The 64195-nt window shown below is 44.1% G+C and overlaps 1 protein-coding gene across 2 annotated transcripts; it reads right to left on the reverse strand.

Moving 5' to 3' along the window:
• Positions 1–706: 706 nt before the first annotated feature.
• LOC119395195 (ubiquitin-associated domain-containing protein 1) lies at positions 707–25782 on the reverse strand. Of its 2 annotated transcripts, XM_037662475.2 has the most exons (10): positions 25365–25781; positions 25130–25191; positions 24947–25054; positions 24685–24787; positions 20270–20378; positions 17098–17228; positions 14984–15096; positions 14789–14875; positions 4812–4950; positions 707–3885 (listed from the first exon to the last, which is right to left on the reverse strand). In XM_037662475.2, the coding sequence occupies exons 1-10, from the start codon at positions 25618–25620 to the stop codon at positions 3743–3745; spliced, it is 1251 nt and encodes a 416-aa protein (XP_037518403.1). In that variant the 5' UTR covers positions 25621–25781; the 3' UTR covers positions 707–3742. The 2 variants fall into 2 exon arrangements, with proteins under 2 accessions (XP_037518403.1, XP_037518408.1); XM_037662480.2 differs by lacking the exon at positions 24947–25054 and having other exon boundaries at positions 25365–25782.
• Positions 25783–64195: the final 38413 nt, after the last annotated feature.

Genomic DNA, 64195 nt, shown 5'->3' on the forward strand with positions numbered 1-64195 from the left:
GACGCTTCTTTAGCCGAAATTCACTGTGTATATCTCATCTTACTTTGGCACTGTGGAAGATTCTACAAGGACTACATTGTGTCTTGTAATCAAACACGTCTTAGTGCTGCATAAAACTTAAACTTGCTCCATGAGGTTTAACACAGAAAATGAAAAATGACAAGAGTCTGCAGCACGCCTCGTCTTACTGCATCACTTCGCCTTCCTAGCTCATGAAAGCTTTGCATACATCGATTGGTACAGTGTATGTGATGATCTTTTCAAACATGGAAGTGCTTTTTCTCAAAGTCTCACAGAGACCTCCACTGCAATGATGCAACAGAAATTACCTATGTCATCACCTAACATGGTGGCCCCTGACCTGCCTAGACCTATATGCTTGAGGACATATAAGTAGTCTTTTCTAACCCAATTGCCTACTCTGCGGGAAACAAACGATGTCTTCGCTGTTTGTAAACCTTTAACTCAGTGGTGTTCTTGAGACTGCTTGGTACTTCATATTGAGGTATGACAGTTTGTCCTATTGTCCCACACAAGCAACTCACGTTGTCACTGCAACGAAATGGTGGCGTTACAAAAACAGTTCTCTCTTTTTTTTTTCACATCGCAGTAGCTTTTTGACAGCCTCAGGAAATTGGTGATTTTGAAGGTGAAAACAGCACCCTCTGCAAGTGCCACATGCATTCCAAATAGAACAATTTTCCAATTCTGCCAAGTGTGCAGTTTATTTTTCCAGCAAAGATCTAGAAGATGCTGCTTTTTTGCAAGAATTAAAAAAAGCAACGACAGCAGATGCACTGCAAATTTGGGCTCCTGCACCATCTAAAACCATTCAGTACCAAAAAGCTAAAATGGTTACATATCAGAATTTTTGGATAAGCAATGTCAGCAAAACTGATCAACAAATAACATTTTAGTATGAGACTTGCAATGTATTTCTATGTTTTACATCAAAAAGTAGCTCTGCCATGTGGCATGCACAACTACACGGGTTCCAGCTAACTTTCTGTAGCAGGACTACTGCATAAAACAAAATTTTCATTTATTTATAGGAAAGCAGTAATGATAGGATGACAAAGTGATTGTATAGACCCCAATTCTTCTGCCATTTTTTTCTTCTTAGGCACAAGCATGTTTTAAAAGTTTTGTTCAATTTTATTCTACAATCTTGTTTTTGTTAATTACAGCTATTTTATCACATAGAACTCACACAAAACATGGAACTTGTATGCCTAAATAGCATTGTGCTTTCTTTCCTGCAGTGAATAAAATTTTGATTTCAATAACTTTTTCAGAAAAAAAAAGTAATGTAACTCACATAATGTGGCTATTTTCCTTCATCGTTTGGGAAAGAGGTAACATATCCTGCATGTATGAGGTTCTCATGGCTAAAATTCACTATGTATTTCATGAGGTGCTTGACAATAATCCATTTCTCAGTCAGGAGCAATTGCTTTATTGACAGTAAAGAATTCAACGAAGCATCAGAACCAATAGTTGGGCAAGTTGGTGCAGATCCATCTTGAACATAAAAAAACAGTGCAAGAAAAAACGAAGACTAGTAAAGAACAACAAACACGGGCACTGACAGCGCCTGTGTTTGTTGTTCTGCTAGTTAACATTCTGCTGCCCAGCATATATAGCAGAATGTTGGCTTACAGTTTGGGTGCACTGAAGAGAGTCCGCCAACTGGACAACACAAATGCCATTGCTCTTGTGTCTGTGTTTGCATGTCTTACTTTCTTCCAGGAATAATAAGCAGGAGCATGGCATCTGACTCAGCTAGCAAGCTTAGCACTTTGCTTGGCACACACGGGGGGAGGGGGGATCAAATCACCCCCCACACCCATGTGTGTGCACTGGAATCGCACCACAAGTAAGTGAACTTATTTCATGAATCACGCTGACAAACCTTCTCTCCCCCGTGTCATCCTTCCCTGCGTAGTTTCCAGCATACTCGTCGGGACGAAAGAGAAAAAGAGCTTAAAGCGTGCAACAAATTACTGTAACCCTGTTCGTACTTGATGGATTAGAAAAAGTTTTGTGGCAATCAATTCGTGAGCGAGCGAACTTTACTACTGAGGTCATACCATTACTACTTAAAAATGTGTTTTCCTTAATCTGGTCCTCTTTAATCTGAAGCTTCATTGGCAGAATTCTGTATATTTGCTTTCTGGTGATACAGCTGTGCATCAAGTATGGAAACATTTCAGTAGTGCTTTTTTTGGTTTCTTTACAGCTGAGACTTTGAGATAACTGAAGTGTGGCATAAAACATTTAAGAGATAAGAAATGAAAAACATACGTAGGAGCTAGGAAAAAAATTTCAATTTTACCGACATTTCGAGATGTCAGAGTTCAAAGTTAACGAGGGCTTACTGAGCAACAAAGTACACCTATGCATATACTTTCTGGTAAAACTCCCCATTTACACGCTTGTAAATTTACACATTGAAGCTTTGTTAACTCTTGATTTTGAACACATCAAACTATTTATTATAAAGCACGAAAAATACATTTTCTATACATAACAGGCAGAAAATATCATCACAGAAGCAACTGTAGCCTAAGTTGAAGCAAACAATCAAACATCTTAGCAATCACGAAAATAAGATGAGAGTGCCAAAAGGCACAATTAAATAGTGCATCAGACAAAGGACACAGAGAAGCCAAGGCAACTGCCAGTGATCTCACAGGTCGCGGTATAGAATCGCAGTCGTGGCGGCCACACATCAATGGAGGCCCGTGCGCTTAGGTTTAGGCGCACGTTAAATTACCCTAGGTGGTCAAAATTTCCGAAGCCCTCCACTATGGAATCTCTCATAATCATATTATGTCTTTGGGACATAAAACCCCAACAATTATTGAATGTCAGTGATCAAAATTTTTATAAAATGACCCCGAATAAAGTAATGTATGTTTCAATCTGTAGTGAAGGTAATAACTAACAACAGTTTAAACGAGTACTGACACGATTTTGAGTCATCACAAAAGGGACATTTTTGGTTTCCTTGGTATGCAGTGTCAACGATGTCCACAGACCGGAGTCGGAGAACACGTATAAAATATTTTAATTTGACTTTGAAGTTTTCGTCGCTGAGCATCTGCAAGCCAGCCACAGTGCAATGGACATTATCCTGACGAGTCAAGACAGTTCCCCCGAGTTTGCAAGTTCTGCATCCTGCATGCAGCCTATATCGTAGAAATCACTGTCAGGGTCACTGGACAACAATTCACTTATCGTTGTTTATGTGCACCACGGGCAGATGACGGATTTGCCGCTAGTACGTCGCAAGTTTCTGTATTCCTGTGACGTCACACTGCTATGAAACGTCACCGAGAAGCCGCCCCCTCGATATCGAAACCGAAAGGGTCTTTTAAGGTAGTGATAAATAAAATATATAAGATGCATTCCCAGACACCACAATACTCGTTTTAGGTTTCTCGACACCAGTATTTTTATTTAGAGCATCGATCCGAAAATTTTTAAAATTCATGTCAGTACTCCTTTAAGTAACGAATATTTTTTCAACCTTTTTGCTGATGTTAGTTTTTTATGTATGTGAGCCGTGCCTTCTTTTTGCCCATTCCAGAGATGCGTGCGAGACTCAACACGTGGTACGTTATCATAAAAACACCAAACTTAACTTAAATGCCAGACAGTTACATGCTGCTTTAGTTCATTTCCCTAAATATCCCTCCTTAAATGTGAATTAAATCCTCATTACATACAATAGCCATGCTCACATCACTAAGGGCCTCACAAGTTGCACAGAGTGTTTCTCAGCGTGGTAGATACGGAATATCTGGCTTAGAATCGGTGCAGTGTCTGAGTCATTCAGCCAGCGAGAGGCACAGCCAGGATTTTCCAACATTTGGAGCAGGGCTGTAATACAAAAAAAACAAAAACAAGACAATTTTGCATCAATACAATGAAATGGGCATTTAAGCCCTCACCACACAAGAAGATCCATCGGGAATTCTGATCTTTCTTAGACATAGGCTACTATTTCAGAACAAAAGAAACCTAAACTAAAAAAACAAAGGCATGCATATATGAGGCATATTTCAATATTCTCAACTTTCTTTCCTTTTCTTTTTTTTTTGTTGCACAGCATTTGCCCGAGTGCCTGCTGAGCCCTTTTCATCAGAAGGCCTTTCTTTGGAATTAATTTAAGAGATACCTTATGAGCTAAGTGGCTAGTTTTCTTCTGCACACTTTTTCTGATGAAATGTGCGACTGCGACCAATATCGAGGTTCACGGCATGGCAGTGCTGCTTATCAAAAGTGTCCAGCCACTCAGCTCACTACCGTTTCTTATTTCTTTGGTGAGGGTGTGGCCTTGGGGGAGGTGTGTACCATACCTACAAAGGCCACACAGTCTTTGTAATGCCACTAACTGGTATTCCCTGTATGCACTACACCTCAGTGGTGGCTGCGAGGGCCAGTTGTGCTGCGGCTACATGCGTTCATCTCGTAAGACAACAAACCACCTGTGGTGGATGCCTTAACTCCCTCCCTGTTCAGGTAAACTCACTGCACTGGTCTTCACTGTTGCTGTGTTTACGTTTCAATAAACTAATCTTATTTTACTACTTTACAAGTTCTTCTGACTGCTCAATTCTCAGGTCCATTTCTTCGGTCCCTCGGAGTCCGGCAACTTGGTTGGCAGCTGTATTTACTGTTCCTTAGGCAGGGGTGTGCTCCATTTTGTGGTTTTCCATTATCATAACATGCCATTAAATTGTGTTTACAACTAAGCAACCCAAAGCACCAGCATAATCACAAACAACAAAAACCTTTCTACTCACCGAGAAGTGTCTTTGGCGAACAGAGGCCCAGCTGCACCACGGGGTTACTGACGATGGACCTGTATATAGCACTGCTAGTGTCAAGGCCCACTTGTAAATCCACAGGCTTAGGTCGGCGGTCACCTAGTAGCCACTCACACTGCACAAAAGGAGAGCAAAAAATTGCAGATGACATTACATCAAATCCCCTTGATACTGTAACAAATGGATGAAGTCAAGCTGATAAAATGCTTCAAATATGAACATGAACCATACTGACCACTCACTCCTTCTGTTTACACTCAAGAAAATGATTAAGCAATAATGCAACAACACAAGTTGAGGTAACAGCCTGCGCCGACTCTTGAATTGAACCTATTGTCGTGAAGCAGCATAATATGATCATCTTTCATTTTACACAGTGCCTGAACTGATGAATGCTGCAATCACCCCAAATATCAATTTATATGCACTGCTTTTGCACTGCAGTTCAAGGGCAACTAAAGGCAGTTTTACATATTTTTGTTCACTTGCTTCCAAAAATTTATATCAGATTTTCGATACGTTTTTTAGGTTTTATGTTCATCTGTGTATGTGTTTCTCAACAAATGAAGGTTTCAGTTTCAATAATTCTTTTATTGCTTCCTTGTACAAGAACAAAAGGATCTTGGGACTAAAGGCATAGTGCCTGACAGAGGACCCGACACCCTTGTACACAGTTTGTACAGCACTCATATTTGCACAGTAATATATCAATAAATATTGATTTAAAAAAAAACAGCTTTCACGGTTTGAAAAAGACCGTTTGTGCTTTCTGGACTCCCAAGGACATAATTACATAAGACAATTATGAGCGAGGTGCCCGCTACACTACATTGGCTGTAGTATGTGCTACTGGAACCACGTGATGCCTTTGTCACATCACTGCCACCATGGGTCAGCTACTAGTGTCTGGCAAATTAGAGGTGGACAAAAAGACACCTGCACGCAAAGCAATTGGCACACGTCTCCATGTGAAATTTCTCCTGTGTGCAAACAGGAAGCATGGATTGGAGATGGGAGTACAGTTTCTGCAAAGAATTGTACCAAAAAGACTATTTCGGCCCAGTGCATATACATTCAGGTTGCCATTCATACCCTTCACAACAGAGCTTGTTATGTGGTTTCATATTTGCCTTTCTGACATGGCTAATGATGCACCGTTGAAGGTGCGTATGTGTACACCAGAGGAGATCATAATGAAAGGAGTCCAGGGTTGGTATAACAATGCTATTCCTTTCAGTCTATTCTATAGCTTTCTTGTCTTCCAATGCTATCAGCTGGTTGACACTGGTAATAACGTTAGTGGGACATCACCCAGGCCACTATCAAAATACAACAGGGACAAGTGTTGGAATAAAACCAGTGCATTAATGCTAGCCCTTGGTTAAGTTCCCACAAAGCCATACATCAGATTTGTGCCATAACTTCTTTGTTGTTCTATTGTGTGGAAGGCACTGCAAATATTGGACAAATTCACTTTTTTTTTTCAGGCAAATTTGGCAAAGCCAACAGAAATATGATGTCATTAACCAATCACATGCATATACTACTGGCCCATGGTTCACAGCAGTTAATTCCAGCGCCAATGGATTTGCCAACCACCTGCTTCTATTTGTGTGCTTCATCAATAACTTAGCTCATCAATAAGTAGCTCAGGACCCCAGGGAAAGTGTGTGATCGGAACCTACATGACATGGTCTACAAAGCACACCTGATATTGGAGTTCACTTTAGCATCCATTAAAGAAAAACTCCTCTTTTAGGACATTTTATATGTGAATATAAGCTTATGAAACCTCAGCTCCTAATAAATTCCAATGTGCTAATTAATTAGAATATGTATGCGATTTCCTGGTGCAGGAGGTACTTCTCAAGACACTCAAACTTTCCTGTTTTTTTTGTTTGTTTGATGGTGGCTTAGGTACATAACCTTAAGTCAAATAAAGAGCACTGGTGTACAGATATTGTGATTTGGAATTCACAGTATGTGCAATGCACCAAGAATGAAAGACTTAAAGCAATCAGGAGCAAAGCTGTCAACAAATTGTTTTATTTCACTCTACAAGAGTCCACATTTTCAACAAAAGTCAGAATTACACGAGTACCTGAAGTAAAACCTGAGTTACTGTTCCTGTAAAACTAAGAAATCATTAAAATTTGGCTCTTTAAGAAAAGATGACGAAACTTCGACATCACATCACATAAGCACACATAAGCCGCATCACATAAGCACAATCATATACCATTTAGTGTGCGCTACAAGGCAAAAATAATCTAAGAGGGAAGAAACTTATGTCACACCCTTAAGTGCAAAATGCAATTCTACACATAACACCTACGCATTTTTAAAAATTTATCTATTTTAGCAATCCCTTGAAAGCCCAACTATAGTCGTTATGAACTTACCTCTCTAAGAAAACAGAACTGTATACGTTAAGAGAAGCGAGGCAATAGCACACTCCTCGAGATTTTCAACACCTTAAAATCAGATTTAGGAAACATTCTTTAGGACACCCGCACATTTCATATTGTCTAAAGTCCATCAAAATGTTTATACATGTTAAAAATGTAACTGGTATCATGTTATGGTCCACACTGCATTCATGTTACATGAATAGCATAGCAAGCAGTGCCATAGCAGACATCCTTGCATTGCATCGTGGCCTCAGAAGCAGAAGTGTGTGGCACAGCAAGTCATGGCTTATGTGACATGACTGTTAAACCAACCAGTTTTTGTAATTGTAATAATGCAAAAGCGTTTCTTGGCTAGGGTGGTGTAAGTGCGAACCCAGTTGGCACCTGCAAAAGCCATGTCCAGAAATAAAGCATGTGACTTCTGCCACCGGAATTGATGCCCAGCTGGCATTGCTGCAGCGACACTTGGCGCGTGCTCCACTATGCCACAGCAACCACCTGCAGCCATGGCTTAATGGAGGGGAGTCCCCGCAGCAGACTGCAGTACCCTTCCGTGCTTGGGGATCCTCTGCCACTTTCTTCACTATATAATAAGGAGCATACATATAGGATATAACCTCTTTTCCTTGCTTACGGTAACATTCAAATGCACATGAAAGAAAATGCACTATTAATGTAAGGATTCCTTTTACTTGATTTTATTTCTTTATCATCCCACACTTAAAATATGGCAGATCCCATGGTACGGAAAACAACGTACTTGCCAACCTAGGGACCTCGAAAATTGGGAGGTTCACAAAACGAGAAGGGGGGGGGGGGACAAAAAGAAAACGCACTCATTTTTATTTCTGGCTTCTCAGGGCCGCAGTAAAGTCATAAACAGGTCTGAATGGTTGCAGTAAAGCTTTTAGATGCCGGCGATCATACCGGTGCGCGTAATCATAGCGCGTGTGTGTAATTACAGACACACGCAGAACAAAATCTGCTACGACCCGTTAAATATAAGTAGCCTTTTCCCACACTTAGCACACTTTGCTGCATAACATTGTACGGTGACGAAGCTAACATTGCGTGCACTGCAGTGTGATGCTATGACAACTTCCTTGTCGAGATAAAGAGAACATGCCAGACCGTAAGTAATCAAGGCTACACACAAATGTGGCGGCCTCCCCTCCCCTTGCATCAGTGAGCAGGAGGGAACATCCCGCAGAAAGCTGTTCTAGTTCCTCAAGGCCAGAAAATTTTCAGAACCGTTGTCATTTGTTATTTTCATTTCGGGTGGCTGTTAACCAGGAGATTTATGGCCGCGCCCGTACAGTCAAGAGGGCTGGTCATTAATCGGGAGTCTCCTTGCAAATCGAGAGAGTTGGCAGGTATGAAACAAAGTGCTGCTCAGACCACTGACAAAGCATAATTAACTGACAAAGCACTGACAAAGAAATGATTAGAAGAGACTCGTTAAATTTTCAAGCCCAACATTCTAACAGGATGAGATAACTCTACTCAACATAACAATCCTGTGAACAGATAGTGAATTTAGGGATCGTTCATATACTTCTTCAGTAATGTGGCCAGGTACACCGCAAAGAATAACATTTTTTTTGATAACTTTAAGCACAGATTTCCCTAAAATATTCTGCAGGCAGAGTTTTTGCAGGCTAAGCAATCCAGAAAAAAGGGTGCATCAGAAAGCGTGCTTAAAAAAAAAGTGTTCGCATCTATTGTAAAAGTGCCAGGAAGTCAGATTAGGATGAAATCTTGCAGGAAAGAATATGGGTTGGATTGCATCTCATTCTAGAGGGAAATCATGACATCCTGGGTTAATTATGGAGGCTACAAGAAATGATCAAAGGCTCAAGAACCATAAATAGCACCCACCGGGATGTTTGAGATGATTTCTGCAAGAGAACTAAACACTTGACCATAACAAAAGCCTTCAGAGAACAAAGTGGGTACTTATAATAAGTATGGGTTTGTTTGAAGGTAACTCTTTTTGGTTTGAAGCAAAGTATAATAATTAGTATCGAATGATTTCAGAGCAAATTTGAATGGTAGTGGGGTGCTAGTTATAAGTGGTAAAATACATTACATTTTAAAATTTGCCTTACTTAGCCTGTATAACACACTCTTAAACTTAAAAAAATTCGGAGCCCTTCCCCTATCAGAAAATGGGGGCAAGCGAAGCTTGGCATGTGCACGCCTGACATACTATTTTTCTTTCTTTCTATCACATGGCGCAATGCTCCCTCCCAACTTTTTCCTTCCTCCATGCCGGGAATGAACCTCTTTCCAAACTGACATGACCCCCTAACAACGGTCAGCCGAAGAGCACGGATGAAAGCGCGCCGGGTTAACTATCATCTGCTACCGCCACGTATTTGAATGGCTGCCATGACAGACACTGGCATCACAAAGTGTTTTCTGGCTGTTTTAGGTCAGCAATCAGCATGCAAGCTTTCTCATTTCTTCCAATGCATGCTAGTGTTCTATCATCATGCTTAGAGGCCCGAGATATCAATTAAGTCAGCAGTTTCTTACTTCTTTTGTTACTGAAAGTGCGTGGCCGGGATCGGCATTTTTCTGTTTAAGAGAGATTTTGCGCTTACCGCAGCTCCATTCATGGTCAAATATTGCAGAAAGTCCCCATATTATCGTCCCGACTTTTCGTAGTAGCATTTGGCGTCCTTACTTGCCTAGTTTCTCAAGAAAAAAACTAGAAAAATGGTCTGTGTCTGTGCTTCACAAACACCCTCAACCAGTTCATGTACTCCAATCTCAAAGGCGATACTTTACCTCCATGCAAATGCACAGATGTTCGAAAAAATGACAGAATTTGCATAAGATCTGATAATTATGGTTTGAATCCTTCAGCATTACGCTTAATATTTGCCACCTTGTGGGATTCCGCAGAACTGATTTGCAATAATATGGGTCTATGTTCTTCGAGTTGTTGATGAATTTGCCCTCATGTTGCCAATTGCTAGCTTCCTGGTTAGCCCAACTGGTAAAGTGACCAGCCCGGAAAGGCGTTGGTCCTTGGTTTGATCCTTAGACGAGGACGAATTTTTCGGCAACTAACAAGTTTTCTTTCTGAGAAATCCATATGGATTTCCTTGTGGCTTCGTGCTACAAACAGGTGTTTCATGATTTCCCTTTCTTAATATAGTCAACCGTGTTATTTGTTAAGAAAAAGGCTGCTCAACTACCTTTTTCTGTGATCGATACGCTGAATTTGAGTGCTATGCCTAATTTGGCATTTCCATGGCAGTAAGGCATAGCCTTCAATATAGTGGACTCGTCAGACACCTTTCTTGTGCTCCTGCAGCAGGCTGAAGACTCTAAAATCCTCGTGAAGTGCTTGCCAATGGTTCAACAGTATGCACTCTAGTGTGTCCCAACCAATCACCACAGAAGATAGGTAAAACGCTCGGAAAAAAATACAATTCTGCATGACGCCTCCACGTTCCTATGGACATATTCTGGCCGGCATGCCCTCTCAACAAACTTTGCCACCAGGAGAAAGCACGGCGCTGCATGTTTTGAAAAAGGTCCATTGGACCTTCACCCCTTGCTTAGCAGCACAACACTTCTGTTGCTAGAGGCAACAATGAAAGGCAACAGTGAAAAGTGGCAATGTGAAATGACAAGTGACCTCGATAAAAGATCAGAGTGCCATATCAGAAAAGGCTGAATGCTGACAAGCCCACAATCAAGAGGGCGTCAGTTATTATAAAATGGTGCATACAAATACGCATGTGACCGGCGCACGTTCGAGGGTCATATTGCTGTACACTCGCCGGCGCTGGGTTTTTCGTGAACTATGCCGCCGTCACCACCAAAATCTGTAGCTCATAAAAGCTCCGCTTAAAAATTAATCGGGGTGCACGTTATATGCACTTAACCATGAAGTGTAGCTTCGCAGCAGCGTGAATTTTCCCTGAATAGGCGGTTTCACGGCATAGCGACTCCACACTGCAGTGAAACCACCTTTAGAGGCAGGTTACATAGGGTAAAATACATTTATTCGTTCGTTTTGAATACATCGAAATTTCGGAAATTCTAAGTTTTGTCGAAGCGAATTCAAATACTGTAATACTAGTTCGACTATTCAAAGCACCCCAATATTTGCACAAGCCAAGCCTAATAATAAGTCAACATGACTTAAAAAGGAGTACTGACACGATTTTGAAGTGCAGCAAAACGGACGTTCTTGGTTTCCTCGTCATGTAGTGTTAACGCTCTCCCCACACCGCATTCGGGAAACACGTATAAATATTTAAAGTTTGATTTTAAAGTTTTCATCTCCCAGCATCTGCAAGGCAGCTTCACCGCATGGATAGCCCTATGACGTTTCAAGTCAGCTCACTTGGTTTGCGAAATCTAGGTTCTGCATGCAGCCTAAATCACAGAAATCACTGTCGGAGGCACTGGACGACAGTTCATTCATCATGAACCACGTTCGACTGACAGCAAAGGACAGCAGGTGCATATCTCGTGGGTTGCAGTCTGCCCGTGACGTCACGGGCCGACTTGACACGTCACTATGAAGCCGCCCTCTCGAAACCGAAACCGAAACTGCTGGTTGAAAGAAGCGGTATCAAAAATATATGCAATGCATCCCCAGGCACCACGACACTCTTTTTAGGGTTCTCGACACCCGTGCTTTCATTTAGAGCAACAACCCCAAAAATTTTAAAATTCATGTCAGTACTCCTTTAAAATATGGGAAGCAACAAAAATTGGTCAATCGCAATGATCGAAGCATCTTGCATAGATCCTGGAAGGACTAAAACAATACTTCTACTATTAAAATTAAAAATAACCTTGGAATGAAACCTTGCAGGAAGTGAAGAGGGTACTGCACAGCATATGTGATCGACTCTGACCGCCTACCACTTTTTAATGTGCATCTAAAACTGAACGATATCGTATATATCATAGTCATCACCCAACACCAGGAGTAGCAAGCCAGGTGATAAACCTGGCTAACGTCTCCAGGAATATCATTAAAGGTTGTTATTTCACTATATAACTGAACATACAAGCACTTTTGTGTTCTGCCTCCATTCAATGGCGACCACTATGAATAGGACAAAACCCACAACCTCGAGCTCTGTAATGCAACGTCGTTGACACTAAGCTACCAAAAAGGGTAAAAAAAAAAATTTTATTTAAGGGCCAGCTAGATAAGCCCGTTAAAAAGTTGAAATTAACTAACAAGCTATACTACTTATAAGCATGCAAACATTTTCAGCTCAAACTTTCAGCAGGCACTGCTAAATCCCTGCACATGCTGATGTGGGCATTGAAAAATGCGTCATGAAATTGTAGATATGCAGCACATTTAACAGAATGGGGTGCACATAGCAGCAGCAGAGGCAGGGGAGATCACATGAGCAGTGTACGTAGTAGGAATGAAATAAGTGTCCAGAGGCGACAGTGCATCATGAGAGTAGCATACTAAGTAGGCCCTCTATAATTCAAACTCGAGGGGAACCCAGAATTTTGTATAAATTATCAGAAGTTCTCATAAATATGACTCGGGGCAACATACCAACGTGTTGTAATGTTTATTGTTTCTCAGGGCGACAGCAATGTCATAGACTGCTGTGCATGACTTCCAGGAATGTTTTAGATGTCAGCGATCATACTGGTACTCGTTATTATACAGTGCATGTAATTAAGAGACAAAATGTGCCATGACAACTGATAGCCCCTCCCCAATTTTAGTACGCTTTCCCGCATGACACCAATGACACCAATGTACTGGGGCGAAAGTGACTCAAGAAGCATTCGCCACGCGATAGACCAAGGCCCGACTGTCTCGGCTCTTTCTTTTTTTCGTTTTTCTCCCTCAGTCAACATGCAGTTGTTGGTGCACGCAGTTTGGCTAGTGTGGCCGCTTTGTAGGCAGGCAATCGGTTTCATTTGCGAAGGTTAGTGACATAAAAACGTGAATGTTCAGCCATAAGCGACAAACAGAGCAGATATTTTCAGGCACGGACAAGCAAAAAGTATGGATTAATCATGGCGAAAAGACACACTGCAAAATTTTGTGACGAGTACAAAAGAATGAGTGAACAACACAAGATAGGCTAGTCCTGTCCTGTGTTATTTACTCTTTCTTTTCTCCTCATCACGAAATTTTACGCAGTATCTTTTCACCATGTATGATCCCCAGCCCACCCAACTTTGCATCCTGCTATGAATTAACCAAATTTATTCAATGAAGCAGTCTGCATTTAGTGGCCTTAAAATACACTGAAAACATAGCGGGCCAACCAAAAATTTGAAGTTTGTATGAATTATTGAGAGTCTACAGTATTTACTAAGAAAGTCAGGCAGTTTCGCTTGTCGCTGATAAATAACTCAACACATCTGCTAATGGATTTCTTTCTTCATTTTATTTTACATTTTCACAAATCCAATCCCAACTTCCCTAATCTGAACTAGGCAGCTAAGCCCAGTTTTCAGGGAGGTTTATTTCCCCCATGGGATTCTCTAGCAGGCCATGCTAGAACACATTATAGCGCTGCTTCACAAAAAAACATACATGGAACAAACACTTGAGAAAGACGAGTATGGTGATGTGGGCTTGTTGGTTTATCATATTTTAAGGTGTTGAGCACCAAAGAAGGCCAGGGACATAAGGAGGAATGCACACATACACACAGGAACATACACACACACCTGTGCCAGTGTGTGTGTGTATGTTCCTCCTTTTGACCCTTTGCTTTTTTTAGTGCTGAAACTTGAGAACGAGTGCTAAAGCCTAGGTTTAGGAAAATGAGCATGGTGCTGGACAAGTTGGTAAATGTGCATCTTCACAAAAAAACCAAAGAGATGAAAAAGAACAGCACCAACTTTCAACTTGAAATTCAACCATCCTCGGCACTTCATGGCATCCTCACCTGTACTGCCCGTTTGAAAGAAATAAAGCAGGAGAGCTCGTTATATAGATATACAACTGTCAAATGCTGGTTTTCTTGAGTGATTCAAATACATGAAGCGAGTGAATATGCGACGTGCGCTGTCGTGACGACGTAGTCAAACCACCTTTTGGAGGACGTCACAGCAAATACCACAGCAAACGACACATGCAAACTGCATGCCCAACAAATCCCTTCTGTCTCCTCTCTATCTCTTGCCTCCAGTACTTCACGGAGCTACTTGCAGTAAGATACTTAAGATGTTAAAACAGTCACTGCTAAAAAATGATTATTAGCCTAAAAATGCTGAATGCACACTTTCACTGCGGCACCCCATCGTGTTGTGTTGTCTGTTACAGTAAGAACAAAATATCAAAAATATGTGATAGGGCATATTTGTTTTTTCTCTTCTGGAAGTATGCTGAGAATGTGTAACAGAACATGCCTCAATGTTGCTAGATTGTCTGCAGAGCATCTATTTACAAACAAAATCCTATATCCCCACTATGAGTTACTTCTAGTCAATTAATGCGCAGCTGAACTATAATCTGGGCCAATTCTGCATGTCCTTCCGCAGTCGAATTAACTGAAATAAACAAAACTGAGCACATACCGCAGCTTCTTGGCTGTTACTATGGATCCGAAGGGCATCCAGGATTGCAGTTTCGGAAAAACCCATCTCTTTAAGATTGCTCATGGCCTGAAAGGATGCGGACAAAAAAAAGAATAGGCTCAAGTGACTCTATGGTAAATTTTAGAGAGAAAACAAAAATTCAGTTTTGACACACTTGTGTTACTCATCTTGTACCTTTTTATTGGGCTTGAAGTCTTTCCGTTTGTACTCTTGAAAGCACTCGAGCATTGCACCCACAATTCCTTTTTGCTCGGCTTCTGTACTACAATTTGATACTTCTGCATTCACTGAAAATAAAAGAACCATTGTCACAAATAAGTTCTCAACCAAACAAGCATAGTTCATAGAATAACAGTTCACAGTGCAAAATAAAGTGGGCAAATTTGCCGCGAAAAATGACCTCACAACAATATGATACAATAAAACAGCCTGTATTTCTCGTAACACAGAGGACCAAAGAAAACTCCATTATTTGTGGCCGTAAGAACATAATGAAGGCATTAAAAAATATGACACACATGTATGCTACAAAAGCTATAGATCAATTAACTCAGTACTTTAATACCATAATAAGGGGCGATGAAGGACTCATTTGTATAGCATTCAGTTTAAAACAAAACTGCTCTAGCAAGCCAGGATGCTCACTTGCTCATACTCCATTTCATACATAGCGTGTAACATCGTGGAAGCTATGGAAGCAGTCTGCAGCAAAAGAAAAAAAAGAGAATAAAATGAGTCAGCCCATTTCACGTAAAGGCATAGTGGTTCAAAGCAAGCACTAAGTGGTAACTGTTACAAAGGGACAGGGCCCAAATCTCAGTATGGCAAAGTTTGCTTTTTTTTCCTTTATCGTTTTTTTTTCATAAGAATCATTAGTTAGAAGTTCTTCACTTTCCATACATGCCTGTAGAGGACGCCATCGTATCAGCAGTCAAAATACTACCCAGAATTTTGTGGGTCTTCTTGTTCGGGAAGTGTGCCTTAGACTAACGTTGACAATAAGCTGCCTGCATTGGCTTGAAAACGTCACAGAATCGATCTCCGAATATAAAAGAGGAAATGATGCATTTCTGACCGAAAGAGGAGGAGCCATTTTCTTTGTGTCTGCTGTCCATACAGCACAAAACTGAACACAAAGTAAGACAGGTAATAACGTAAGAACCTTTCAGCATTGGAGCATTAAACTTGTATAAACTTTGCCGACTAAGAAAAGCAGTAACAAGATCCTAATTATTACTTTTGTGTTTACACTAGTTTCAATTTTATTGCAGTGAGAAGCATTGTTCGCTAGTACTTTTCCAGTAGCAAGTAGCACCACATTACACTATTTAGCCTTAGCAGTGTTGCACGCCATGTATGCAATGAGGTATAAGTGATAACATAGGTAGTGCTTGAAATATAGTTAGTGCCTGCTCCAAACAGCTAAGGCACCTACTTGAGCATGAGGAGGACGTACTACAACTCCTATGCAACAACAGAACACTGTTGCTGAAGGTTGTGCCATTGCAATGACCATGAGAGTCCCTGCACCACTTGTGATTGTGATAAAGCTGAACTTCAGTTGATCACTCGGTATTACGAACAAAAAAAATGTGTCAATATGCAGCTCACATTAATGCTCCATGCTCTCGATATTCTGCCTTGACAATCAAAACACATATGTACATTGATTTAGTCAGAATGGTCAGGGAGCATCTTTGAAGCCAGTGGAAAAATATGCACTTGTGATGGAATTTCTAAAAGAAAGCCACACAAGTAAACTAAAATTATGTTATAGGGTTTAATATCTTGAAATTACACATTGGATAGCAAGAGATGTTGTAGTGTAGGATTGTGCATTATTCTTGACCCCCTGGAGTTCTTCAACATGTACCCAAGAATTTTCGCATTCGACACCTATTTGACTATGGACACAATGCCCAGAAATTGAACCTCACGATCTCGTTCCCAGTAGTAGAATGCCACAGTTACTGAGCCATTGCAATGGTTGAAAGCTGTGGTGACCATAACCGGCTATATATGTGCAAACTCGGGAAGTAATGACTATGAATATAATTTTAGCTTCCAGTGTCACCCACATCAGTACGGCAAGCCCCATAAGCATGGCAGCCATATTCGGATGACTGAGACAGTGAGCACAGCTACAAAGCAGATGAACATGTTTCTAGTATGTACTGACAGTAAAGAGAGCCCAAGCATGGCGAATAACAGATAGAAGGACAGAAAACTGATGATGACACTTTCATAAAAAGAGAGACATTGATAATGTTACAAATTTTCCAACTAACTGTGCTTATCTGCACTAGCTTGAGCAGTGGCACCAGCAGAAATATCTTCTGCGGAAGTTTCAGAGCAAGCATCTTTTTCCTGCCTGCAGCCCTTGGCTAGCAGCCAATCCATTGCTGTCATTGGACACATCCTAGAAACATGCAAAAGAAAGTACAATCTATAGAGTAAACATGCAACAGGCGGTGACAAATTATTCATTTATATATACATGATACTTTTGACAAAACCGAACCCCATATTTGACAATGCTGAGACAAAAAATAAAATCCTTATCAAAAGCCCATGACTACGAAAATAACAGAAGCTCTACAACAGGACTTGAAAATAAGTACAGCACTAAAAAGCCCGTTTCAAAATAAATGAACATAACATCTTTTGAAATCAATGCAATATGAACAATAAAGAAACAACAATTAATTTGGACTCAGTTAATTATATCCACATGGATGTATGCTCTTCATACACATAAGGTGCATCAGCCAGCATGTTCTTTCGAAAAAGGAAGATGCATTGTATAACATGTATCTGCAATAAACGTAGAGGGCAAACAGCCTTGTTCCTACAATGAAATGTATTTATCAAACTTCGATGTTATGCACACAAACATGCTAATCAAGAATGACACTCATGAAATAGTGCTTGCGAAGGTAGACCTTGCAAATGCTTACACAAAGAGACTGGAGCAGCAAGCAAGGACTCAAAACATAACAAGTCTGTTGAGACAGATAAAGCACTGTTTCAAAACTCAATTTTTGTCAATTTCATATATATGCTAATTTTATACTCTACAAGTGCAATGATAAACACATCCTTAAAGAAGCCTTGCGAAAAGTTTTAAACATACTAAAAAAAACATTGCCAAACTATGGTCAAGACTCCTGTAAACATGTGAGCCAAATATTATTGCACTGTGTGTGGAAGGGAATTTACAATGTATCAGAAACAGGCAAAGGTCACTTGCTATCTCCTTCGCAATGTCGTCACCAACTATGCAACAAGCGGACATGACCGGTATTGGCCGACTTCATGATAGGCTTGCCTGCAAATTATCTCGAAGTCTATGTGTTGGGTCCACTTATATACAGTAGACTCTCAGTAAACGGAAATCTCTTAATCGTAATTGCTGCTTAAATGGAACTGCCTCTAATATGGTTGGTCTTGTACTTGAACTCTGAAACCCGGTTGATCTCTCAGTACATGGAACTCCTGTTAAATGGAACATATTTTCCTGGTCTCTTCAGGTTTTGTTTAATGAGAGTCTACTGTGTTACATAACGGATTCTAAAAGCTTTTGCAGCAGGAGATGCATGAAACAACAGAGTTCAATAGTAAAGTTATTCTACAATAACTTATGTGTGGAGTTGACCTTGGTGCCCTCAAGATGTGTAGTTATCGACTTTGGAGTTACACTGCAATGAAGCAGGCTAGGCACACACACAGACTCTCATGCTACTATCACTACACATGCTACTATGCATGCTACTAGCATCTGGACCAAGCCTGGTCATGTTTCCACCACATTCTCCTGAACCCCTTGGCATTTTCTATTTTTTCTGGTTATTTGTCCTTCTACTTATCTTCTCTTTCTATCTTTTTTTTTTCCTATGTCATTTCGTGACACTTAGCTATACAGTTGAATTTGTATAAGAAATTCTAATTTACACAATATTGTAAGTCAGGGCAGCACACTATCTCATGCTGCATGTGGAAGCCACTACACCTGCCATTTTCAGGAGTGCATGTGTATGTGCATGTGTATGTGATAGCTTACTAAATACTGCACAATGCGAGTAAGGGTGATTTTTTTTAACAGCAAAGCTGTTTAAGCTGTCGGTAACTTGTGCACAGTCGTAAAAAACTATCATCATCATGAACCAGCACCCGCTCTCTCCATTCTCTTTACAGTGAAGCTGTTTAAGCTATCAGTAACTTGTGCTCCGTCGTGCAAAACTCCTCAGGTGGGTATGCGCCACAGAAATCGGGTAAGCCCCACTACCATGTACAGCAGGTGCGAGTGTCAAATGAAAACAAACACGTCAAAAAGAGAGAGAGAAAAAGCGATAGAAAGAAAGAGGAAGAGATAAATAGAGAGAAATGAAGGGAATAAAGACATAAAAAAGGCAATAAAGACATAAAAAGATAGAAAGACAGAGAAAGACATAGAAAGGGAGAGAAAGAGATTAAAAGAAACAGACACAAAAAAGAGATAGAAAAAACAGAGAGCAAGACAGAAAGAGAAAGAAAGAGAGAAATAAAGAGAAACAAAGAGAGAGAGAAGCAGAGAAAGAAAGGGCAGAAAGAGAAATAAAGATAGAAAGAGCGAGAAAGAAAGAAATAGAAAGAAACAGATACAAAAAATAGATATAAGAAACAGAGAGAAAGAGAAAGAAAGAGAAGAAAATACAGAGAGACAAGGAAGGCCACCCAGCTGCACTCTTGCTTCAGGCTTGGCACCACTAGTGCGAAGCTGTCACAATTTTTTTTTACATAAACTTTACAAGTCATCAAGAGTTTAACAAACAATCATGTGGCAAGAAGAAAACATAGCTGAACACAATGACTGACGCTCGTCAATGTAAATACCTAACAAAAAAGAATGGATGTGCTATTCTGGGAGGACTTTTGAGGTTATATATATATATATATTTTTTTTTTTTTTTCAAATTAAAAGTGTACAGCTTGGAACCATGCCTCGAGTATGAAAGATATGGCATAAAGGTCTTACATACCACATATGTTGACGTGTAAACTTAAGTGCAAAGGCAGTAGGTTGGATATGCTATTCGCAGGTTATAAATTATTTTTATATCGAAGCTCAGTACATATCCAATGTGTGCTACAATAATCCATTTTATTTTTATTAAACTGTCTTTCAAAATGCATTAATTTTTGATGAGTATAAACAAGGTACAGATGTCACCTAGTTGATTGTACATAATTTGGTTTAATTTTGGCAGCTGCAAAGGAGGTCTTAATTTAATTGCATATACATATTATGTTCAATGTGTCCCAGGGTACTGACCCATTTCTGAACTTCCCCTAGACTGCAAAAAATTATGTTGAGCCCATTCAGTGAAATCTACTGACCATAAACATGTAAAGCATGGTGCAGCATAATGCAAAAGCATGCTTGCAGCTCTTCATACCAAAATGCCCCAGAGCCACACTTACTTGTTTTCTCTCAGTGCTTGGATTGCTTGTTGCTCCTCAAATCCCATTTCCAACAGCTTTTTCAATGCTGCTTCATCGATTTCAGGTTCACTCTTCTCCATAAGCTTGCCTTGAGTAAAATCACAATGTCCAAAGTTAAATGTAACTGCAAAATGTGTCTGCAGACAGTCTACACAATAGCAATATATGCCTGTTATTTTTTTTACAATGTCACAGACGCACTGTTACAATGCATCAACCGTGGTGACAGACGATAACCGGCCATGAACAATGCCTCTATAGTGTTACCGAAAAGAAACAAGCATAAGTTTAAAGTTTCCGCAAGACAACCAAAAAAAATTCACAGCATATCCACGGGTGAATGATGAAGAGCTTGGGCGAAGCTCCTGAAGCAATCATGAATACACCGTGAAATCTTCCGTGGTTTCGCCTAGCAGTAATCAAAGCGATAGCCCAGTACATCATCAAAGACGTGACAAACACTGTATATATTTATGCAAGAAATTTTATTAATCGTAAGTGGTAGCTAGACGTGGCTTCTGTTCCCCCTTCATTATAACGGCTTTATGGTCGGTGAAGTGAGGATCGGTGATGGATCGTAGTGGGATGTTTGCAAAGACGAAGTAGTGGGCAGTTTGCAAAGGATCGGTGATGGGTCGTAGTGGGATGTTTGCAAAGACGAAGTAGTGGGCAGTTTGCAAAGGTGGTTACGCCGGACAACGGAGATGTGACAAGGTTAGACTAAGAGGAGCTTCGCCCCTAAAAAATGTAAACTGCCCAAATTGTTCACGAAGACCACGTCGTCATCATCGATAACTAATGTATCGTGGAGCACTTTAATCATTATTCTCACAGTGCACCTTCAAGTTCTGATACCGTTGTAAACTCTAATCGCATGCCATGTGACGCAAACTCTGATATTGCATCACAACCAGAAGTGGTATCAATGTTACTGAACTTTAAATTTAAGTCATCTCCAGGACCAGATAACATACCGAATGCATCTCTGTGCAGGTATGCTGAAGCATAAGCCCCCTTCCTTGTAATCATTCATTGTTCCTTGTTATCGCAAACTACTCTTCCTGCAGACTGGCTAACTGCACGTGTCATTGCCATTCTGAAAAAGGGCGACGCAGCCCAGGTAACCAATTATCGCCTTATTTCAATAATGTCTGCACGTCGTAAGTTAGTTGAACATATTACAGCTAATGAAATAACCAAGTTTCTAAATTATAATAATGTACTTTCTCCTCACCAGCATGGTTTTCGCAAAGGGTATCTACTGTAACACAAATAACGAAAATTATTCACTACTTTGCTAGTACTCTTGACAAGTCAAGTCAAGTTGACGTAATATTTTTGGACTATAAGAGAGCGTTTGACCTTGTTCCTCACAGTAAACTCATAGAAAAACTGCAGTCGATCAACCTTCCAGCATACATTATTAACTGGGCAGCAGCTTATCTGCCCAATCCCAAGCAGTTCGTATCAATTGGTAATTACTCTTCTAATGAATTTTCAGTAACCTCTAGAGTTCCCCAGCATAGTGTTTTAGGTCCTTTACTATTTCTAATATACATAAATGACATCGTTAATGATTTTTGTCCCCCTATTCAAGTTATAAACTATTGTATAGTAATGATTATATATTGTTTAACGAAGTTTGTTCCCATAATTATTAATTAATGCTTAACTCTAACCTTCAAAACATCTTGTTGTGGTGCAGGCGGTGGGGCATAGAAATGAACAAGGAAAAACTGTTTATGTGTCTATAACAAAAAAAAAATTAATAAGATGTCATTTGTTTATAACCTTGGATCTACACCGCTCACCAAAGTAAACCAATATAAATATCTTAGAATCCCGATAACCAATGACCTAAGCTGTAATAACCATATTTCTAACGTATGTAACTCTTCCTTCATGAAACTTTGTATTCTCAGGCACAAACTAAAGCACGCTCCTCATGATACTAGACTGTTGGCCTACACTTCACTCATCCGACCGAAACTCGACTATGCATGCATCGTGTGGGATCCCTATACAAAAACTAACATTAATGCTCTAGAGGTGATACAGCGCAGAGCAGTATGGTTAATTTTTTCTAAATGTAGAACAAGTGACTCTCCCACTAGCCTAATGAAACAACATAATATTCAGACACTTCAGTTTCGTAGGAAAATACACAGGTTAAAATTTCTTTTCCAACTTAAAAACAACTGTTTGTCTCTCAACCTACAGGCTTATGTGACACCACTTGCAGCGCACCGAGCACGGCATCATCACGATCTTTCTTTAACAGCATATAACACCACAGCTGGCCTCTTTAAATGTTTCGTCTTTATGCGCACTATAACAGATTGGAATAACCTGCAGTTATCACAACTAATAAGTACAGATTCCATTGAACACATATTTATTTAATGTTATCACCATTGTCATGTTGACAAATCCTTTATTCCTTATTTTTAGTGTTACTATTTTATGTATTTCAAATGCACCTGCTGCCTTCATTCTTGCAAGAATATAAGAAAATGTTCATGTGTACGCAATCTGTTCCTTAGTACCATTATCTCTTTCTGATGTTATTGTAATTCATATTTCTTCGGTGTATTTTAAACTTATCTTATATAGCTGTGGCATTTTTTTCGTTTCTTTCTGATAGCTATTCATGCATGTGTATGTATTCATGAATTGCCCTCCTGCTTGGAGCTAATTAGGGTCTGCAGTATTTTATAAATGAAAAAAAAAATAATAATAATAGTTGTGGATGGATTAAAATGTACAAGAAAGGTAAAGTAAATCCAGTTGAGTTATATGATTCTAAACAAGTTTCTTTTTTTGCACTGAGAACAACAATGGGGCCGTTGAACACAAAACAAAGTCTTCTCAATACGTATACAAAGAAAACTTTGTCAGAAGACTGTCTAATTTTGAAAAAATAGCAAACAGAATATGAGATACAAAAGTGCGGCATATTTCTTCATCACAAATTCACTAGGGCAGCTATTCGTGTTGAAATCATAGTGTACACGAAGGACAAGGATGCAGTGAAGTTAACAAAAAGGCACTGACTCACAATTGTTTATTTTTGGAAAAGACAGCGTATATATACTTAGATATCTACATTGGGTATACGCGGAATGAATCACGGAAGTTAAGAGAAACACAAAACCCCACGTGGCATTTATGAAAGCAAATTCTTTGTCACTGATTACGACAGATGGCTCACTAATGCTCACATCTGCACACTTTTTCATATGGGAAGCCTCGGTTATTTCATGTGCTAGCTTCACTACAGTGGCCAGGTGATCTTCAAGATACAACGCACTACTTGCAGCTAACTGCAGTGCATGAGTCAGTAGCTCCAGGCTACAGTCATGACATCTTGTAACTACTGGGTTTGGCATCCAGTGACTGAGAGTGCAAAGTCCCTACACATATGGCTTTATACCAAAGAACAGGTCTGGGGCACTGCTGCTTGCAAGCAAGCATACTGAGCAAACCACTGGCACTTGTGCCTTCACAGAGCATGTTTCTGGTGGTGTTGCACAAATGATCTTGAATACAGCACATGCCATCTAAAATGTAGCCACTCTAGAGGTATCAGGATCAATACACAGCAGCTCCACCAAGTGCAACAAGTTATTCCCATTGATGAAAAACGACGAGTGGTCCGACAAGGCACTGCAGCCTTATCCAATGGCACAGGCTCTCTTGCGCTTATGGCACAGGTCTTTGTCGTTCTCTCCGAAGTACGAAAAACGCAAGGGGGCACACATCTGCTCTATTACACATCGAAAACAACAAGTTCAGTCTGGAGCTGGCTGCCAAACCACTCTAAACAATGGGATCGAGGTAATGTGGTATCCCACGAATCTTAATGAGAACTAACAGACAATCAAGCCAAGGAAAGTATAGGGATGTTATTTGTAGTAATTATATTTGTATAATTATGATATAAATAAATAATATTTATATCATAATTACTATTAATAAACATCATTTATACTTTCATTGCCTTGATTGTCTGTTAGTTCTCATTAACGTTGTGCCTGACAAAGATAAACAAGGCCCCTTAAATTTCCCTTCTTCCGTTCATATCTCACAAACGCATTTTTATACACTCCTGACAATGGTATCTGTATCAGTGCACCTCAAGCAAATAAAGCTTTCATGCTTTACAGCATATGATACAAGAAATTATCAATACTCATGCAATATTGCAAGACCACTGCAAAAAGCTCTTGCACTTTAATTGTCTCTCCTCTGTAAATGGCAATAAAGCTGTATCCCTAAGCAATAAGAGCTTCCTGTGCTACAAATTGCTGCCTCATGATGATGCCAGAGGGTAAAACACTCGAACACAACGCTTATGCGCAAAAATGCATAGAGAAGTAACACAATGAACTCACTCTGTAAATTCTTGAAGATGTTTTCAATGTCTGGATGGTGACGAAGCAGCTTCTCGGACAGCTCCACAAGAGAAACCAATATTCTTCTCAGCTCAGTGTGAAACTGCAACAGGCCCACAAAGGAGGCAGCGCATGTAGAAACGTCGCAAAGCACTCGGAAGCTATGACAAAAATGTTTGCCGTGTTAGTCAACGTTCATCCGTTCTGTGAACCGTGTGATGGCACTGCTACACCGAAAGAACCAAGCAAGTTAGCAACTTACATCAGGAACTAGATGTACATCCATGGCAGGTTTATCGAAGTTCTTGCGTTCAAGATTCGCCGTCGCTAAATCGATGGCAGCTTTGTCCGGAACTGTCTGCTTCTGACCCTGTTACGAGTGTTACATAGAACGCGTGAATAAAACAATGCGCATAAACTGATGAAACGGGAAGAAACAAATTACCTCACATGACTTGTTCGCATTTACAGAAAACGTGGAACTACGTTTCAGGAGCAGCAGTTCATCTGCGCGCAGAAAAAAAAAAAAAAAATTAGAGGGGGGTTATAAATACATTCGTTAAATAAACGCACATGTGTTAACTACTGCGCAGAAGAACGCAACGTCCTGCTGCAGCGTGAAAGCATGCACACTGCACGAAATTTCCGAAGTCAAAGCGCGTCAGTTTAGGAAGACTCACCTCCATCGCGGATCTTTTCCTCCCTGACAGAACTTTGATCACACAGCGGCCTCGCCTGGGAAACGGATACTAGCTTGTAGTAATCGGAAAGCTTTATGCAGTCCAACGGGTTGCAGAAATGACTGAGAGACATTTGCTTCAGTTTTTCCACCGTGTACTCCGGCAATATCTCAACAGTCCACTCAACACCAGTGCTGCTCATAACGCTGATCTTCATCTCGCAAGCACCACTGAGCCTTGTGCTTAAGTATAACATATCTCAAACTATGAAGACATATGCACTTAGAAGAACTCTGGACGCAGTTTTTCATGCGATAGCGAGTGCATTTCCGAAGCAACCAAATAAGAACAAGGCAAAAATAAACATCAGCTGTTAGCGACACACACGCCTTAAAGCAGCCGAAGTGTGAAGCACTGCGACGCCACCCGTGGACAACTTCGAAACCAAGAAAATGAGAATAATTGTGTTTACATCTATTTTTATCATTTGTCCCTCGATTACTGAACAGTAATTGTAAGGCAAACAAAATATCTTTATTATTAAAACTCGTTATGTTTTTTTAGCAAAGTAACTTTAATCGGCAGCATAAAATTGCAACCCGTTTGCCCGTTATCTTGCATTGAAGGCTGTGTACGTGTAAACGTTGGTACGTGTCTACTACTGGCACTGGCACTACTCCATGAAAATAATTTACCGTAGTGCCATGTGCCACACAAGACAGTGAAGATGCTCAAACTATTCTAGTGCACCATATACTCAAACACTCCGGAGTTCACCACCAGGCTTCTTGCACGGAGTCATAGCTATCAGTGCCCCACCCAAAGACAGTTTGGGTCGCTGGTTTTATCAGACATTCGGACAATGCTCAAACTTTTATTTTCCAACCTGCCTAGTATTTAGCTAAAAGAAAAAAAAAAAGCAAATAAGCTCCCAACCAAAACCAGCTGGCAAGACTGTCTTGCAGAGTTATGTACAAATTTGCACTTTACAGCAACACTTCATCTTTTTTCTGTCAATTTGATGTTTTGTGAACCCGAGAGAACATATTTAAGACCTAAAAATTATGACAATGGCAACTATAGCTACATGCACGCCCATTTAAGTGGTTGCGCGGGACCGTCAATTTGGGCACTTTGGCGGCCTTGTAACACCGATCTCACGAAAATAATACCACATTTTTTGCAGATTCAGTTAGAGCACGCATTGGGCTTTAATTCTGGGGAGATTAAAGAAAATCGAAGATGGCTTTTTGTTTAATTGCATTTCAAAGTATTGCCTTTTTATAGATATGCCTTCACTTATGCATTTCTGGTTTGCGTTTGACACCATTCTGGGCAATCATATATATAACACAATTGTTAAACTAACGTGTGGCAACACTCTGGGAGATTTTGGAAATTCTAAGTATTATAGACGCGAAGCAAAAAAAATCTTAAACTAGCGTTATTGAGCAATGTGCCGTATTTGCGATTTTTTAAAATAAAATAAGGGCAACAAAACTGAAAGATAAGAATATTTGGCAAGCATACGTTACTCGTAGTATGCCAAGAAAAAATGTTGAGACTCACAGCTATAATATTTATTTTGTAGGACCTCGTCAAAATCGCATTTTCGCGCAGTTCGCAAAAAGCGGTTCTGCTGAGTGGAGACTTCCGAATTTTTTTTACTAATGCAAAATTATTTTTCGCAAGAATTATTTCGTGGCCCTGGGGACTCGAACCGCAAAATATTTTTTTTTTTTCAGCGAAATTAAATGGGGTCCGCGGACATGCACCGACGTTCTTATCTGAACACACCATATAGTATATGTGTGTGTGACGTGTGGGGTGTGTGTGTGTGTGGGGTGTGTGTGTGTGCGTGTGCGTGTGTGTGTATGTGTGTGTGCGCGTGCGTGTGTGTAGGGAGAAAGAGAGAAGGAGAGGAGACATTCGCACTGAATTTGATGTGATTTTTCGTATACAGAGATAGAATTTGGTTTGCAGTATTTAATAACATTATAGAAAAAGTGTGATCAGTTTTACGTAGCATACATTGGGACAACCATACCTATACGTGTTATATTACATGTAGTAGTATTACAAGCAACATTTTTTACACCCTATCCACACAACTTTATGCATGAATACAATTATGTCATTGGTGGCCTCCCCAATAGTATAGACTTGTATCATTCAATGAAATTTCGTTAAAGTCTAGAAGCCGCTCGCTAATAATTGCGTTTTTTAATGTAGGTAGCAGTGACTGCACCTTTTCGTTTCCGTAATTAGCACCACACTTTCTTGCACATATTCAAGTTTGCGTACCTTATATTTTGTCCTGTTTGCTCCTAGTCTAAATAGTGTTTCTAGCGCATTGTTATTGTTATTACTATTATTATATAACTATTATTGTTAACTTGTCAACCACAAGTTTTTTTGTTTTCTTTTTTTTTAAGACTTGGGGGTATTAGAAGCGCAGTACATTCTTTATACTCGTCGTATTTGTATTTGCAGCTTGCTCCAAGTAAATACGTACGTGCAAACGGTCTAAGCACAAATTTGCATTGAAAAAATGTGGGTGATTATAACGTTAAACTACCCCGCCTTGTTTCCTTCCGCGTTGGTCGAGCTGTTTATGATTGGTCGAAATTTTTTGGGTCACGCACACAGCAGCTGCTCGTAACGCGATGCAACAAATGACCCCAAAGTGATCCTTAGCGTAAATACCACTCATGTACGACTACATAAAAAATAAGGGAATATACTATTTTCAGTACGGCATATTTTTGGCCATTGGCTTTTCGCCATTCGTCAAAAATATTCGGCGTGCATAAAATCGCGTGCTTGTTACGCGGCGTCACAAATCTGTGAAATCTCGCTGTGTTGCACACTTGACAGCGCATTGCTATGCTGAACAATACCTAAAAAAAATTTTGGAATAGCCGGACAGTGTCGCATTTTGAATGTAATTCAAGAAGGCTGCCCACCGATAATTGGCAGCGGCTACTATATAGCAGCTGGCGAGATGGATTCATATGAGTATCATAAATATTTTCAGTTGTAGTATAACGATGTTGAGCTGTTTGTGCGCGTATACAACTCTGTGAACTCATTCTTGCTGAGAGGGAGGGAGGGAAATAAACAGGCACTGCGCGTGTGTACTTCTTTGCCGTCCGAGTTGTATTTTGCGCTGTACAAGTCAATTCGAGATGACTAATGAGCAACTAGCCCGGCTGTCAATTCAGTCTTCTTAGTCCAGTATACCGTGGACCTTGACCAAGTTCCCTGGCAGGGTAGATCAAGTTGCGGGACAAGTTTGAAATCCGGGCTTCCCAATGTACACGAGTCCACTGCCTTATTCCTCGTCTTGTTCCAAGCCGCCGCGATCGCTGACCATATGATAAGCAAGGCGAAGCAGGTTAATCGGAAACTAAAGCGGAAACTTTCTCTAACTCCCCCAATGCGGCCCAACTAAAACGCTCAACACTTCTGCACACTCATCGACTCGTATCAATTTGGATATAGAGCAGCGGTAGTGCTATTCATTTTAGATTAACGAAAATGAAGCTCCTGAAACAGGAAGATAATTTGATCGGTCCATAAAATGTTTACTGGTTCCTGCTCGCATTTGCGTCGCCGATTATGTAAATTTCAGGCCAGGCAGAACAGAATAAAATCATGACGGAGCAGGTGCGTACGCAGTAATTCGTTTCGGGGAGAGGGGGGGGGGGCACCTCCTTGATCGGAAGTGGGGGCCGGGCATGCAGATGTGGTCGAGTGTCAGTTTGTGCACTGTATCCCATGATCCCATGGCAGAAAAAAATTTCGGAGGGGGGGGGGGAGCACGTTCCGGGTGTGCCACCTCCTAGCTTCGCCACTGTGGAAGAGTAACGTTACAGGGCCCCTACTCAGCGGCAGCCTTCTCTGTAATGCTGTAGCGCAAATTTAGCGCGAAAGCGTCGCATAGACCTGTACCCACGGAGAAAGAAGTACCGCTGAGGCGTCGTTGTGAGACACGGAGGACAATGTACACAGCAGAAGCGCAGGACAAATTTCATAATATAATTAAGCGATTGCTGTGTCGAAGTAAAACTTCACCTCAGTTGATGGTTTCTCAGTGTGCAGCCGACAGTGACCACTGTCGAATGTGGGGGGGGGGGGGCACTTTTCTCAGTGGGGAGCTGGTGCCCCCCTTGACCCCCGGTAGATACGCCTATGCGTACCACATTTCTTAGGCGTATACCGCGCAATCCTCAAGACCCAGGGCAGGCGTCCTCCACTGCCGCCTCTCCGCAGTCAACTGCTGCCGCAACCGCCGCCGCCGCACTGGCGCAACACGTGTTTCTGTCGGCGCGCACGGCTTGTTCCCTACCCAAACGCCTCTTTCTAGGAGGAAGTCACATGGGTCTTCTTATACTCACACGAGCATCGACAAGGTTTTTTCAAGGTCAAGCGCACGATGAGACTTTTAAGGTTTTCGCATTAATCAGCAACCAAAGCGCACATGATTTACTTGCATAACCGAAGACAACCAGAATGAAGGCGTGCCTTGATATCAAGACTCCAAACAACGACAGATGAGTATAGTCTTCTCCGTCATGCTATTCTATTCGGCAAGGAAACTCTCCCATGAGAAACTATACCGTGCATGGTGCGTTTGAATTCTTCGGATGTTTCTGTTGCCGGAACCCTAGCGTTTTTTTTTTTTTTTATTACAGTGGCCTCTGCACTGGCCCATATAAGCCCATAGTGCACTCTTCTATGGCACCCTCTAAGCCACGAACATTTGCTGCGATGCGATATAAAGGTCGTTTTTATGCCAGCGTCATTGCTCATCAGCAATCTCTCTCGCCAGCGTTGAATGGTAATAAACTGAAACCGAATCTGTTGGCTGACATACTTACGCTTCATCATGCTTTCCTTTTCTATCAGTGGCGGCACACGGGGGGCGCAGGGGGATGGTGGTGGAGAGGCAGCATCCGCAGTTGCCGCACGCTTCAGTGGGTGACGCACCGTCACGCACATGTTACCAGGTATCTTCTAGCTCATTAATTTTTACTGCATTAGTGCAGCCGCAGTGGTGCGACGTTGTTTCTGTCACATCGTGTACATTGGGGATACAGCCCCAACGAATCTGCACGCAATGGCGTTTGCTCATTGTGGTTCAACGTTCACTTATTGAGATCGCAGCTTATAATGACATTAGGTACGCGCGGACAAATGCATTGATTTATGTTGTTTTAACGCTCCGCTTTACGGACCTCGCTAAGTTAGTAGCAGTATTATTCCCACAAGCGTACAAAATACGCCCACTGTCAGTCATGACAATGCGTATAATGACGCAGATAAAGCAGTTAATTCGCGTAACACGGCGGCGTTGGGAAGGTCGAACTTGTAGTTCCACATTGCTGAAGGCCAACAAAAATTGTCTGCCGCGGTGGTGTAGCGGTTACGATACTCAGCTGCTGACCCGAAGGTCACGGGTTCGATCCTGACCGCGGCGGTCGCATTTTGATGGCGGCGAAATGCTAGAGGCCCGTGTACTGTGCGATGTCAGTGCACGTACGTTAAAGAACACCAGGTGGTCCAGATTTCCGGAGCTCTCCACTACGGCGTTCCTCATAATCATATCGTGGTTTTGGCACGTAAAACCCCAGATGCTATTATTATCAACAAAAATAATTGTAAGTCACTTTAGTTAATGCTAAGGAGAGATTAGGCGAAAGCCTATGCTGGTAGCATTCTTGTATACGCCGCTGACGCCGGGCGCTGGATTTGCTGACTCATGAGTCATATAAGGCTTTCGCCTTAATAAACGGATGTTGATGTACGCATGTACCGTGATGGCGTCGAATATGACGCAGAGCACGACGCAAGGAAAGCGTCATGGACAAATACTGTGCTGTTCCGCCTTCTTTCCTTTCGCGTGCGTAAAGAAGCAGTGCTTGGACGAATTCTCGTTTTGTAAAACGACATTGCTACCGGTGTTTGTAACAGTTATAATCGCTCACAACTGAAGCATATATAGACGAAAAAGATTGCCGTCGTAGTTTCTATACGGCTGAGTACCATATGTCAAATTTAATCCGGAGCTCTCCAAGGTGGTAAAGTGGGCATGTTGGTATTCCATGTTTAAGAAGGGTAAGAGCGCATTGAAGACGAACACACAATGAACAACACACAATGTGTGGTGTATTGCCTGCTGCTATCTTGTGGTCGCAGCTACGTCGGACAAACCGGTCGTTGCTTGAATGACCGGCTGCGTGAACACCATTACAATGTTAGAATTCTAACATTGTAATGGTGAGTTCTTAGCAATACATTGTGAGAAGTGTGGTTGTATGCCTTTGTTCTAAAGTCCTTAGATTTTTCCCTTTTACTTAAGTAGCGACAACTGCCTCCTTTCCCGGCCCTCACTCACGCGCAGCTGGCGTTCGACGCCATTTTCTTCCTAACTTGGACGATTTACAAAGCCATGCGCGTCTAAGTACATTAGCCACGCATCTTTCAGCGGACAATATGCTAACGCGACGTGCCTTTCTCCTCCCGTCAAACCCCTGTCATTAGTGAATGGGGGATCGCGTTTCACCGGGTGCTGGAAAAGAGTTAGGAAGAACATGGCTACCGAAAACGAGCGTTAGCCAATGAGATTCGTCGACGGCGCTTCAATGGTTGTCGGTACTTAAGAAAGAACAGGGAAATATCTAGGGACTTTACTTTGTTCGACCCGTGCAGAGTTCTGTCAAGAAATAGAAATCAGCTTACACGCGAGATAATCGAAGCAGGGGAGATTGACAAGTTGGGTGACAGGTGTGTTAGTATGCCTTCTACCGCGCTGACAATAAAGGAATTTGATTTCCTTTGTGTCCGTTATGATGCTTAGTAATGTTGCTGTTACTTCTGCGCGGCAGATGTGCTCATGGTTTTGCCCTATAAGTAGTGTCGAGATCACAAAAATAAACTGTTGAAAGTAGCGCTATGTGTGTGCGTGTGTGTGCCTTCGTTGTGTGCTCGTCTTCAGTGTGCTCTTACCCTTCTTAAACCGGAGGTCTCACTGCGGGGCTTTCACTTTTCGCCATGGTCACATTCGGTCATTAGTTGCCATGAATAAATAAATACCGTTGTTAGTCGTTAACGTTAGGTGGAGGGTGACCTGCTATGGTAAAACTTAGTTATTTCATTTACACTTGCGGCGCATTTCGCAGTGGCATATCTAAGTTCTACACAGTTACTCAGCCGAGAAAGACAAAGGAAATAAAGACACTCTGTATTGTTCCAGGACCCACAAGTCAACTTTTGACTGTTGCTGTCTTCAGTGTTCTATTTTTTTTACGCAGTCTAAGAATTACATGCCCTCTTGTAACTGTTCTGCGCAAGAGAACATTATCTGTAAGTTAGCCTATATACTTAGCATGCCCAAGACACCCGTAGCTCCCATGCAGCACGTATTAGGAAATCTTACTAAACCACTTCTTTCCTCTCTTCGCGAGCAGAGTAATTGATACGCTGAATAGAAGTTGACCCCCCCCCCTCATCTCTTCTTCATCAATTATTCCAACCATACCATTTGCTTCTGACATAATATACCAAAGTATTACACGTGGAACTTGAGACGTGTGCTTCACTCCACTTAATTTATTCCGCGTACCTGCGTACTGGTGGGTAATAAACAAAGATAGAAGAGCCAAGGCCGGCGTGATCTTGGGAGATTTGCATACTCGTTCTACATATTCGCAAAAGTGAATAGCTAAAAACGAGTATTTCAACTAGTTTTCAATACCCTGTTTCACTCGCATGTTAACAAGATACGGCGGAGGCGGCGGCAGCACAATCATAGGCATGCTACTTCAACTATATTGTGCCAAGCCTTAAAAGGACACGGAAGAGATTTTCAATCCTCGGAGTAATGAAAATTTCGAATAATAACTAATATAATTGCTGGGGTTTTACGCGCCAAAATTACGATATGCTCGTGAGGCACGCGGTAGTGGAGGACTCCAGATTAATTTCGACAATCTCGCGTTATTTAATGTGCACATAAGTACAATGGTTCTTGAATTTCACCTCCATGAAAATGCGTTCGCCCTAGCCGGTAACCGAACTTGCGTCCTATACAGAACGGAGCGGCGCGGCACCCCTGCTAAGCTTCCACGGCGGCTGGAAATTTGGAATTTGCTATAGCATGCGCCTGCGAGCTTTTAAACGCGAACCATTTCTTAGCAAACTAAACACACTTCGACGGCATCTATCTATCTATCTATCTATCTATCTATCTATCTATCTATCTATCTATCTATCTATCTATCTATCTATCTATCTATCTATCTATCTATCTATCTATCTATCTATCTATCTATCTATCTATCTATCTATCTATCTATCTATCTATCTATCTATCTATAACGACGATCGATCAGTAAGACTCCGTACGATGCAACTTTCGTCTGGGCCGTAACCACTCGGTGGTCGAACAGTGAGACTCGGTTCTTCGTATGTAGTAACAGTGTTCTAGGCTCTAACTTAAGAAAATTTAAGTAGAAGAGTAAGACGCTGTTGATGTCTATGTTATCATCAGTGTGCTTCGGCAAGATGTACATATGACTGTAAATGTTTCGCTACAATATACCTTCAAATTTTTATTACCTCCAACCTGCCTCCTGCTTCATTGACGTCGATCATCTCCTTGACGGAACTTCAATCCACATCAAGGAGAAAACGAACAAGGAAAAACATAACTACGCCAATGTTTGAGCTAAGCATGTAGGGTTTCCCCGGCACGAGTAGAATCATGTTAGGGAGATTCGCAAACTCGGTGTGCGACAAGTGCGCTACTTTTTGCTGCACTCTATCGACTTCCTGATTGTTACGGTAGTTGTGATACAAGTAGTCTGTAGCGAGTTACGTCAGGTTGTTTCCCCATCAGATCTAGCGACGCAGCGCCGGCGAGGAGTAGGGCGGAAGGGGGGGGGGGGGGGAGAGGGCATTTGCTCGCTCGGCGATAAGGTCCTTACTCGGCGAGGCGGTGGCGCGCCCTCTCTTGCGCAGCCCCGGAGTCAGCCGTAGGTTTCCAAGACGTTTTTAGCGGTTTTTAGTTAATTATCGCGATTAATTCTTGGTTATTTCCTTTAATTATATTGTTTTACACCTTGTTCGTTCACATTAACGCGGTGTTGAGCATTACTAGCCTTGTTGTGGCCTGTGTTGAGCGCTTTACTGCGAGCGTGATCACGCCACATGAGATGCATGGATGGATGCATGTCGGGCCCCTGAAGTGCTCCGCACTTAAAGGGGCACTGACACGAAAATTTTCTGTTGTTTTTTTGCGTCAAATGAAAGGTCAAGCCCTCAAGAGCCTAGAAAAGGTAGTGCAAAACGCGAGTGCACCCTGAAAAAGTAATTACAGAATGTTTTTAAGAGCTAGTTTCGGTTCCTACTGTACTCTGACGTCACAACACGGTATGAGCTTCCCGTCACGTGCTCGCACAACATATAGTGACGCTTCCACGGTCGCTCCGCGCCGTGGCTCCATTGGTGACGCACAAGCGGCCGTATTGGAAGTTTCGGCACCTGACGTCATCACAACTAGCCAGACTGCTGCGTGAAGTCACCAGAATTAGTACTGTAGCCTGACGTCAAGCTATAGTGTCGATGTCACTACGTGCGCCATGGAAAAATTGACTTTAATATCAAAATAAATAGAATTGTAGTGGCTTAGCTCGGCTATGCCAGGACATACATAGCGTGAACTAAGGTTCAGCTCATTATTCTTAGCTCTCCTGGTTGTCTATGATTAGCTTGATTATCATGCTTACTGCTGCTTCAATGACACACACACGGTATACGCATTACGTGACACATGTATATTGATTTTTTGCTCAAAGCCATTTCTCCATTGCCACAAAGACGGCTTGGTGGTCAGTGTAGTAGCACGCTGCCGTCTCTATAGCCCCAGCGACTGGCGCAGCGTCAGACGGCCACTGCGCAACGGAGGCGCACAGCTGGCCGCGCGCCGGCGCCAGTTTGTCTGCCGCGGCTATGACGCCACTCCTCTGGAATGCGCAGATCGGCGAGACGCGCACGCGGCAGCGGCGGCGGCTCCGATGCTCCAGCTGTGCGCCGTGTGACGTCACTGCTCCTCGCGCATGCGCAGCACGGCGCTCGGACTGCCATGCGAAACTGCTCCAGCTCGGCCAGTGTAGCTTACGCTACAATATTTTATCAGAAATTGCTGATCTTCACACTTGCTCAGAGCCGTCTTTGCATACAGGAGATTTGTATGACAGAGCAAGCTCGCCTTCGAAAAAAGGTGTCAGTACCCCTTTAAAAACTGTCAGCAACGCTCGGAGCAAGTCGCACGGCAGTGTTAGAGAAACTTCGCGATTGTTTCAGACTGTTCTGTTAAAGCCCTTACCACGTACGCGTTACAACGCGTCAGCGCGTGGCGTCTAGACTCAGCGCCGCGCCCTCTCCCTATGGAAGGAGAGGGCGCGCGGCTACATGAAGCTGCGCGTCCTCTCTCTCCATAGGGAGAGGGCGCGCATAGGGAGAGGGCACGTCACGCGCTGACGCGTTGTAACGCGTACGAAGCGACTAGTCGAGTTTGCTCTGGAGCTAACGCGAGCATCCGGCGATGACACTGAAAGGTTCTATCGGGCACGCATAAAAGCCGACGCGTTTCACGGCCGATCAGATCACCGACGGCCGACGATTGTGTTCGCCACTATCAGTGTACAGCGAGTATTGCTCGAACACTGAGATACTTGCTTTTCTGGGCATAGGCTCGCCCAATAAAGAGTTCCATTTTTACCGGCTTGAGTTTTCCGCGGTTCACTGTGAAAACCACGTGACAATATGAACCACGGAGAGAGGCACTAACACATCGCTTTCTGCCGTTCTCATTTACTGTCCGATTCACATTGAGCACCGCGACTCTTCCTCCAAACGAGGAAGAAGAAGAGAGAATGCGAACAGACAAAAAAAATAAGGAAAATAAGCAGTCGCGAAGGCTACGCGCGTGTACGCGAGTATAGTTCTTGGCTGAGACCACAGCTCGTAGTGACTAGTATTCCTTTAGTGCGTTTTTTTTTTTTCTGTCGCTCTCGACTCTAACAACAACTGCATGCACCATCTAAAGAGTTCCTGCTTCTGCATGCACGATGATTCGCAACGCGTCTTGTCTCCACCTGTGTCACAACAAACAAGACCGAGTTTCCCATCTCCTACGTCTTTCTCAGCCGTTACACGCAGAACATAGTTGTGCGTGCGTGAAACGACTGTCCGAGCAGTCTCGTTTCATATTAAGGCGTGTGATTGTGGCTGTGCTATACATTCACACGATGAAAACGGACACACCTCACCAGTTTCCAGCTAAACGGCCTTGGCCAAAGGACGAAATAAAACGAGAAGCGCTGGCCAGAGAATTACAGTTAGTTAGTTAGTTAGTTAGTTAGTTAGTTAGTTAGTTAGTTAGTTAGTTAGTTAGTTAGTTAGTTAGTTGGTTAGTTAGTTGGTTAGTTAGTTGGTTAGTTAGTTGGTTAGTTAGTTGGTTAGTTAGTTAGTTAGTTAGTTAGTTAGTTAGTTAGTTAGTTAGTTAGTTAGTTAGTTAGTTAGTTAGTTAGTTAGTTAGTTAGTTAGTTAGTTAGTTAGTTAGTTAGTTAGTTATCATAACCCCAGGGCCCAATAGGCGTTCATAGGGGGCAGTGGTTCAAGAGTGAAATGAAACATTCAAGAGTGAAAAAACCAAAACAAGATACAGACTGGTAGAAAGAACATGAACAAAATAGCAGTATTCTACTAATCTTTTAAGGTGATCGATAACAGCTGTTTTGAACGGCGATGCATCGGAGACGGTGGCCATGGGGTGTATGATTCCACTCAGCGCGAGTTTTTAGCATAACAGGAACACGTAAGATGCGACAGCGAGGATGGGGTACCTTACTGCTAATACGTGATGACACATACGCTGGCTGCGAAATAAGTTGCTGATTTGGTGAATGATGATGACACGCTTTCTGGAACAAACTAAGGAACAAACTTTTCCTTGGTCAACAAAGGGTTTGTTGACCAAGGCTAAGAAGAAATCGTGGACAAAGAAGCATTTTCATCGTTACACCGATTGCACGTGATGCTTCAATATCAGGGCACGTGAACATTTTTTTAATGTAAGGAACAAATCAGGCGGACATCTTGCAGATCACTGCAACAAGTGTTAATGCACATCACGTTTTGATTATCTTGGTTGATACAGCGCAAAAAACGACGACGAAGTATAAGAAAACACAGGACAGGCGCTGACTCGTTTCGTGTGCGCTGTGCGTTTCGTGTGGCGTCGTCGTCGTCGTCGTTGCGTGCTCGCTGTATCAACCAAGATGAACGCATACCAACTCGCTCAAGCTTCCATTCTTATCACGTTCTCGTGACGCGACCTTTATCAAGCGTACGAAAAAAAAAAATGGCTGATTGCTCTGTCAATAGGATTCGGTATAACAGGAAAGTAAAACGTGTCTTCACAGATTTAGTTGAGCGTTTATTGCAAGGGCGTCCGCAGAACTTTTTGCAGGGGGGTGCATCAGCAGGGGGGGGGGGGCTCGCATTCAACACAGGTAGCTTTTCTTAGTCACTGGAAAAATGTCCAGTGATTCTAGCTTTTCTTTCACTGCCCCGACATCACCGGCAAGATTAGTCAACAGTAGTGTGTAACGTGCAAAGTTGGCTGGCAATCCTGAAGCTACTGCATGGAAAATTATTATCCGAAATTCCAAGGGGGGGCAGCCCCCCCCCCCCCCCTTGCACCCCCCTCCGGACGCTCATGGTTTATTGTGCATTGTTTCGCCACAAGGGCGAAGGAATGAATGCTATAGTAACAAATTGTAATGTCACGCGAAGAACGGCACGCAGCCCGAAATTTGCAACGCGCTGCTCAAGCAGAAAGGACGCACGGAAAAACATACACAGGATGAGCGCGAACTGTCACAGTTGTAACTTATTTGTGTGCGAGCAGCGCGTTCCTTTCGCAAAAGCGGCCGCTGTAGTGAGCGAAGTGACCTTCGTGCTCTCTGTAACTTCAACGCAAACTTGCGGTGAGAGCACAAGACGTACTAACCACCGCCATCACGAGATAAGCGCGCGCGCACGAGCGACCACGCCTGTAGAGGCGCGCGCTCATCGCAACGCGTGGGGCGACGACCTTTAAAGCGCGCCCTTCCTTACGCCCTTCGAGCCATTTCGCTAGTGATAACGAAAACACGCTGAAATGCCACCGATCTCTGAGTACCGCCACCGGCAAATGGTGTATATAAATAGCTCGCCGTTAGTATGGTGATGAACGTGCCGTCTGTGGTCGAGTCGTTTCGCGCTGTGGAGTGAGGGGTCGTAAGTTCGACTCCCGATGACGGAACTTTTTCTTCTAGTTTTTTCTTTGCCATCTGTTAGTCTAGATGTTTTAAACGTCATATCCGTGACGGAAATACATCAGTGGAGCCGTGGTGGACCACGGCATAAAACACTTTCGTGTTAAAGAACGGAAATAATGAAGGCGGCTCACGTTAGGAAATCTGGTGTTAACTGTGTAAGTGCGCCAAGTGTATAAGTGACTGACAAAAAAGTGCAGTTTTTGTTTGGCGTCCATGATGGGGGGTCTCGGATACTTGATAATATGTGCGCATGTATAAAAGCTGGCTTCGTGCTTTTCGATAAATGTATCTGGAAGTCAGCGCCAGACTAATGTCGTTGATGTGTCTTGCCTTGCCTTTGTCCTTGTTTCTTTGCGCAGCTTCACATACTCAGTATATATGAAAACTAAGGCGCGCGATGCTGCAACTGGCTTGAAGGTTAGGTGCTGATTTCACCTGCGTGACACTGGCGTTGCAAGTGTGTCGTTAGACAACAGAGTGATTCCGGAGAGAGTCTGTGGATTCAATTGGAATGCAGTGAGCCCGATTGCAAACTGTGCATGCGTAATCGAGCTTCAGACGAAGGAATGTTTGATAATGCAAAGATTCTATAGGTGCTGTGGAGTTTTGGAAAAATTGTTACGGAAATGACCGATAGCGGGAGTGGTGTTTGTTACGGTGTGGTCAATGTGAGTTTGCCATGCCAAATCATCGAATAGGAAAAGGCTGAAATATATTTACGCAGCCATACGCACGCTCCAGTCCGGCGCCATTAATTCTGCATACTCTGAAGATATTGCGCTTTCAGTGCTTCGTGATAATTACGTGTACTTGAAAGACAAATATCTAGTGTGGTCATTTACTTCGCGACAGATAACGCAGTCATTAGAAAGTGCTGATCTTTCTTAAACAAAGAGTGTGAAATGCCTCACCTGTCATCGTCGATGTTAGGGGCTTATTTGGAAGAAAGGGGGAAGGGGGAGCCTCCCCTTTCCACAAACTTCATTTAAACTCCATTCCGTTATGCGGCTGAATAGATCCAATATTCACGCCAACTGTTTTATCGCTGCACAAAGGAAATGTCACCCGCTTAAACCAAGCACAAAAATTCGAGCAGTAACCCTATATGCATTATTTCCTCCTTAGATCCAACCAACGTTAAATGTGCCTTCGTGAAGGCAACTCCCAACCAAAGACGATAGAGAAATGCGGCATACGATGTTTGCGGCATGGAAGAAAACATCGACCACTTCCTATGCCACTATCCTCGGTTTGCCTTGGAGAGACAAGTACAACGCACTGCGAAGACTGGACGATCGACCACTTTCCGTGCAGATGCTACTAGAACACCGTCCCCATCTCCACAAGGCAGTGAAGGCACTCTTGTGTTTTTTTTGAGGACGATGGGCTTATATGAATGCCTTTGACTTGTGCAGTCCCGCACGCTTCACTGCCTTCCCCACCCACTTTCTTTCTCTCTCTCGCTCTCTCTCTCATCTTTCTATTTCCCTTCCCCTATCCCTCCCCCCCCCCGCCCCCCAGTGTAGGGTAGCCAACTGGAAGCTTTTCTGTTTAACCTCCCTGCCTTCTGGCTTTCTGTTTCCTTCCTTTATTCCTTAGATAGATGCCTGCCGCCATAGGTGTGCGTACGGCGGAGGGGGGGAGGACGTAGGGTTGGCGACCGCCGTCCTAATCATCTAAGGGGGGCGCTAAGTCTGCCCATACCTTTATTGTCCCGTGATTGTTTAAAGTACAGTGTTATAATAAAGCGAGGTTTTTTGTCAATAATAGCGGCCGAGGGGCCCTGATTTTCGCATCCCAAGAACCGTTTACACCTAACCTTTTCAGTCGTAAATCCGTGGACCTAAGGCAGTCCGTTGTGAGAAGCACTTCACTGTTTCTTTTTCATTTTTGCATCCAATGCAAAGCTTGTTTTTTTTTTTTTCAGACTCGACAAGTTGTGGCGAGGGGGGGGGGGGAGCGCTGCGGTGAAACTTCGCCTCTACTAATGGAGGACCCTGCGTGTTCAGTCATTCTATAGGCGGATATAACTTTAGAAGTCCGCGGCATTCCCTCCTCAAAGGCGGATGCACACAAGCCTGCACCAACGGGCGCGCACTCCTGACTGACGTCATGAGATGGGCCAAGTCTCTGCTTGACTTCGTAGCTTGTGGGAATCGAGCGCGCCCTTCCCTTTGGCGCCTCGTTCCCCAGCTAGCGCGTGTGTTGGCCCCGCGCGGCTCGAGCGCCGGGAACCGCCGTTAATCGGCAGACCACGGCGGCAGCGCCAGGCCTCTTTGTCTGGTGCGAGCCATGCGTCAGCTTCCCGGCGCGCGGGCACGCGTCCGGGCATGCCTCGACATGCTCACATGCTCACGCCACCAAGCTAGCTTACGTCACTGCGCAACGCCTGTCTTCATTGGCCGCCAGTGACAACCACTGACTGTGGAGATCAGTGGTGACAACCCCCTTCCCCTTAACTCGCTTCTGTCTCGCGCGGGCTTGCCCGCGGGAGATGCTCTCAGGCTAGCATGAGAGGTTGACGCGCTGCTCTAGCAGGCGGCTTCTCGTTCGTGTGCTCGACTGCTGCCCTTTGTGTGATAGTCGTAGCGCCGCTGGCAAGCGTACTCGATCGGTCTTGCGGAGTTCCCCTTACGGCCTGCAAGCCCGTGACTGTCGTACTGTGCTGCATCTTGGGTTAATAAACCCGTGTTGTTTGTTGACATCCTGCCTCGAGTGCCTTTTCTGTGCCCTGCCGGAGTCGACGAACCCGGCCGTAGCGTCTTTGTTCGCTGCGGCAGTGGAGAACGTCGCGTCCCTTCACGGTCGCCTCGTAGGGTAAGCTTTGTGCTAAACCTATCTCCACAAGCTAAATCCCCGGGAAATGTGGCTTTCGTCGATGCGGCACAGTATGGCCACTTCGACAGCTTTGCCACCGTGGTTGTTGATGATCGCGGTCGCGTACTCAACTCAGCTTCCGTTAGAAAGGTGTCTGCCTCTGTAGCAGAGCAGGTAGCGATAGCTGTAGCGATGAAGGACCCTACGCGTCCTGAGATATTCACAGACTCCAGGGCTGCCATCCGGGCCTTCGCTTCGGGGGTGGTCTCAAGAGAGGCGGCAGCTATTCTCAGTTCGAGGGGTGTAGTAGGCTTTCACACAATTACCTGGTTCAGGGGTTCATCCAACAGTTCTTAATGTCAATGAACTTGCCCATAACCGTGCGCGAGAAGTCACGCGCCGCGGCGGTCCGGGGGTGTCCGGAGGCGGGTTCACGGAGAGCTTCAGGGATCCACTTGGCACCTTCCACGAAGTTACGTCTCAGGCGGAGATACCCCTCCCGCATTCCAAGCTTACTAGGGCGCAGTCGTCGGCTCTCCGGCTGCTGCAGGCAGGTTCCTTCGCGTCTCGTTTAGTCACTTGCTGATGGCATAAATCCAGGATGCCCTAGCTGTGGAGCGGATAATTTCACAATCGCTCAAATGCTCTGGCAGTGCCCGGCGTTACTTAGCGCAAAGTTCAGCACCAAACAGGACTGGGAGAGGACTCTTAAAAGCCGCGAGCTCTCAGTCCAGCTGTCGGCAGTCCAGGAGGCCTGCGAATGGGCGGAGGGACACCGGGACACTGTCTTACAGTACCGGCGTGGGCGCAGCCAGCAACTGCGGTGGACCCCCCTTCGGGGGTTGTCTGATCGGGGTTCACCATGACCAAATAAAGTTAACTTCACCTTCATGAGCCGGACTGCCGGTGACCCCGCCTTCGGAGAACATTGCCGAGTGCATGAGCGGGACTATTGGCCGCGAGATCGACCTATAGGTGGCAGCACAGTCGCCGCGTTAGTGTGGAGAGGCGGTCGGAGGCGCGTATACAAATGCACACAGTGGCGCTTCGTTGTGAGCGGTTTGAGCCGATTGCCGGCGAATAAAATGCGTTGATTGCAGCTTACTGGTAGTATATACGCTCTTCATTGTTGAATCGATGCACGAAGATCACCCTATGTTACTATTACTAGTGAGAGAAGCGCAATCTGCCGATGAAAGGGATGCTCGAACTGGATGACAGTCTGCGCTTACGAACGTTTTTTGTTGTTTTCTCTGTACGTGTTTAGCTTGTGTTTTGTGTACTACGCACTGCAGCAACGTTACTAGAACAAACTCAGTTTAAAAGCTCCGCCGGAGAGGCGGTCCGCGTGGCGGTCGTGAGAACTAGTGGCGCTGCAGTCACGTCTAGCTCCCGCGGCTGGCGCTTGTTGTGATCGGCGCCGCCGATGTACGAGCGCACGTGGGTTACAGCGTCGTCTGCGCTTTGTTAGCTCGTCATTTTTGCGACTGTTGTTTACCACGCTTAGCGTCTTGTACGAAGACACGTGCATGATGTACGAAGCGTAACGAGGGCGAACAGATTCACAGTGCGGTATGCCAACTTGATTTGCGCCGGGCTGCAAGAGCGGCTGCCGCAACGACAACTCCGCTTCACGACACTACTTCGGACCTCCAAAAGACCATACGCCATTCAAGCTTTGCATCGCAAAGATAGAAAGCTTACCGCGAAATGCAAGGTCTGTGACGTTCATTTTGAGAGTGACGACATTGTAAAGCACTATCATCGTGTAGATGCGGGACAAGAAGTTTTGATCCCACGTGGAAAGTGGGAACTTGCGCCCGGTGCCGTGCCGCGCTTGTTCCCAGTCTTCCAACTCTGTCCAAATCTGTCTTCCAACGCCGCTAGCACCCATGCATTGCGGAGAAGCTGCCGCTTGGGTCAATTTTTTTATTTCTCGACGCCGCCGCTGCAGCGAACTGAATTAACACTGGCCATCGACAGCCAATGTTTATCGCCGGTCTTCGACACGCCAGACAGGTAAATCGGCGACACGGTAGGCATGTCGCCTGCAAAAACGAAGAGCGACTTCACCGCACAGCTGTGGTTGCTAGCCGGACCTATGCGCAACTCTGCTACCTAAAGGTAGCATATACAGTGACTCTAGTTCCCAGCACTTCCACCCCACATGTCAAAGCCAAAATGTTCGGTGTTTAGGCGCAACTCCCCCCCAAAACGCACGGCGTCCCGCGAAAGCCCAGTGCCCAATTTGGAGGAGCCGCCAGAAATAGAACAGCAAAACGAAAGGCAGGCGATTACCTATATACGCTACCAAGACTGAGTTGCATCACCATTCGATCAGTTGTCAGCTGTCGCTATGCCTTCAAAGCAGTGGATTTTCGAGAGATTTTACGACAAGGTATTGAACAAGATGTGCGGAATATTTTACACTGGCCAACTCGGGAACGGGCTGCTCAGCGGAAAAATTTTCGAGAGATTTTACGACAATGTATTGAACAAGATGTGCGGAATATTTTACACTCGCCGGCTTGGGAACGGGCTGCTCAGCGCAAAAATTTGACACGGTACACATAGAAACGACGAGGACCAGCGCTGGTCCTCGTCTTTTCTATGTGTACCGTGTCAATTTTTTTTTGCGCTGAGCAGTTTAATAATGGAATACCAACTAGCCCAATCCCACACTTTGCTTCGGGAACGGAGACTTACTTGTGCAAAAGATAATTGTATTTCACGAGCAGTTTAACTGCGTAGTGAACGGCTACAGCACGAAACGCAAACGGCTGTCGTACAGTGTAAAGTGCTGCGGGCACGGACCATCTGCTGGGTGAAGTTGAAAAACTGAAGTTGAATACTGACGACTCTTCTAGCGACAGAGCACGCGCGAATAATTGCTCGGTCCTCACATCACGGCCGATCTGTTCAAATTGTTTAAGGCACCGTAGAAGGATGCGACGTAGAAAGATGAGACACCGAAAATACAACTATCCGCTAAAATAACTGCTCAGAGACGACTTCTATACGATGTAATAGCACACTGAGATTTCATTTACCGAGTTGTCGTAAAATTTTCCGATTATTTGTCAGTATCCCTTTAACCGTCGCGAAAACGTGTCTTGTAAGCATTGCAAGGCATTGGTGATGTTTTTCGAGAAAGTTTTTTTTTCAATAAATTGTAGAAACATGACTACTGTTTTTCTAGAACGTTTTTTGTATCTCGAGTAAGTACGCTTCTTTGTGCACTATAAAGGCTTTTACAAATGTGTTGGGTTGTTCTTGGTCTAGATAAGACGGCAGCGGCTAAAATTGTGGTGGTAGTTATAAAAATTACTCTGAAAACCCTCATTCGCTTAGAAACTCCTATGCTTGGAAGTTAAGCGCAATGTAGACAGCTCAAATATTGTCATGGGGTCGTGACGTCGACGACGGCAGCAGTCAGCAAGTCCGAGATGAAACTCTTTATTTGGCCGAACTTGTGGCCGGGAAACTGAAAGTCAAACTACAGCAATACACCGATAGCGGCGAACAGAGCGTCGACCGTCGATCAACTGACAAGCGGTCAAGCGCGTCGGCTTTTATACAGGCGCTATCGAACTTTCCAGCGATATCGCTGGTAGCGGCGTTATCTCTCGGCAAAGCTGGAACATTCTGGTGCAGCGCGTAATCTTTCCAAAACGATCTATTACAATCGCGAAGCTTCTCGAACACTGCTTTCTCGGACAGCGTCGAGCTTTGATAACCCTCCTCGCTGGTCAAACCCGAATACATCAAAATAAAACAAGTGGGCGTGGCAATATAGACCGAACATCAATTCTTAGCCAATCAATGAACAACGCACGCGGGACAATGCATACAGACGACGTTATGCATATCCACCTAACTAGTACAATAAGAAAGTTGCCGCGAGCAACTGCGCGGCGGACCACAGCGTTATGGCGTGGCAGCAGACGACGCGCCGATAGTGGCGCAAGACTTACGCAAGACGGAACTGCAGCGCCGCTAGTTCTCGCGACCGCCGTTCGGACCACCCTCCTCCGTTGGCGGAGATACGGAGCTCTGAAACTGAGTTTGTTCTAGTAACGTTGCACTGCAGTAGCATGACTGAACTACTCAAGTGTTTACTTCTTGTTCATCTGTATACCAGCCCATATTCCTGTGCAATGAGTTCAATAGCACTGTTCACGCGAATACGCATATATACGCAGGTATGAGTTTAGCACAGAGCTTTCATCGATTGATTACGTGCACGACAATGATGCGACAAAGGTCCGGTTATTTTATGGAACAAGTGTCTTTTTTTTTCCAAACTGATAATGTCCGCTGCCTTCCATCAATTTATAACAACTCCACAAAAACGCTCAAGATATTGTAAAAAGAAAGGATGAGATTTTGCGTGAAATTATACGACATAAATGTAAGGCACGCCGTCGGGATTAATTTTGAACATCTGAGTCCTTCAAAGCGTACCTAAGTCTAAGCACACGGGTGGTTCTGCATAAATGTCGCCTCAAGCTAAAATTGCGCGCGGCAACTCCGTTTTATTACTGCCGTGTCATTCCATTGTCTGTTTTTTCTTTTCTTTTTTTTTAGGAACAGTTTCAGTACCGAAGTCTCAGACTTCACTTGATAGAAATATTTCGCTGTAGCGGGACTGTAATGCCGCGGTTATACACCTAACAACAACGGGAAAGTGCATGAGCCTCGTTTTTGTTTACCACCGAGTCGTTGAAACGCTGCATTCACATACTATTTAATGTTCCTCATGTTTGGGACTATGCCAAGCGCACTTTAGGGTGTGCTTGAACCAGAAAGCGGCACCAACACTGAAATGATTCGGGCGAACGAAGGGTACGACACCAATACACAGCCCTCTCGAAAGTCGCACTCACTGATCTTATTACAATGCGCATGCAGCCGAGCAAGCTCATTTGCTTCTGTGGACCATGTTAGGTATACGTACGAGCAGTTAAACTCGTGCTAACATAACAGAACAAACCGCCCTTTGAGAAAGTGCAGGACGTAGACATGCAAACACGACGTGGCTAGCAGACGACGCAGGGAGCAATCCACACTAGACGCGCTTCAGCCAGTAACCGCCAGGCGGCGACTCCGCTCGATCTCGCGGCCAATTCCGTTAGTCGCGGAGGCGATCTGCTGCTGCGCTTCGGCCGTCTGGGAGGGGCCTCTCCGGACTTCTTAAGTTGCATCCGACTATACATCGCTAAAGATCGCGTTCCCCGATGGACCCGTTCTTAGTTTCTAAATCATTGTTCCATGTTTTCCTTTCATTACGCTCCGTAGGTTAAGATCCCGTTTTAGTTACCGTTGAACCATTGTTTTATTCTTTTTGCGCTTTCTTTCACATAGTCTTCAGGCATAATGCACTGATAATAGAACTTACATGCGACAGGAAAGCCAGCCACTGAAAGCGCCGCAAATGTTTTAATGCCCCCTCCCTGCGAACTTGAAGGACGCTATTGGCCTCGAGGGCGACCACAAGCCGGCGCTGCTGTCGCTGTGACGTAGCAAACGACATCACGTGACTCGTCTGTCCGTCGTCAGTGCAGCGCGCTTGCTTTCAAACCCATGGCAGTTTATTTTCGAGCCTATAGGTTTGTTTACCGCTCGATACCGCAGCGCCGGACGCATTCGAATGAGCCTAATGTGAATGATCCCTTCCAAAACGTCGCGGCAGCGATAGACTTGACTAAGCTGAAATTGCCGTAACAACTCAGCGTTCATCCTCGGGTGTGCAGCTCACTCAGCGGCCACTTTTACAGCGAAAGCTGTTATGAGATCATTTCACCGGCCGTTTTTGGCGCCGTAGTTGTCCGCCGCCGCCGCCGCCGCCGGTGTCCGTAACCAGTATCGCTCGAAATAAGAAAAAAAAAACGACATAAGAAAAAAATTCCAGGACGGAACGAGGTTCGAACCTGAGCCCTCAGCGTGGGAGCCCAGTATCCAACCTCTGAGCCATGCCGGTGCTTGAAACTGCTTTGCAAAAAGGTCCTATACAGGCTTCATGTCGGGAAGGAACCACATTAGCATATGCAATACAGCGTGGTAGAAGAGTAAAATAAGCACCAAGCGTCGCACAACGCGAATTCTGTAACCAGGCGTCACACAATGCGAATTGCGCAACGAGTAGGTTGTTGAATGCTTCCAACCCATTACAAAGGACTCTGCCATAATTCTTCATCGTCATCAGGCACAGCATCAACAAAGTGCGCATAATGCCTTACATGCGTATAGCAGGTACCAACGCTCTCCGTAGAATGACGAAAAATGGCACAGTGCCTGCTGCCCTACTTCTCAAAAATTACAATGATTTATAGCGTAGTGGGTTCCTCGCAAGTGCACTTGTATTGGTTGCCAAGGAAGCCCATAAGCGCATCATCCACTTCCTCGGGGTCTCAGTAAAATTACACTGATTTATAGCGTAGTGGGTTCCTCGCAAGTGCACTTGTATTGGTTGCCAAGGAAGCCCATAAGCGCATGATCCACTTCCTCGGGGTCTCAGTAAAATTACACTGATTTATAGCGTAGTGGGTTCCTCGCAAGTGCACTTGTATTGGTTGCCAAGGAAGCCCATAAGCGCATGATCCATTTCCTCGGGGTCTCAGTAAAGTTCTTCGCCCCCCCCCCCCCCCCGGTCTCTCTCCCACGTCAACGTATGTTATACAGCATGACGGGAGAGAGAAAAAGCGACCGGGCGTCACCCAATGCAAATTACATAACTGGTGGGCCGTTTAAAGATTCCAACCCATTACAAAGGGCGGAGCCATAATTCTTCATCGTCATCAGTCGTCGCTTCAACAAAGTGCACATAATGCCTCACAGACGTGTAGCTGAGCCTCGCTTCTCCGCAGAATGACGAATAATGGCTTAGTAGGTGCTTCCCAACTTCACAAAAATTGTGATTTATGGCGTAGTGGGTACCTTTCTAGTGTACTTGTATTGTAGCCCCAGGAGAGCTTAACGGGCTCTAGAAACGTCACTCTTCCAGCTTTCGCTGTGACTGTGCTGCGGTTTCAGCGCAGGCCTGGCGTTTTTTTTTTTTTTTTTTTTTTGAGCGGCCGCGCATCGGCAAAGATGTTGCGTCCGGAATTGGAGTTAAAATGTTCGGTAAGTACGACGTTGTACACATAGGAATTTATTACCCTTATTTGCGCTAGGCTGGAAAGAACGAACGACGCCTTGTTCCCAAAGCAGTGGGATCAGTAAACACAAATGTACGCGAAATGTATGTGAGAATGCTTCGATTTACAGATTACTAGCTGAATTTCATAACAACTCATCTTTTACCAGAGCGCCTCTTCACGTTGGGCGTCCATGGCGCCGCGCGCACACGCGCTCCGTCGAAAGGGCACGGCGCTACGATGATCTCACGTTGGCTCGCTAAAGACCTTTGTTGGCAAACACACTAGGTTGTTTCGTAGCTAACACAAACACATTCAACGCTTGCAAAGCGACAAAATCCGCGGCTGAACAGCCTGAATCACTGAGGTGTTGAACACTTCGCGCAGTCGGTACCACGTGATGTCCTTTTACACGTCACAGAGAGATTCCGACGGACGGCGCCACGGTATGTCCTCGCCGCCAATATGGTTCCCTTTTTTGTGTGTCTTACTGCGCGACAAATTATGTCCTGCAGCAAATATCAACTATGCCAAGGAGCAGTTTCGTTCTTTCAGAGTAGGATCCGGTGGGAATAGTACACTTTCTTTCATGAAAAGTGTTTGACACACATTTTAGTGCGTCAGGTTCTACAATGTAATGTACCAGGTATACCCCAAACTTTTTAGTCTTTTAAAGTGGTTACTTGCTTTTGTGTGCTCTCAAAACAAAGCACACCGCAATGTTGACTTCATTGAAGCTGTGCGTGCGTATTCATGTACTGTTAGTTATCTATATTACTGATGAAATAAATAAATAGTATGAAACACGTCATTCATGCACCATGAAATAAGGAATATCCTATCATTCTCTATCTGCCTACTCCTCTTTCCGTTTTCTCTCTTTTTCTTTTGGAAGAAACGTTATAAAATCTGTGGTGGGCCAATCTTGAACGCGTCCAATTCCTCCATTTTGCTGAATTTCGCCATGTTGGTATTAGGTTACACAAAATGTACCCTCACAGATACAACAACAAATGTCCGTGGTGCGAAGCAACACCGACATTGGAGCACACTACACATCAGTGTACACAACGTCCGGAGGCTGCCGTCTCGCCTCTGTTGAACAAACATTCCCTGAATTGGTCGTGGGAGGCGCGACTCGCGGAACTGGAAATGGCAAGCCTAGAAAGTCGACGAGGGTGGCGATGCGGGCTTGTTGGTTGGTCATACTTGAATGAGTTGAGCGCATACGAGGACACGGACAGAAGGAAGAGACGTACACACGCTGGCGCTACTAACAACAATGGTTTATTTCATTCTCCTGCCGATTCATATACCAGTTCTGCGCACGACAGTCACGTGAACACTCTTTCATAAAAAAACAACAATTTGATAACAACCAGGGAATTCACCTTGAGAAGATAAACAGGGTGCACAGGAATGACAAGAAATTTAATGATTCATGCGCAGAAAGTGTAATTCTTTAGTTCTCAGGGACATTGAGGGATTGCTAACACAAGCGTCTCCAAGATAATCGATTTGTTCGGCTTCAATGATCAGCCTAGTAATTTCGGACCGGTTCCTGCTGACGACAACGGTTCCCTGAAAGTTCGGTTTGCACGCACAACCATGGCAGTGTTGCGCCAGGAAGCCGTCAGGTGGGAAGTTGCCCACTTTATTACAGTGCTCTCCAAGCCGGACATTTAGGCAGCGGCCAGTCTGCCCAATGTAAGCACGGCCACAAGACAGAGGAATGCGGTATACAACGTTAGTCACACACTGCACAAAAGGTTTTCTGTGCTTAATGGAGCATTCAGACTGAGATGTCTTATCTGGATTAGTTTTCTTGCACAGCTTACTGAGTTTAAACGGGGCGGAAAAGACAACACGGGTGTTAACTCTGGCGGCTATTTTTTTGAGATTGTGCGATACTTGATGGATATACGGAACGACTGCCACGTTTCTATTTTCAGGCGTGGGGCGATCATTGGTGCTGGCATTACAGTGCGTATACCTTTAGATTCTTTAAGCAAACACTCGGCTGCTGCAACTATGAGGTAGGTCGGGTACCCTGCTGTTTGTAAACGTGAAGCTTGCTTCCTAAAGCTCTCGTCAAGCATGTGGACACAGGACTTACTGAGGGCATTTTTGAGACACATTTTTACGATGCCCCTTTTAACGAGCTTAGAGTGACTCGAGTTAAACGCCAATAACGACTTATTTGCCCTGGGCTCGTAACACCAGCAAATTAGATCATCTGCAAGGCTGAGCGATACGTCAAGAAATCTGATGACACCATCTGCAGGCTGCTCAACAGTCACTACCAAGGGACAAAGACAGTTACGTATCAATGATACAAGGTCATTACACTGATCATTGAAATGATTAGTCGTACATTTAAAAAACACAATAAAATCGTCAACGAACCTAAAAACTGTTACACTGCTACCCCTTGCGTCAAGCTGCGTGGACATCCTGTGCACCCTGTTTATCTTCTCGTAGGTGAATTCCCTGGTTGTTATCAAATTGTTGTTTTTTTATGAAAGAGTGTTCACGTGACTGTCGTGCGCAGAACTGGTATATGAATCGGCAGGAGAATGAAATAAACCATTGTTGTTAGTAGCGCCAGTGTGTGTACGTCTCTTCCTTCTGTCCGTGTCCTCGTATGCGCTCAACTCATTCAAGCCTAGAAAGAACAGGGAAAATCTAGGGACTTTAGGCAAGCCAACTGGCGACCCTTGACCAGGCCCGGCGAGCCGCTGTAGCCAGTGGGGCCCTGGAAGAGGGGCACCACCCACCCTAACCACTCCAAGCCATGATATAAATAAATGTTTCTTCTCTCTTTTTTTTTTAACTGGTGAAAAGAACACGGAAGAGGAAGAGCAGAGGCCAGTCGTGATGCGAAATCCACTCACCTGTGACGTTAAAGTTGAAAAGGCGCAACAACGAACCTGCATGCTCCGAAGTATTTCTGACATTTCATCCCTTTCTGAGCACAAAACGAACTTGAATGCGCAACTAAACGTCAAAAAGCGCACGCGCGCACGCACAAAGATAAAAAAGAAAAAGAAAATTTGGAGCGCGTGCGCGCGCCCGCGTGTTTGTGTGTGTGTGTGTGTGTGTGTGTGTGTGTGTGTGTGTGTGTGTGTGTGCGTGTGTGTATGTGTGTGTGTGTGTGTGTGTGTGTGTGTGTGTGTGTGTGTGTGTGTGTGTGTGCGTGTGTGTGTGTGTGTGTGTGTGTGTGTGTGTGTGTGTGTGTGTGTGTGTGTGTGTGTGTGTGTGTGTGTGTGTTGGGAGGATACAGAAGATAGCAAGAGTTCGTATAGGCCTTCAAAAGAGTTCAGTTATTTTGCGATCCTTCCAAACAAAACTCGCCGCTGCGTGGAAGAGCCGGCCGGCACCTGGGAATTCCACCTGTGGCTGGTGCTTGGATGGGCTCTCTCGCGAGAAGGTTCTGCATTCCGACGGCACTTTGTGCACGACTGACGAGGCAAGACGATGAAAGTGGGCAATTTGCGAACCGCCGCCCCTGACACTGTGGCTGTGCAACAGTTTTTTTCCTTATTCCTGGGGCGAGCGAGTACCGCGAGGTCCCGACGATCTCCGATACAGCAGATGCTGCGGTTGTCGGTTTCGACGCATGCGGTCCAAGCTACAGAGCGGGCCAGCGCAGAGACGCGCGCCACTGCGCGCTATCCATCACTGAGCTCGCTTCCATTCTTTTTTTGTTCCTCCCGGGAAGTCCGGTTTCACCAACCGCGGGGGCAGAGCGGGTTACGCCGATAGATGCGGAAATCGGCGCCTGTTTACGCCGCACCACCGTTCGAGGGATGAGTCGGCGCAGCATAATGGCATTGCCGACAAGAACAGCGTGTCTGTGTATAATACTACATGGCAGTGCGCAATGGCCCGGCAAGAACCAGTTAGGTAACGGGCGCTTGTGGCATGCAGTGTCTCGGCGCTGCTCCCCGATGATTGACTCTCCCGCCGCTGCGGTTCACCGAGCGATGTATGCCCTGCAGAGTGGCGACCCCTTACCGCTCTATCGTTTTGCCTCATCAAAGGTCAACTCGAAAAAGTCACGCACGCATCATCGAGGAGGCTGCATGGCCGCGCGGAATGTCGATAACGCATCGTTCCATCTAATCGGCTTGTTGGCTAGCGTTTACCGGAGTGCCGCTTTGTTTACTTAAATACATAAGTTACTTAAGACCTTATAGTAACTGCATTATGTCGGTATAGTGTACAGTTCCATCTTTATCCGTCGTAGTAGCTTAGCACGTAAGATGTCGCGCTGCTAAGCTCGAGGACGAGGGTTCGACTGCCAGCTAAGAAGGCCGCATTTCGAAGTAGACGAAATGCTATAACACCCCTGTGCTAAGATTTAGTTGCACGTTAAGGAATTTCATGTGGTAGAAATTAATCCCGAGTCCCCAACTAATGCTTTCTTCATAATCATATCGCGGTTTCGGTGTGTACAACCCCACAAATAGTCGTTACAGGAAATAATTCAAAGGCTGTCATAGTTTCCATCAACAAAATTAAGCTGCCATTCTGCTGCATGCCCATACATGCTTCCGGGTTTGTGCACAGGCGTCACCAACTTGCTTTCTCATATTACGTGCTGCACGTCCTTTGAACTCGTCGCTCAAGTTGAGTCCCACTGACTGATTAGCCGGCACACAAGTTAACGATCTTCTATTAATAAAGTTTTTCGGTATTCTGTACCAAACAAACCTCAATGTCTTGGTATTGCGAATAATATTAATCGCATACTTCTGTTGCAGGTCCAAGCATTAGTTCGGAAACTTCGATACATCACGTCTTAAAGTACTCTATATCATAGCTGAAGGTACATGATTATTATGATTATTGGTGCTCATCTCCAGTACGCGCGCGTGTGCGTGTGTGTGTGTGAGAGAGAGAGAGCCTGTGTGCGAAACAGTCTGTGTGTGTGTTTTTTCTTCTAATATTCCGGGGTGCGTTATAGAGTACGCACCCAGGCGACCTGCAAGGATTTTTCAAAGAACGACGTTATACAGGCCACCCTTACGAATGAGCCAAAAAGGAGTCCATTTTACTCGTAGTATAGCGGACACGCACGGCGCACATGCGTGCGCGCGTGTGTTTGTGTAAAGAGCGAGGGGCTCTTCTAGGGAGCATATAACGGTGTATATATTCAAAGTTTTCTTGCAAGTGAACTCAATCGTGACGCTTTAAAATACCCCCCCCCCCCCTCCCTGTTGCTTATTTCTTTTTGTCATCGACGTGCAACATCTCTCGCACGATGCGAGAAACCTTTTTGAGGAAGCCATGTGGGTATTTTATAGACCATAGATAGCTTCCTTGCTACTTGGAGCGGGAATGACGCTACGGCCTTATGGAGTGGTTTTCTCGGTTCTCTCTTTGCGTCTTCCGGACTTGGGGTGGAGAAGCAGGTTGAACTTGCGAGTATCATCCCTTCTTTTTTTATGCCCTGATATCTGCATCCGCTTCTTTTTACTTTTGCTTTCTTCTCATACTGTTCATCGTGCATTTAATTCCTTTGCCGGAAGTAACGAATAATTACAGCGACACGCCTAGTCTCCCCGGTTTTCGTTAGCTCGTCCAGTGTTCTTCGTCGAAAACAGTGTTTATGGTCGCGTGAACACCGTGCCTTTTTTTGCTGATGCTGCCGAACGTGTACCACGCCCCAGATGAAGGATGGCAGTAAACGAGAGCGTTTTCAGGGTAACGAACGCCGTAAAATTATAACACTATCGCTGCCAACATAAACGCGTTCACGGATGTGTAACCTGTTACATTGTTGCTCACCGGCTGTAGTTGATACGTTCAGCATTCCAGAGCAACACAGAGGCGCCGTGTTGGAGGGATCAGAACCTATTTCGACACCATTGGTTAAGAACGTTTTTTCGCCCTTTTCTTCCCCCTCCCCCAAAAATAATAATATAAAAAGAGATAAAGGACAGCACACATCAGCGATTCGTACGGTGCGAACACATACTGCGACAACAGTGTTGCTCCACAGTGAACGCCACATTTCTTAATTTCGCTTTCCTGCTTTTTGTTTTTTTTTTGTTTGTTTGCAAGCAACTGCATTCACCCGCTGCCGGTAACAGCATAAGAACTCTGCGCTTGTAAGGTAGTTTGATAAGTATAGGGGAGGAGTGAACTCGTGTATTAAAATGCGTTATTAAAAAGTTAGAAATAAAATCAAATAAATATTTATAATAATAATTTAAATATACTTATAATTGTGTAATATTACAGATAAATATGGTATATAATAGATATTGACACTTTTTCTTTATGATGAACCTCCTTTTTGTTGCGAAATGCACAGTAATGAACGTTGCGAAATTCCAACTGTTCGTGCATACACACCGTGGTGGCTTAGCGGCCACGATGTTGTGCTGCTAAGCTCGAGGACGCGTGTTCGAGTCCCTGCCACGGCGGTGAAATGCAGAAACACAAAAATGCTCGTGTACCCAGATATGGGAGCATGTTAAATAACTCCATGCGGTCAAAGTTAGCCCGGGACCGACTTCACAAAGCTTATTGTTCGTAACTAGTAGTAGATTCGTAAGTGCCAACAGCTTTTAGCCGATGGTATCCCCAAGAACTCCTGTATTTCTGGAAATAAATCTGTATTGCATTATACTGCATCGCATTGCATTGTAAGTGGTCTTTGCTACTGGGTGACAGCCATCGCTAATAATATGTCCAGCACCCTTATCGCCTGTAAATTTTTCTTTGGGAATATGGGCCCTGGAGGACGTTTTGGGAATGGGCCCTGGAGTAAACTACTATACCGCGTGCATCGTGATTTTGACACGTAAAACTCCACAGTTTATTATTTCTTTCTTTTCTAAACTATCTACAGATCGAGCATTCGCGTGTACGTAGCGATTATTTTTTTTTCCAAAAAGAAGAAAAGAATAGAGCAAATGCTGTCAAACTAATGCTGTCAAACTAAATATCGACTATAATGAAACCCGTGGTATTTCGCCTTACTGTTTGTTGTGAATGGCGTTTGCGCAAAAAAACAGGGACACGAAGGAAAGAACCACGAAACAAGCGCAGACTAACAACTAGAAGTTTATTTTCGGAAATACGCACACATATATATAAAATGCGAAGACACGTGGTTAAGATTGCAGGTTGGAGGTTAGACAGTCAACCTGAAGCTTATGCAAGTTCACCGATGGCCTTTTTTTTTTTTTTTGCGCAAATGCCATTCACAATGAAATAACAACTCGGTCAACACTCTGTTCTTCTAAGTAATATTACTGTTTGTTCTTTTTAAGAGAAAGTAACGGGAGAAGACAATGATGTTAGCGAGAAAAGCATCTGCATGGTTCGCTACCCTAGGCTTGGGGAAGGAAAAAAATGAATATAAAAGATAGAGAAAAGTGATAAATGCGTGTTCATGTGTGGACAGCACCATGCAGCCAAAGGCTCTCGCACACACCAGTCACTTCAAAAACCGGCGGATCCCACCTAAGCTTGCGGCGAGCCAAGCTGCCTTGCATAGCGCCGAGTTTTTTTGGCAGACACTATTTGCGTTCGCCATTCGCAGAATGGAAATGGTACATTAAAGTATAACCTGTTGGAAGTTTCAATAAGCTTTGAACGTTGTATAAATACATCATCTGCATAGTAGGCAATCGCCTTGAACGCGTCATGATTTCAGAGGCAGCATGCGCATGCATATGTAGCGCAATTCTTACTTCCTCATTACCATGCAGCCGCGCATGCGCGAAGATGCATCTTTCTGGTTCTTTCTCTCTCTCTCTCTCTCACACACACACACACACACACACACACACACACACACACACACACACACACACACACACACACACACACACACACACACACACACACACACACACACACACACACACACACACACACACACACACACACACAGCCGTGTGCTCACGGGCGCACCTGGTATATTTTACTTGAAGGAAAGCCAGCAAAAGCACGGGACACGAGAAAGAAGATTCTCGTGTCCCGTGCTTCTGCTGGCTTTTCTTAAGTAACGTGAGCCAACTGGCTCAGATATCAACTCTTCTGCACCCGATACATCCTCCCGGGAGGTTTTACATACAGGATGAAAAAAAGTGGGCTCCAATCCACGCTGTGAAGGTGGTTGGTCAGCGAAGCTGTGGCATTATCACTTCATCCGACAGACCAATATGACGCGTAGCCTTGAACGATTGAGCAACGTACTACACGAAATGATCGACAGCCAGACACTGTACCGAAACTTCATTTCTTTGAAACGACATTGATAAATGCTTTGTGATGCTGCCTGTTGTGTGTCTTCCCAGGCGGGTAATTCTTTCATATTTGAAAATGTAGGGACGTCACTCCCTGCTTCGTATGCTTCAGTTGGCTCTTCCCGGCATTGTTCGAAGGTGCCTTATCATCTATCATGCGGTTTTTACGTTTGATTTGTGCTTTTATTTGATATACAACTCAGTCATTTGAATGAGATTGAGTGAAGATAATTTTGATTGTTGGTGTTATACCGGTCTTTTAATAAGTGCTCGAGCTTTACGTGCCAAAACCCCGATGTGATTATGGGGCACGCCGTAGTGGAGGGCTCCGCATTAATTTCAACCACTTGAGGTTCTTTAATGTGCGTTTAAACCTAAACACACGGGCGTTTGCATTTCACCTCCATCAAAACACGACAGCCGCGGCCGGGATCGAACCCGCGACTTTCGGGTCATCAGGTCGCACCGCCACCACTGCACTGCCGCGGCGGCTAAACACTGCAGTCAATGCTAACAAGTGCTGGTAGTGTGCAAGTATACACGGTACTCTCGCAACGAAGCGAAACGCACTGTCAGACTTCACTGCCTTCGGGATCAGCTCGTATTTTCGGTCGACGGAAACGAAGAAATCCCGGGTTCCGAGTCATGTACGAGTCATGTCTGAGTCAAAGTGGGGAGGGAGGGAGTGGTTATAAAGAACTGACCGCAAGCATCCCACTGGCAGCAAAGCGGAGCACATAGACGTGGGAAAGCAGGCTCGATTCGTTGATGCGTTACGGGAAAGTTCATAAATTGAAGCTGGTATACGTTATCTTTGGCACAGTAATATATGTTCAGCGAAAGGAGCACTGGCCTCGCTGACGTGGGCTTCGTTGACACGTGGCTTGCCTAATTTGCTTGCTGTCATCCTGTATCGACGACTGCGTCTTTCCAATTATAAAAGAAATGGACTAAGAAATGGACTAAGTACGAGCCCAAATTCCTTTCACGTATTTGCAGGCGCGCACATAACCTAGTCTGCAGGCTCTGGTAAAAGCCACGAGCGACGGAAGCGAGCCTGATATATATATCCTACGTGCCTTCCTCGAACACCTTATCGGGTGTCTCTTGAAACATTCTGCACGTCGATGCCGTGCACGACATAACAAGCACGCTGCGCAGCCACTCCCGTAATGAGCACATGCTCCTTCATAGGACTATCTTCATGCAAGGTGTTTTCCTTTCATTTTTAGTAGTGCTCGATATTTATTCAATCTATACTTAGATCGCAAACAATTCTTTAATCAATCCATTATTCTGTTACGAGCCGACTGTAACGCCTCCCCTTCCACTCAATTTCGGCTTAGGTAACGCGCATCTCGATCGCCACGTTGGGGCTATATTGATTTCTGAGGTTTACTTGCCAAAACCACGACATGATTATGAGGCACGCCGTAGTGGAGGGCTACGGTAATGTCGACCACCCGGGTTTCTTTAACGTGCACTGACATCGCACAGCACATGGGCCTCTAGCGCTTCGCCTCCGTCGAAATGCGACCGCCACGGTCAGGATCGAACCCGCGACTTTCGGGTCCGCAGCCGAGCGCCGTAACCACTGTACCACCGAGACGGACGGCGTGAGGGCTATAAGGAACGAATACATCATAAAGTGCAGCAAGAACTCTTCTATTAATTATCCACCATCCTTGACTCTTGTAAAACGTATTTTAAGCCACCAAATGCAGGTTTTTGGAGTTCAGTCGCTCGATATGACCCCATAGTTTTCCCAGTGAGCGTGACTTCTCGTCCAAAGCACCAAATTTATGTCTGAATATTTTTTCTCGGTGTGAAGCATGAATACTGCAGTGAAAAAAATGAGGTGTTCAATATCTTCTTCTGATTCTTAACAAGATCACGTCAGAATTTCGGATCAATCGACCTATTTTATGTAGGAAGCGTTTTGCGTGCGTAGTGGGTGCACGTAATATGTGAGTTAATGCTGTTTAGAGAAAAGGGCTGACATTTAATGGAGTACCGAAATATATTTTTGGATCAATTCGAAATAGAACAGAGATTTGACCCCATCCCTCTTCCTAAACCAACTTTCGACAAACGCATTGACATATGACGTCAACGTTTTTTTCCCTCTAGAACGCAATACGCGCTGCTTTATGTGGTGTACCCTTTCATACACTCTGTATAACATATTTGTCGCAGTTTATTGTCTTAACGATTCTTGGTTAGCATCAACAGTGTCCTCCTTCCCTCTGAGTCAGCTTTTATGGACATACCTGAACATTTAGCTACAAGACGTAACCGTCTTCAACAACAACAACAACAACAACAACAACGACGACGACGACGACAATAACAATAACAAAGAAAATCCACTCCGATTAAAGCGACTTGTCCACCAGGATAAATCGCCTTATTTCTCGTGAAGTATGTATACAGATGCTAGATGTTTCCGGCGCGGACTCAAAGATCTAAATGATGTGATTAAATCTATTACAGTAGTCACTGACCGAATGAGAACACGAGGAATCGTTACCGGAAGGTAGCCGACCGACCATGACGATTCAAAATACAATTATCAATTGAAGAAAGATCATCGCTGAGAAAGCTGTTCTACCGGCTCGCCTTGCCGAAACGAAAGAAAGAAAGAAAGAAAGAAAGAAAGAAAGAAAGAAAGAAAGAAAGAAAGAAAGAAAGAAAGAAAGAAAGAAAGAAAGAAAGAAAGAAAGAAAGAAAGAAAGAAAGAAAGAAAGAAAGAAAGAAAGAAAGAAAGAAAGAAAGAAAGAGTAAAGCACTGGGCCGTGCATTGCGCAGACGCAAGCGTAAGGTTATAAGACTCGTGCCCCCGCAATGCGCGTGTAACATTCAGAACTCCGTGTTCCCACCCACTCAAGAAATAAGTTTAAATTTACACGCAAAACCGGCTCCGTACATCTTCAGGGACGATCGAAGGCCGCTATTCTCAAGAAAGAGAGGAAAAGAAAAAGAAGAGAGATAGTCGGGACGAATAAACTTTATTGTGGCGACCAGGCGACAGAAAGAAAGAATGAGAACCGGATTTATGGCTCTGAGCGCACTTAAGGTACGCCAGCAAACCAGATACCATACATTTAACCTTATCCACCCAGTAGGTGTTCTTTCACTCAAAAAAAAAAAAAAAGAAAGGAAGAAAAAAGCTCTGCGACAAGAGCTTCGGAAGTTCAAGGTACTTACTCAATGGCTGCCCAAGTTACAGCTCGGTGCGTCCGTTAGTTCTTGCGCGGAACTCATTTTAAACCCTCAAATGTCTTTAGCACACCGTAAAGGAAACCGATCATTTTCCACTTCCCTCAGCTTAGCTAGTTAACACACATAACCCCTTCCCCCTCCTCGCAAATTTCTGCAAGTTACGTTTTAAACATTCAGTTCTCCAGCAATCAAGGAAGACACTTGACGGTCAAGCGAACGCTTTCCGTGTCAGGCTTTTTTTTAACCGCCTTCAGTCGCACTATACAGCTTGGCTGTAAGTGTTGTTATCACCTGCTACCATAAAAAAACAAAAAAGCACTTTGGTGGCAGAATTAGTATGCAGCTTGTGCAATCTGAAATGGCACCACTATACCGAATCTCACGTCTGCAGATAAAGTACAGTAAGCCTGGGATCAAATGTCTATTATCTATGCTTTAAAGACACACTGAGGAGTGTTAGTATAATAGCTTTGAGCGTGCACACGAGGAGGAGGAACAATAAAACCACCCACAAGGAGGTAGGATTATCAATATTTCAAGCACAGAAGGCGTATTGGCGAGCTTACTATAAATACCGACAGAGATAAATGCAGGACAAGGCGATGGGCGACGAGCCTTCAGGTATATATTTACCGCTGTATTGTAATAACTGGGAAGGGGACATGACGGCTTGTACGCTGGGCTGTAATACCGTTTTTTATTGTTATGAAAACTGGGCCATGAAATACGTCTCCGTACATATTGAGAATTAGAACACTCTCTTCTAAGAATTGAATGATACCTTAACAACGTTTTCGTTTACTGGGGACAAAAGCAACTATTCTTTAGGGTAGGCCGATTGGTTCCTCAGTGTATATATTAGCGCAACACACCCCGGGAGGTCGGCCATGGGCCTGGCGGCACATTGGTTTAGAAAATATGTAGTAAAAAAGACAAAAAAGAGAAGAAAACATGAAATAAAAATGACTACATTCTAAATACGAAGAAACTTTGAAATGTTACCATGTGATTGATAATCGTAATTACTTGTCAATGTTGTGAAAGAAACATTGCGAGGGAAAGAAAAAAAAATGAAATTAGGCAAGCTTTAAAGGGACCGACAACCAACTTTTGTGGTACCCGTTTCTTGAGTACAATGGGAAGCTTACCGGTCAGAGCTTCTAATCACGGAGTGGTAACGCGGAGAACGCCGTAAAACATTTGTAATCAGAGTTTTTCGATCTGCAGCGATTATGCAGTCTTAATATCACATGCTGCAAACAGTGAGAGGTGAGCGCGATAGCGATTATACGCCAGCAGTGGTGACAAGTTATGCCCTAACTATGAAAAGGCAATGTTACGTTTGCAAAGCCTGCGGTGCCGCGACTACTGCTTTCTAGCCTATTAAATTATTTTACAATATTTATAGCGTTTTTCTGGGGCTTCTTATAGAAGTACTTTGGCCGTACACAGGTCGCTTTATCACATTTTAGTCAAGCCAAGCTAAGCCTTCGAAAACGAAACAAGTGGTAGGATACACCAGCAGTGCTGTTCATGATGTGGTAGCAATCCTCCACAGAACAGTAAGTCGATGGCATTTTGCGAGCAGCAGCGCAAACTCGCGTGCTAGTCTTCAAAAGTCCGATACGACGAGAGCAGACGAGAGTCGAGCTACGCGGGAAACGCCGCCGGACGCGGCGCGCATGCGCCACAGCCTCCGTTTCACTGGAAGCCACGAAAGCAGCGCCGCATCTCATGCTTTACTTCTTTTACCTTAGAAACAAACGGGAATTGACAATAACATACACATTCAAATTTTCAGCCCTCGTTCTGGTGCGTGTAAAAGCATTAGACTACGTACAACAAAGTGCTTAAGACTGCATACGTCTGGTTCATGGCGCTCGCGCTAGGCTGCGCGACATACCGGTTTTTGTTACTTTTAAACACGATTTAAAAATATAAATCCTACTCAGATCGCGAAAAGTATTCTGGAATCTGTCACTATAATTCACGGCCTTTTCATTTCCACCAGGATCTAATCACCCGTTCTGGCCAGTTGTCGGTCCCTTTAACATTGATTTTTTTTTGTTTCACCCGCGTTCTATTACCGGCCACGCATGCCACATTTCGATGGGGACGAAACACAAGAAAGCCCGTGTACTTTTTTATCAAATGTGTTTAAGGAGAGTTTGGTGCTCTTGTGTGGCGTCGGCTACACCTCTTGCGTAATATAGCCGTCGTCGTAAAGTAGTGGACAATCGCAAAACTATACAAATAGGCACTTGGACGAACAGTCACGCACTTAGACCCAGTACTTCAATACAAACAAGTGTTCACTCAACAGAAGAGTTCACAAAACACAAATATTTCCACAACCGAAATGGCCACACGTGCAATCCAAATCCGGAGAGAATTAATAGGGAGGGTTTTCCAGCATAGCGATGAAAGTGGGCTCCAAAAGCTCACTCAATATTGCTACATAAATATTGTATCTGCATAATGGGCTTATCCTGGTGCAAACAAATTATGGTGGTTCAAACACATGTATCAACAAATTTGGTAGCACGCGGCATACATCCCTCAGGCGCTTCAGAACCTCCTCGTATTGAAAACTGCATCGACGTGCATCGAGAGTTTGACATTTAGGTACATGCACGTGCAGAATTCCACTGAGATGTTAGCTTTGTTCTTTCGCGTTCTCTCTTCTCTTCTCTTCTTTCTTTCCATCTCTTTCTTTTTTTTCTTTTTTTTTTGCCCTTGGTTCACACTTCTTTCAACAGTCCTTGCTCTGCTGCTTCAGCTAGATGTCGTATTCGTAAATCAAAGTTTCGTTCGTGGTGTCGACAATATGCAAACATTCATCGCTGTCGCCTGAAGTTTTCCATCCAATGCACCACAGTTTATTTTTTTTTTCGACACAACTTTTGCACAGGATGGGTAGCGAATCTTCATATAAACGTATTTAGTGCGCTGTATTGTAATCAATAGGAGGGGAACGTGACGGCTTGTACACTGGGCTGTAAGACCGTTTCTTGGTGGTCTGAAACGTAGCTGTGGAATACCAACCAGCCCGGTCACATTGCTGTTGTGATCACGCGTGCTATCTCGCTTTCTTTTTTCATTTATCGTGTTAATAAATGTTAGTTGGAAGTCAGTGCCAGTCGTCGTCGGTCCCTTGTCTTTGTGTTTCTTTACGCTGTTTACGTACCTATGGAATACCAACTAGCCCGGCCACACACCTTGATTTGCTCAGGAGTCCGCTGTTTCGGCCCCGTCCTGGCGCAACGCTTTCTTATTTTCAAATTTTCAGTCAAATTCTAAAGAACGAACCACTTCGTCAAACAAAACGCTCATCTCCTGTTATTTTAGTAGTGATTCGGCGACCGATACTTTTCATATTCGCACGAGGCGGAGGATTGTCCTGATCTTATTTGGGGGTGTTCTCGGCCTTCTCTGTAAAACACTTGAACCACGTTAACATCCTCGGAAGCGGCCTCTGCGTAGGCCTTTTGCAACATATAGTGTGTTGATATACCATGCTTGCCCACTTTCGCAAGGAATTTGATATCGATCCGTTGTTCCATCTGTTCGTTGATCTTCATTTCGACGAGGCCTGTATATGGGTGGTGGAAGAAGTTCACACATAAAATTCTGCCTTGTACGAGCCGAAATACTGAAATGCAGCAGCACGGCAGTTCACCCGTACGAGCACGTCCCTCGTGTACGGCTCGTAATATACACCTGAAACTCGATTTAACGAAGTGATGACCACGCTCGGATAATTTCGGTAAATCGGGAAGTTCGTAAAACCGAGAAAGATATTTGTCGGTACTTCGCAATCTAAAACTGTAACGTAGCGACATCGAAAAGCTGCTGCTTCATTGTATTTTTCTTTAACCCAAGCCTGCGCGTGTGAAAAGTCAGCGAGGGAGGCCCGCGGGCATCCCGGTCATGAAGCCCCTGATGTCCGCACATGGGAGGCTCCATACCCAGTCGATCCAGGTGAACTGTAACGAGAA

The sequence above is a fragment of the Rhipicephalus sanguineus genome, chromosome 1, assembly GCF_013339695.2.
Source record: "Rhipicephalus sanguineus isolate Rsan-2018 chromosome 1, BIME_Rsan_1.4, whole genome shotgun sequence".
Lineage (NCBI taxonomy): Eukaryota > Metazoa > Arthropoda > Arachnida > Ixodida > Ixodidae > Rhipicephalus > Rhipicephalus sanguineus.

Coding starts and splice junctions, on each gene's coding strand:
- LOC119395195 (XM_037662475.2), bottom strand. CDS start 25,620: ATGTTATACTTAAGCACAAGGCTCAGTGGTGCTTGCGAGATGAAGATC. Junction 25,055..25,129: donor ATGCGAACAAGTCATGTGAG/GTAATTTGTTTC, acceptor CACTCGTAACAG/GGTCAGAAGCAGACAGTTCC. Junction 14,876..14,983: donor ACTTCAAGCCCAATAAAAAG/GTACAAGATGAG, acceptor GCATCCTTTCAG/GCCATGAGCAATCTTAAAGA.